Raw genomic sequence first — 72,089 nt, 5'->3', positions numbered from 1 at the left:
GGTATGTATGAATTGGATAAAACAAAAAATTTGGTACTATCTGAAGTTTCAGGCATCCTGTAGGGGTCTTGGAACTTATTCGCCACAGATAAGAGGGGCTACTGTTTTTCTCGCCCACATTCATCTCCCAGGTGACAACAGGAAGCTGACTTCTAGATAATTACATTAACTAAAATCATTCAATTTGGCTCTGTGAAATTGGATGTAAAGAGGGAAAATGACTGGGCATGGTGGCGCACATCTGTAATCCCAGCAGTTTGGGAGGCCAACGCAGGACTGCTTGAGCCCAGGAGTTCAAGATCAGCATTGGCAAGATGATGAGACCTCCATCTCTACAAAAAAATCTTTTTAATTAGCCAGATATGAAGGCACAGGCCTATAGTCCAAGCTACTCAGGAGGCTGGGGCTGGAGGATTGCTTGAGCCCAGGAATTCGAGGTAGCAGTTGGGCCATGATTGTGCCATTGTACTCCTCTCGCCTGGGTGACAAAGCAAAAAAAAAAAAACCCCATCTCTAAAAAGTAAATAAAAATTTTTAAAAGAAAGAAAAAAAGCTTACATGGAATTATTAACTGTAAATATCTTAGGAAAATTACCCTAAAAGAATGCCTTTCAGCCCAGCCTGAGAGAGATTTGCTGGATGGTAAAACCACAAGGGCTTTTACGGATTCATGAATGGAAGCAATTCTCAAATTCGACCGGGCAACTGAGTCATGTGGGGAGCTTGCTCAAATGCAGAGATTCTGAGTCAGGAGGGTGGGTGGGCCCAGTAACCTGCATTTCAGCAAGCACCCAGTGGTTCTGATGCACAGCTGCAGGGTGACCCTGTTTCTCTCTCGGGTCCTCATTGTCAAGGGTGCAGCTCTGTGGAACAGCCATTGCTGCACTTAGTGGTCTGAAGTACACAGGAGAAATAGGTGGGGAGTCACTCATCTTCTTGTTCAAAGTATATGAACCTCTGATCAGGTAGAAATGTAAACATGAGGCTGTCCTCCTACACTTTGGAAGAGGAGAGGGTGGAGCATCAGTCAAATCCTGACTGTTCCCAGGGACACTGTGATGGTTAGTTCTATGTGTCAACATGGATGGGTGGCTGTGTCCAGTTATTCAATCAAGTACTAGCCTAGATGTTGTTGGGGAGGTATTGTGTGTGTGTGTGTGTGTGTGTGTGTGTGTGCATGCGCGCGTGCATGTACATACACATACATACATCCCCTACTACTTCTATTCCCTGGAGATTCCTGACTGATAAAGGCATTTTATCCTTTCCCAAGCCAAATGTTTAATGGTGAAGTCTCCAGGCTTCAGGAAGCAGAAAATAAAAATGTAAATATGTCCCTAGAAGGGATAGCCTAAGAGATGTCCAGGATTGAGGAGAGGCATTCTCCACTTCAAAAGGAAGAAGAAGTTGGAAGAGGAGGCTCCACATTTGCCTCCAAGGAATATTCTTGGGTGACTTCAGACTATGAGTCTCAGTTGCTTCTCAGCGTACTGGACCAGCTGCCAACCTGGCCCTCCCTTCCTCCTCTCCAAGGCTCAGGCCTGGAATGGCTTTCTAAGTCTCCAGCCCCCCAGAGACTGCCACTGTCTGCAATAGGGATGTGCCCATCTCTCCTTGTCGCTCCACAGACATCAATCTCACTATCATGGATCATAGGTGCATGGTAGAGCTGTGCCTTATTGAGATTTTGCAGTCAAAGTTCCCTCTATTTTAGAATAACCCTGGAAGTCCAGGTCAGGTACTAGTTTGTGATTTGGTTGAGGTCCAAATGTGAACCAGCAGCTGGAGACAAATGTGGAGGAGTGAGGCGTTGTTCTTTACCTATTGTCATATAAAAGGTTAATTGATATTGAAGTGATTTGTTTTAAAGTGGTTTCTTTTCAAATTTAGGTAAGCTCATCATTTATGTCCCTCCAGAAATTTTGAGACGTCATCAGCAGGGAACAAGACACACAGGTGCCTGTTCTCTCCTAGGGACTGTATTCAGGTTGGGGGACACAGGCTGTAGACAAATGAACAGAAGCCTGCCTGTCCATGTGTTCAGGCTGCTTTAACGCAATACCTTAGCCTGGGAGGCTTTTAAACAACAGAATCATATTCCGTTTACTTTTCTCTCTTTCTTTTTTTTTTTTTTGCAAGTAACACCTTCGATTTTTAATTTTTTATAGATTCAGGGGCACAAGTGTTATTTTGTTACTGTTGCAAAGTGGTAAAGTCTGAGCTTTTAACAGCCATCACCCAAGTAGTATACATTGTATCCATTAAGTAATTTATCATCCCTCATCCCCTCCCCAACTTCCACCCTCCAAGTCTTCAATATCTATTATTCCACTCTCTAGGTCCTTATGTGCCCATGATTTCACTCCCACTTATAAGTGAGAACGTGTAGTATTTAACTTTCAGAGTTACTTACTTAAAATAATGATCTCCAGTTCTATCCATGTTGCTGGAAAAAAACATGATTTCATTCTTTTTATGACTGAGTAGTATTCACTTGTAAGTAAAGGAAACTCCTTTTTTTTTTTCCTCTTTCTTTTTCTTTTTTTATATGTTATTTAAATCCATTCTCTCAGTTATCCTTTGTGTTACAAACAATCCAATTACACACTCTTTTAGTTATTTAAAAATGTACAATTACATTATTGTTGACTATAGTCACTCTGTTGTGATATCAAATAGTAGGTCTTAACAGAAATTTGTATCTCACAGTTCTGGACACTAGGAAGTCCAAAATCAAGGTACTGGCAGATGGGTGTCTGACAAAGACCCATTCCTCATAGACGATGCCTTTTTGCTGTATCCTTATCTGGTAGAAGGAACGAGGCAGCTCTCTGGGCTCCCTTTCATCAAGGCACTAATCCCATGAATGAGGGCTCCAGCCTCAGTACCTAATCACCTCCCAAAGGCCCCACTTCCTAACACTGTGACCTTGGTGATTAGATGTCAACATTTGAATTTCAGAGGAAAATAAACATTCAGATCATAGCAGTGTCTCACATTGAAAGCTGCAGAAGGAAAATAAAATAGGCTGGGTGATCAGAGCATGACTGGGGGGTGGAGAGGATACATTAAACTTGAGGAACATCTTCTCCAAAAAAGTGACATTTAAGGAGCCAGCCACACAGAGAGTCAGAAAGAAAACGTATAAAATTTAGGACCAGGAAAGGTGGCTCGCACCTGTAATCCCAGCACTTTGGGAGGTTGAGGCAGGTGGATCACCTGAGGTCAGGAATTCGAGGCCAGCCTGACCAACATGGTGAAACCCCTTCTGTACTAAAAATACAAAAATTAGTCGGGCGTGGTGGCAGGCGCCTGTAGTCCCAGCTATTCAGGAGGCTGAGACAGGAGAGTCGCCTGAACCTGGGAGGCCGAGGTTACAGTGAGCCAAGATCGCGCCACTGCATTCCAGACTGGGTGACAGAACCAGACTCTGTCTCAAAAAAAAAAAAAAATCTAGGACACGTAGGCAGAGGCCAGCTCATGGCAAACCTTGTAAGCCAGAGTCTGTTTTGATAATTTCATCAATGATAGCACCAGGAGAGAAGACAATATGGTGAAATTCCTCAAGTCAGCCCTCCAGGCACACTGATCGTTTCTAATGCCTAACATTTTCTCAAGAGGCAATGTGTCCGGCTTAAAAACAAACAGACAAACAGACCTGTATCTCCCAGCATGACCTGAAGATAGGAATAGCTACATTTTGGCCTATGAACAACCAAGTTCTGGTCTATGACACATAAGCAGAGAAAAGTTGTTGGATAGGTAACAAGAGTTGTGGATTCTGGGAAATTTTCCTAGAAGGAGAGGGATTGGAAGAGGATAATTCCAGTGATACATGCCTTTTGTCCTTCGTATCCCTTCTCCCTGCCTGGAACTTGGGTGTGATAGCTGTCACTCCAGCAGCAGGTTTGTGGCCAAGAAGCAACCTAACGATTCAAAGCTATATACTAAAAATGTCAGAACAGAAAGGTACATGAGCCTGAGATTACTTTATGGAGTCTGAAATTTTTATGGAGCATAAAAATTTTATACTTTGTTTCCCACCTATAGACTTCTCCTTAGATGGGAAAAGTAAACTCCTGTTTTTCTTAAGACACTATTTTTTGAGTGTACACTATGTAGAGCTAAACTTAATATCTTATATCCCTCTACTTCTAGTTTGCAAGGTTGGCTCTGTCCCTGGATCACAGCTGGAAGTGGACTGAGCCGTCTCAGAAGCTTGTGGCTGGCTCTGATGCCCATTCCTGCCACACCTGCTCATGGACTAGCAGATGCTTCCTCCCCCTACCCATTCCCCGACACTGTGGGCACAGCGGTGGGTGCACTGGCTGATCTCCTTTGGATACTGTTGTCAGAGCCCTTACACAGGGACCCACACGCCCTTCAGGAGGGTTGATGTCTCAGGTTTCTGAGTGGGGCTCCAGCTAAGGAAACCACAATGGTCTCCTTAGAGAGTAAATCCAGCAACTGCATCTGCACCCAGGATGCCTCCTACACAGGCTTCACCTGTGTCAGACTCAATTCCAAAAGCACAGGGAGGAGCAAATGGAAGGCAAAAATCACATGGGAGAAAAATGCAGAATGGGTTTGGTTGGTTTTTAATTAACACGATTTCCTACTCTCAGGGGAGTTAATTAAACTGTAACTGTTTCCATCTGGTTTAAGTTTTCAGCCATGCTCAAGAGAGTAAGTTACCGTTAGAATGATCAGACATACAACATAACCACAGCAGGGAAATACAAGGAGGAGGCAGTTTTAGGGCTTGGGAGGAGGCTTTCTGTGATCATCAGATTTTCTGAGGGCAAATGTGATTAGACTTTGATTTACAATTTCTAATCTCCCCAGCTCACTACAGCAAATGGCAAGCCCTTAGCATCAGATGAACAGTGAAGAGAAGATTCAGTAACTGAGAGGAGAAAATACTTTTAATCCCCCCCAAAAAGCATATCCACATCCTCAGGTTAAAATGAAGAGATTTTTGAAAACATCTGGTGAGAAGATGCTGTTGCCAAGTTGAAAAAAATACTAAGTTGGAAAGCCTTTAGGAAATCAGCTGCATGGTTTGAGATTGCTTTGCAAAACCACTAAGACAAGGAAAGTCTTCTTAAAACATTTTTTGAGGCAGGAAAGTCTTTTTAAATTTTACTTTAAGTTCTGAGATACACGTGCAGAACATGCAGGTTTGTTACATAGGTATACATGTGCCATTGTGGTTTGCTGCACCTACCAACCCATCATCTAGGTTTTAAGCCGCACGTGCATTAGGTATTTCTCCTCATGCTCTCCCTCCCCTAGACTTCCACCCCTCAACAGGCCCCAGTGTGTGATGTTCCCCTCCCTGTGTCCTTGTGTTCTCATTGTTCCATTCCCGCTTATGAGTGAGAATGTCCTGTGTTTGGTTTTCTGTTTCTGTGTTAGTTTGCTGAGAATTATGGTTTCCAGCTTCATCCATGTCCCTGCAAAGGACATGAGCTCATTCCTTTTTATGGCTGCATAGTATTCCATGGTGTATATGTGCCACGTTTTCTTTATCCGGTCTATCATTGATGGGCATTTGGGTTGGTCCTAATCATATATGCTCTGGACTCAATTGTATACCTCCAAATTCATAGGTTGAAGCCCTAACCTCCCAATGCGATTTTGTGGAAATCGAAACTTTACAAAAGTAATTCGGGTTAAATGAAGTCATAAGGGTAGGGCCCTGACCTGATGTGATGAGTGTCCTCATGAGAATAAACAAAAGAGAGAGAGAGCTTGTTCTCTCTCTCCCACTGTCAGGACATAGCAAGAAGGCCCTCTGCAATCCAGGAAGAGGGCCTTCACCAGAACCAACCATGCTGGCACCTTTGTCTCAAACTTCCAGCTGCTGGAACCATGAGAAAATAAATTTGGGTGTTTAAGCCACCCAGCCTATGGTATTTTGTGATGGCAGCCTGAGCTAAGATGGTACAATGAAGTGTGTCCCTCAATTTGCTGTATGAAAACAAAGAGCTCAGGGGTAGTTGCTGAAGCAGTTCAGTGCTTGAGCTATGGAGTCAGATGGCTTTTTAGCTGGGTGGCCATACAGAGGGCACGTCACCTTTCTAAAGCTCAACGTCTTAATCTGTAGAATGAGGACAATAGTAGTGGCTATGAAGAATAAATGCAGAGATACAGCCCTGGCAGGGAACGTTTGTTGGCTTTTCTTTTGCGGGGGGATCTTTGTCAGTGCCCTTCCTCTGTTTGAAGGTTGGTGGGATGCAGGGACATCCGACTACAGAGGTCAAGGCCCAGATGCTCTTCACTTGGTCCTGCTGTCCCTAAGGTGGCTTACTGGTGACTTAAGCTCAGCAACTAGGATGCCCCAGCCTGCACTTGTGACCCGGGAGTGACAGACGCAGAAAAGGAGGGGCAGTGTAGAGGGGCTGCATCCCAGGTCCAGGGGCACCACCTGTGCCCTAGGGCGCAGGGGTTCTAACCAGGCTGGAACCGTGGGTGACCCTCAGTTCTGGCTGCCTGGCTTCCCTTGTACCGAACCACTACCCGAGTGTAGTCTACAAGCCTTTCCCTGGGGCTTCCTGATCTTCTGCCCCAAACTCCTCTTCTGCTTCAATTAACCCGAGTTGGTATTTCAGATCTTTTGTGGCTCCATATAAATTTTAGAATTCTTTTCTCTATTTCCATGAAGAATGTCAGTCATATTTTGATAGGGATTACATTAAATCTGTAGATTGCACTGGGTAATATGAACATTTTAAAAATAGTGATTCTTCCAATCCATGACTGTGCTCAATCAAGAACCCTGTCTGGTGGGTGTGGTGCTCAAGAAGGGTCGGGCTGATATCGTTGGGACTTCAGGTAGTTCAATGACATTCCGTTTCTTCATTTTTAGAGTAAGAAACTGATTGAGGCATAAGACCCACATGACCAACACAGACCAAAGTGGCAGCTCCACTCCACTTTCTTACTATAAATTCTGGACATGGCTTTCATGTGCAGCCACAACAAGGCACCTAGCACTTCAGAAATGAACTTGGCTGCCCAGGCACCAGCTGAACTGAGCAATCGCTGGCTTTCTCCACAGTGCGAGGCCTCTTAGCACCCTGGAGAGGGCAAGGCAGGCAGAACACACCCATCCTGCAGGCCCATCCTGCAGGAAGGCTGATCCCAAGAAATGTCTGGTCATCCCCTCAACTCACCAGCCAGAGGACCCCTCCCCATCCTCTGGGGAAAAGTGGGGGTTTGAGGGTGATGGGGACAAACTGCACCATTACTTTTGTTCTGGGATACTGAAGTTGTTTGCCTGAAAGTCAGTGGCCAGGTAAACTGTAGATCCTCAATAACAGCAATTAGTTCATTCATCTAACAAATCATCCAGGTTTTAGATTATTTCTGGTAAGAATTTTTTCTTTTCTATTAGTAATGGCAGAAAATTTAAAACTATACCTCAGACCAAAGAATTAGAAACTGCTCACAAATTTCAAAATCCTTGTCCTACTATCTATTTTCACTTAAAGAAAACTGATAATACAAAAACTAGCCTGGTGTGGTGGCACACACCTGTAGTCCCAGCTACTGGGGAGGCTGAGGCGGGAGAATCACTGGAACCCGGAAGAAAAAAAATGCTGGGCACGTTGCTCACACCTATAATCCCAGAACTTTGGGAGGCAAAGGCAGACGGATCACTTGAGCTCAGGAGTTTGAGACCAGCCGGGCCAACATGGTGAAACCCTGTCTCTACTAAAAATACAAAAAAATTAGCCAGGTGTCATGGCTCATGCCTGTAGATCCAGCTACTCGTGAGGCTGAGGCAGGAGAATCGCTTGAACCTGGGAGGCAGAAGTTGCAGTAAGCCGAGATCATGCCACTGCACTCCAGCCAGAGTGATAGAGTGAGACTCTATCTCAAAAATAAATAAATAAATAAATAATAAAAAAATTTGAAAAACGAAAGAATGAAAGAGTGAAAGAAAGAGAAAGAAAGAAAGAAAACGGATAGCATCATATTCCTCTTAAACGTTGTGCATCCAAAGTCTAAGAGCTACCTATTAATAAACTGCATTACTATGTTGGGTCTGCTCTGTGTCTCTATATAAGTACATAAACCTCAAGGAAAGAAACCTCAAGGAAAGAAATCCCAGCTTCAGATCTCTGAAGAATAAGTATGGTACAGAATTTCATTCCATTATCTCAGCTACTTTCCCTCAGTGAAAACTTTCATCAGAATTCCATCCACATTTTAATATCTGTGTTTAAATGAATATTAAATAATTTAAATATAAATCAAGTGAGGTCATTGAAAGTTCAGACTCAAATCAGGCAATGTACAAGGAAGGCTGGAACTGTCTAGTATACGAAGCCTATCTGAGACTGTGTCAATCAAGGCTCTCCAGAGAAATAGAGCCAGTAGGATAGATATAAATAGACATACACACGTATACACATACAAATGCATATAATAATTAAAGAGATTTATTTTAAGGAATTGGCTCATTTGATTGTGGGGCCTGGCAAGTCTGAAACCGATATGGTCAGTAGGATAGAAGCTCAGGCAGGAACTGATGCTGCAGCCTGGAGACAGAATTTCCTCTCTGGGAAATCTCAGTTTTTGCTCTTAGGTCACCGACTGATTGGATCAGGAAACTCCTATTATCAAGGCAGTCCCCTTATTTGAAGCCAATTGCTGACAGATGCTAACTACATCTACAAAGTACCTTCACAACACCACCTAAACTACTGTTTTGGTTAAATAACTGGGTACCATGTCCTAGGCAAGTTGACACATAAAACTAACCCTCACAGAGATGTAGGAGGTCCCCTGGATTCTTTTTAAGGATTTCCTCCATGCCATAATCCAGCCAAGTGAATTATTTTTCAAACTACTAGGATTATAAAAAATAATTTGATTAATCACATTCCTCCACTGCATTCATTTTGCCAAATATACTTGTAACTTTACATATGTAGATATACATATATACATCTATGCATATATATACATCTATACATCTATACATATATACATCTATGCATATATATACACATATATACATCTATGCCTATATATACACACATATATATATGACTCAGGCATCCATTTGTGCACACACACACAAACACACATATATATCTAGTCTGATACAATATCACTTTCAAGTGCGTTCCACGTGCATCCAAATGGATTCCAAAAACCTTTCCCTGCTCATTTGCACTCCAAACTAGCTGTACTTTATGTGAACATTTTAAATTACTTTTCCTATAGATGATGCTGTTGGGTTCATTACATCTCCCTTTTCTTATCATAATGATGATCTTTAGCTTGGATTTTCATTACAAGCCATTTTCTGGTTATTGTTTAGGGCCTGGAAACTAATCTGCTCTCTGCCTGTCCCTCAGACCTCAATGGTTTTGCCATATTGAAATGCAAAAAGAGAAACAAAATACGCTATTTCATATGCAAGCTGTGACTATAGTGTAATAGGAAGTTTGTTGTCAATTAACCTTTCATTTAATTACTTTGGCAAATGTGATTTTTTAAAAAACTAGACAAGAAAATCAGTTCCTGCTTCTCAGCAAGGAACATGGGTCAGACCATTATTATGCAACACTACTAAGAGATAAAGCGCAGTGGGTCTTAATTTCTAGTATTTCCAGAGAGCTTATTTTTGAAGTGAACAATAACGAAAAACCCAATCAGTGGAATTCCTTACTCAACCAATCCCCATCTATTTATTTCTTCCAGACATTATGATGGCCATTCTGTTAGCTAATACCCTGGATAAGCTATAATTCAGAGCAATTTAATTAGCTTTAATAATAGCATCCATGCTTAGTCCTTCTGAAGATTCATTGCAACATGAGGGCATAAATTGGCAAATGTCTACAACAGGGAATGCCTGGTTATAACTCTCACCTCTAGACTCTCATAAAATCAAAACAGCAGTATCAGTCTCTTCCATCTTCAGTTTTCGATGGATTTTTCTCTCTCAACCTTCCAGGTGACGAATGACATCTTCTTTGGTCTATCTAATACTCAACCTACTGATATTGTTTCAGAAGCAAACTAACTTCCCTGGTTTATCCAAAGCATATTTCTCTCCTTTGAACTGATATTTATGTAGGCCCTTTTCATATGAATAAAGAGTTTGCTAGAACAGACACAATCTAAATCCATGTTTACCTGTGATTTGCCTTAAAGAAAATCAAATGGTTTGTCTGCCTCAGCTCAGGAATGAACTTTCAACTACTTTTTCTTGGGAAGAAAATGTTCCAGATCATTTGATCATTTTTGTTTGTTTGTTTTTAAATAATTTGTAGTTATTTTTATTCAATGATTTCTACTTAATCTGGAAAATAATGAAACTTTTGTAATGAGACTTTTGTAATGAGACAATATTTAGAAAGATTAACCAGTTTATATGTTTGTCAATGGTTTTAAGAAAATAATTGGAAGGTGACTTTAAAGATAGGATGATTCCACAGATGCCTGCAGTCCTCTCCAGCATTTCTTGTTGCCTGAATTTTGGGGAAAACAAAAAGCCCTTTTAACTGGGGTGAGATGATATCTCATTGTAGTTTTGGTTTGCACTTATCTGACGATCAATGATACTGAGCACCTTTTCATATACCTGTTTGCCATCTGTATATCTTCTTTTGAGAAATGCCTATACAGATCTTTTGCCCATTTTTTAATTGGATTATTAGATTTTTTCATACCGAGTTTGAGCTCCTTATGTGTTCTGGTTATTAATCCCTTATCAGATGGGTAGTTTGAAAATATTTTCTCTCATTCTGTAGGTTGTCTCTTCACTCTGTTGACTGCTTCCTTTGCTGTGCAGAAGCTTTTTAACGATGAAATTCCATTTGTCCATTTTTGCTTTGGTTGCCTAGGCTTGTGGGTTATTACTCAAGAAATCTTTGCCCATTCCAATATCCTGGAGAGCTTCCTCAATATTTTCTCTGAGTAGCTTCATAGTTTGAGGTCTTAGTCTTTAGTCTTTACTCCATTTTTATTTGATATTTGTATAGGGAAAGGGATAGAGTTCTAGTTCATTCTTTTGTAGATGGATAGTCAGTTTTCCCAGCATCCTTTACTGAAGAGACTGTCTTTTCCCCAATGTAGGTTCTTGGCACCTTTGTCAAAAATGAGTTCACTGTAGATGTATGGATTTACCACTGGGTTCTCTATTCTGTTCCATTGGTCTATTTGTCTGTTTTATTGCCCGTACCATGCCATTTTGGTTACTACAGCTCTGTGGTATAAAGTCAGGTAATGTAATTCCTCCAGTTTTGTACTTTTTGCATTTGGATAATTTTGGCTATTCTGGGTCTTTTGTGGTTCCACATAAATTTTAGAATTATTTTCTCTATTTCTGTGAAGAATGTCATTTATATTTTGATAGGGATTATACTAAATCCGTAGATTGCTTTGGGTAGTATGGACATTTTAACAATATTGATTCTTCCAATCCATGAACATGGAATCTTTTTCCATTTTATGGTATCTTCAATTTCTTGCAGTGTTTTATAGTTTCCATTGTAGAGATCTTTTACTTCTTTGCTTAAGTTAATTCCCAGGTATTTTATTTTATTTGTAGCTATTGCAAATGGGGTTGCTTTCTTAATTTCTGTTTCAGATTGTTCACTGTGGGCATATAGAAATGTTACTGATTTTTGTATGTTGATTTTGTATCCTGGAACGTTACTGAATTTGTTTATCAGTTCTAATAGTCTTTTGGTGAAGCCTTTAGGTTTTTCCAAATATAAGATCATATTATCTGCAAACAAGAATAATTTGACTCCTTCATTTCCAATCCAAATGCTCTTCATTATTTCTCTTGCGTGATTGCTCTAGCTAAGACTTCCAGTACTATGTTGAATAACAGTGGTAAATGTGGGCATCCTTGTCATGGTCCCAATCTTAGAAGAAAGATTTTCAGTTTTTTCCCATTCAGTATGGGTCTATTGTATATGGCTTCTATTATACTGAGGTATGTTCATTCTATACCCAGTTTATTTTAGAGTTTTTAATCATGAAGGGATGTTGAGCCTTACCAAATGCTTTCTCAGCATCAACTGAAATGATCATATTGTTTTTGTCCTTCATTCTGTTGACATGAAGTATCACATTAATTGATTCGTATATGTTAGCCATCCTTGCATCCCTAGGATAAATCCCATTTGGTCATGATGAACGATCTTTTTAATATGTTGCTGAATTCAATTCGCTAAGCATTTTGTTGAGGCTGTTTGCATCAGTATTCATCAGGCATATTGGCCTGTAGTTTTCTTTTTCTGATGTGCCTGTGTCTGGTTTGGTATCAGGGTAATACTCGCCTCATGACATGAGTTTGGAAGTATTCCCCCCTCCTGCATTTTTTGGAATAGTTTGAGTAGGATTGGTACTAGCTCTTCTTTAAAAGTTTGGTAGGGGCCAAGGGCCGTGGCTCATGCCTATAATCCCAGCACTTTGGGAGGCCGAGGTGGGCAGATCAGCAGAGGTCAGGAGTTCAAGACCAGCCTGTCCAAAATGGTGAAAACCCATCTCTACTAAAAACATGCACACACACAAAAATAACTTATCCTGCCTCAGCCTCCTGAGTAGCTGGGATTACAGGTGTGTGCCAGGCATGGTGGTATGCACCTGTGTAATCCCAGCTACTCAGGAGGCTGAGGCAGGAGACTCATTTGAACCCAGGAGGCGGAAGTTGCAGTGAGCCAAGATGGCACCACTGCACTCCATCTTGGGTGATAGAGCGAAACCCCATCTCAAAAAAAAAGCTTTGGTAGAATTCAGCAGTGAAGCTATCAGGTTCTGGGCTTTTCTTTGTGGAGAGACGTTTTATTACAGCCTTGTTCTCATTACTTGTCATTGGTCTGTTCAGGTTTTGAATTTTTTCATGATTCAGTCTTGGTAAGCTGTACGTGTCTAGGAATTTACAAACTTGTAGATTTCCGAATTTATTGGCATATAATTGCTCATAGTTGCCACTAACAATTCTTTGAATTTCTGTGGTATCAGGTATATTGTCTCCTTTTTCATCTCCGATTTTGTTTATTTGAGTCTTGTCTCTCTGTTTTTCTTAATTAGTCTGGCTAATGGTTTATCAATTTTGTTTATCTTTTCAAAAGAAAGTAACAGTTTATTTTTGTTGAGCTTTTGTTTTCTTCATTTCAAATTCATTTATTTCTGCTGTAATCTTTATTATTTATTTTCTTTTTTTCTAGTAGAATTTTATTTTATTTTATTTTATTATTTTTTATATTTTTATTATTATTATTATACTTTAAGTTCTAGGGTACATGTGCATAATGTGCAGGTTTGTTACATATGTATACTTGTGCCATGTTGGTGTGCTGCACCCATCAACTTGTCAGCACCCATCAACTCGGCATTTACATAGGGTATAACTCCCAATGCAATCCCTCCCCTCTCCCCCCTCCCCGTGATAAGCCCCGGTATGTGATGTTCCCCTTCCCAAGTCCAAGTGATCTCATTGTTCAGTCCCCACCTATGAATGAGAACATGCAGTATTTGGTTTTCTGTTCTTGTGAAAGTTTGCTGAGAATGATGGTTTCCAGCTGCATCCATGTCCCTACAAAGGACACAAACTCATCCTTTTTTATGGCTGCATAGTATTCCATGGTGTATATGTGCCACATTTCCTTAATCCAGTCTGTCACTGATGGACATTTGGGTTGATTCCAAGTCTTTGCTATTGTGAATAGTGCCGCAATAAACATACGTGTGCATGTGTCTTTATAGCAGCATGATTTATAATCCTTTGGGTATATACTCAGTAATGGGATGGCTGGGTCATATGGTACTTCTAGTTCTAGATCCTTGAGGAATCGCCATACTGTTTTCCATAATGGTTGAACTAGTTTACAATCCCACCAACAGTGTCAAAGTATTCCTATTTCTCCACATCCTCTCCAGCACCTGTTGTTTCCTGACTTTTTAATGATTGCCATTCTAACTGGTGTGAGATGATATCTCATTGTGGTTTTGATTTGCATTTCTCTGCTGGCCAGTGATGATGAGCATTTTTTCATGTGTCTATTGGCTGTATGAATGTCTTGTTTTGAGAAATGTCTGCTCATATCCTTGGCCCACTTTTTGATGGGGTTGTTTTTGTCTTGTAAATTTGTTTGAGTTCTTTGTAGGTTCTGGATATTAGCCCTTTGTCAGATGAGTAGATTGCAAACATTTTCTCCCATTCTGTAGGTTGCCTGTTTACTCTGATGGTAGTTTCTTTTGCTGTGCAGAAGCCCTTTAGTTTAATTAGATCCCATTTGTCAATTTTGGCTTTTGTTGCCGTTGCTTTTGGTGTTTTAGACATGAAGTCCTTGCCCATGCCTATGTCCTGAATGGCATTACCTAGGTTTTCTTCTAGGGTTTTTATGGTTTTAGGTCTAACATTTAAGTCTCTAATCCATCTTGAATTAATTTTTGTATAAGGAGTAAGGAAGGGATCCAGTTTCAGCTTTCTACTTGAGGCTAGCCAGTTTTCCCAGCACCATTTATTAAATAGGGAATCCTTTCCCCATTTCTTGTTTTTCTGAGGTTTGTCAAAGATCAGATGGCTGTAGATGTGTGGTATTATTTCTGAGGACTCTGTTCTGTTCCATTATTTATTTTCTTCCACTAATTTTGGATTTGGTTTGCTTTTGCTTTTCTAGTTGTTTAAGATGCATCCTTAGGTTGTTTAGTTGAACCTTTTCTTCTTTTTTGATGTAGGCACTTACAGTTGCAAACTTCCCCTTTAGTAAGTACTCCCTTTGCTGTATCCCATAGGTTTTGGCATGTTTTGTTTCCATTATCACTTGTTTCAAGAAACTTTTTCATTTCCATCTTAATTTCTTCATTGACCCACTGGTCATTCAGGTGCATATTGTTTAATTTCCACGTATTCGTATAGTTTCCAAAATTCCTCTTGCTATTGATTTCTAGTTTTATTCTACTGTGGTCAGAGAAGATACATGATATTACCTCAACATTTTTAATGTTTTAAGACTTGCTTTTTGACCCAACATATGGTTTATCCTTGAGAATGACCCATGTGCAGAGGAAAAGAATGTGTATTCTTCAGCCATTGGATGTATGTTCTGTAAATATCTATTAGGTCCATTTGGTCTATAGCACAGATTAAGTCTGATGTTTCTTTGTTGATTTCTATATGGAAGATCTGTCCAATGCTAAAAGTGGAATGTTGAAGACTCCAGCTATTATTGTATTAGGGCCTATCTCTCTCTTTAGCTCTAATATTTCCTTTGTATATCTGAGTGCTCCAGTGTTGGATGCATATACATGTAAAATTGTTATTTCCTCTTGCTGAATTGGTCCCATCATCATCATATGGTGACCTTCTTTATCTCTTCTTGTAGTTTTTGTCTTTAAATTTATTTTTTCTGATACAGGTATAGCTAGCTCCTTCTGCTCTTTTTTGGTTTCCATTGGCATGGAGTATCTTTTTCCATCCCTATTTTTCAGTCTATGTGTGTCTTGATAGAAGAAATGTGTTTCTTGTTGGCAACAGATTATTGGGTCTTTTTTTTTTTTTTCAAATCCATTCAGCCACTCTATGTCTTTTGATTAGAGAGTTTAGTCCATTTACATTCAATATTAATATTGGTAAATAAGGACTTACTCCTGCCATTGTTGTTTGTTTTCTGGCTGCTTTGTGGTTTTGTCTTTCTTTTTTCCTTCTTTCCTGTCTTCCTTTTAGTGAATATAATTTTCTCTGGTGGTATTATTTAATTTCTTGCTTTTCGTCTGTGCATCCATTGTATGTTTCTAGATTTGAGGTTACCATGAGACTTGCAAATACTATCTTATAACCCATTATTTTAAGCTGATGACAACTTAACACTGTTTACATAAACAAACAAGCAAAACAAAAACTAATAAAAACTCTACACCTTCACTTCATCCCCCTACTTTTCAACTTTTTGTTGTTTCTATTTATATCTTAATTGTATTGTCTATGTCCTACAAATTTGTAGTTATTATTTTTTATTGGTTCAACATCTAGTCTTTCTACTTAAAACAGGAGTTTTACACATCACAGGTACATTGTTACTTACTCTGTGTTTTTCTGTGTGCAATTACTACTACCAGTGAGTTTTATACCTTCAGTTGACTTCTTATTGCTCATTAACATCCTCTTCCTTTCTGACTGAAGTACTCCCTTTGGCATTTATTTTAGGACAGGTCTGGTGTTCATGAAATCCCTCAAATTTTGTTTGTCTGGGAAAATCTTTATTTCTTTGTGTTTGAAGGATATTTTTACCTGATATACAATTCTAGGGCAAAAGCTTTTTCCTTCAGCATTTTAAATATGTCATGCCACTCTCTCCTGGCCTGTAAGGTTTCCATTGAAAAGTCTGCTGCCAGACATATTGGAGTGTCATTATATGTTATTTGTTTCTCTTGTTGCTTTTAGAATCATTTTTTATCCTTGACCTTTGGGAGTTTAATTCTTAAATGCCTTGATGTAGTCTTCTTTGGGTTAAATCTGCTCGGTCTTCTATAACCTTCTTGTACTTCAATATTGGCATCTTTCTCTAGGTTTGAGACTTTCTCTCTTATTATCTCTTTGAATAAACTTTCTACCCCATCTCTTTCTCTACCTCCTTTTTAAGGCCAATAACTCTTAGATTACCCCTTTTCAGGCTATTTTTCAATCCCGCAGGCATGCTTCATTTTTTTATTCTTTTTTCTTCTGTCTCCTCCTTGTATTTTCAAATACCCTGTCTTCAAGCTCACTAATTCTTTCTTCTGCTTGATCAATTCTGCTATTGAAAGACTGATTCATTCTTCAGTATGTCAATTGCATTTTTCAACCCCAAAATTTCTTTTAAATTATTTCAATCTCTTTGTCAAATTTATCTGATAGAATACTGAATTCTTTCTCTGTGTCTAGCTTAAATTTCTTTGCATTTCCTCAAAACAGCTATTTTGAATTATCTGTCTGAAAGGTCACACATCTCGGTTTCTCCAGGGTTGGTCCCTGGTGCCTTATTTAGTTTGTTTGGTGAGGTCATGTTTTCTTGGATGGTCTTAATGCTTGTGGATGTTCGTCTGTGTGTGGGCATTGAAGAGTTGGGTATTTATTATAGTCTTTTTAATCTGGGGTTGTTTGTACCCATTTCTAGGTATTCAAAAGGACTTAGCTATTGTGATCCAAGCCATATCTGCATTCGAGGGCACCCTAAGCCTAGTAATGCTGTGGGTTTTGCAGACTCGTAGAGGTACCACCTTGATGGTCTTAGATAAGATCTAGCAGGCAGAGGTTCTTATTCTCTTCCCTTACTTTCTCCCAAATAAATGGAGTCGCTCTCTCTCTCTCTCTCTCTCTCTCTCTCTCTCTCTCTGTTCTCAGCTGCCTGGAGTTAAGGGTGGGGTGACACAAGCACCCCTGTGGCCACCACCCTGGGACTGCACTTGGTCAGACCTGAAGTCAGCATAGCACCAAGTCTCACCCAAGGCCTGCTGCAACCGCTCCCTGGCTACTGCTGAGTTTTGCTCAAGGTCCTGGGGCTCTACAGTCAGCAGGTGGTAAAGGCAGGCAGGTTTATGTCCTTCCCTTCAGAATGGCAAGTTCTCCCAGGCTGCAGACAGATCTAGAGATGTCAACTGGGAGCTGGGACTGGAGTCAAAAACCGTAGAAGTCTACCTGGTGTTCTGCTCTACTGCATCTGAGTTGGCGCTCACACATGAAGTGTTGTCCTTCCCACTCTTCTCTCCCTCTTCCACAGGCAGAGGAGCTTCGCCTCATGGCCACCAGCACCACAGGCCCATGGGCTTTTCAGTCAGCCTGAAGTGAATGCTGCCCGGCCTGGGACTCAGCCTTCAGAGCAGTGGGAGGGCTCCCAAGGGCTCTTTAGTCAGCAGGTGATGGGTCCTGCCAGGACTGGGTCCTTCTCTTCATGGAAGCAGTTCCCTTCTGGCTCAGGGTGTGTCTAGAAATGTCATCCAGGAGCTAAGGCCTGGAATGGGGGCCTCGCGACTCTGACCAGTGCCCTATCCTATGGTGGCTGAGCTAGTATTCAAGATGCAGGACAAAAGTCCCCTTTACTCTTCCTCTCTCCTCAAGCAGAAGGAAAGAGTCTTTTCTTGGGGTGTGGGAAAGCTGTGCAGCAGAGGGTTGGGGGAGGAATGGCCCAAGCACTCTCTTAGCCACCCCGGCTGGCCTCTCAGTAGATCTTTTGCTCCCCAAGTCCACCAGCTCTGAGCCCAGTTCAGCACTAGGACTCACCTAGGAATTGCAGTCCTTGTGGCCTAGGCTGCCTTTCAGGTTTATTTAGGACACCAAAGAACTTTAGGCCATGGTGGTGAGCTTGCTGGAACTCAAGCTTTGACTCCTAGGATGTCGAATCTCCTGTGGTTAGGGCTGGTTTAAATACTCCCTCTGGGGGTGGGTGTCAGCTAAGTTCAGCCCAGTTTTGCTTGCTGCTGTATCAGGGCAGCACCGAGTTGAATGTAATGTTTCACAATTGCTGCAGTCTCCCTTTCCCAAGCAGGCACATTCTCTCTCTGCATCTTGCAGCCACTGCCAGGGGATGGAGGCGGGGTGGCATCAGTGATTCACAACTGTGGTTCCCACTCTTCAGTGCCTCTTTCAGTGACACAAAGTGAAAACCAGGTACTGTGAATGCCCATCTGATGTTTGGCTCTTGTGAAGGTGTTTTTGGTTGTTGTTTGTTTGTTTTTTGCACAGATAGTTGTTAAATTGATGTCTTTGCAAGAAGACAATTGGTGGAACCTTCTATACAGCCACCTTACTCTGCCCCTCCCTCTCAGATAACTAAAGTTTTATCAGACACTCAAAAGATAATATAGCTTCCAAATTTTATATATATATGTGTGTGTGTATATATGTGTATACGTGTGTGTGTATATATATATTTACAAACTGTTGACATTTTCTAGGTTGGTCAGAGGTTACCTTTAAAATCTGCCTTTTATTTCACTTTAGTAGTTGATGAGCTGCCCACCCTCCTGGAAACCTTCCAAAGGCATAAAAGTTCTTCAGAATATAGATCCCCTGTGCAAATGACCCACATTTTCTAGAATAATCTCCTCTTTAATACATAGAGACAAAGCACAGATTATGTTGTTAAGCACTATTTCCAATAGTAAACTGCTGATTCTCAACTGTTAAATTAATAGGTATAGCTCAATGCAAACATCAGGGTTCCCAATGATTTTCCCTAAAGGAGCCCAGAAAAAAAAAAGCGGGGGGCTAGGATGAGGGATGAGGGATGAGGAGCTCATATAATGTTGAGTTACTGGGACTGGCCTTCCTCCGAGGGTATGTACAGGGTTCTTTAAAGTCAGTCCATCTCCTCCTTGAAAGGATGAAAAAAATTAAGGGAAAAGTATAGCAAGTGTCCTAAGAAAGAGAGGAAGAAAGGGAGGAAGCGGAGAAGAAAAAGGTGCAGAATCATCTTTTGCATGCTCACTGGAAAAAATCCAACTTGCTTTCTGCACTTTTGAAAATAAAATCAAGAAAAATGTTAAGAAAGGGGAAAATATTTTTTTAATAAAAAGAAATAAACAGCAAAGAGCCCACGCCTGCCTCAGGACAAACAGCAGCTTCTCCAAGTCTCGAATTTCAAGCACCCCAGCGTCAAGCCTTGATTTCTGTCTCCATTAGCTAAGAAGAGAGAAGCACAAATAAAAAGATGAAGATTAAAAGATACAAGTAACTAAGAAAGCTGATCCACAAGAATTAGATCAAACAAAAGGAAATCTGAAGTTTTCAGGATACAAATTCAAAGTTTCTATTTAAAATAAGCTAATATTGGGACTAAACGCTGATTTCTAATACACTTATCTGATATATTTTAAAGGAGTGTCAAAAAGTAGTAAAAGTGGCTATTTGGTAATGGCAAACAGGGAAAGAAGAGGAGAGAGTTGCTTGGTTGAATTAAATTTTAAAAATTTAAATTCTATAAATAATCAACGCAGTTTACCTAGATTAGTGTGGGTTCATCCACTCTCTTCACAATCTGAATCATGCCCACCTTGCCATGCTTAGCTTTAATCCATATCCTTTATTGTTCCTCTGTCCTTGGATTCCTGAATTTATGTCACTAGTGGAAAGGACTTGCCTTAAGAGCCAGTTTGTATTTATTATTGACCCACATACTATGCACTGCCTAGTTACAATCACATATCAGAGACCTCTTCCAGAATCGGAAAATTAGAATCAGGCAAGTCAACCACCATCACAAGTAATACAAGTCATGCATCACTTACCTACTTACCCCATAGGACACAATTGCAGAAATTCATCATTAGGTGATTTCATTGGCTTACAAACATCATAGAGCAAATTTACACAAACCTAGATGGCATAGCCTCCTACAACTAGGCTATATGGCAGGGCTATTGCTCCTAGGTTACAAGCCTGGATGGCATGTGACTATACTGAATACTGTAGACAATTGTAACACAATGTTAAGCATTTATGGGTCTAAACATAGAAAAGGTACAGTTAAAACACAGAATTATAATCTTATGGAACCACCGTAGAATATGTGGTTCATTGTTGAATAAAACGTTGTTGTTGTGGCTCATGACTGAACAGTCATTGATCACTAACTGAGCTGTGAGCTTTCTGTTGGTCAAAGCAAAACTGGAAACATGATGGGAACATAATTCTCTTTTGATTATTTGTCAGATTAAAAAAGGAAACACACTTATCATCCCAGATTCCTCACTCTTCCTGATTCTCCATAACAAATCAATTAAGCAGTCTGACAACTTCACATTCTGCTTTCCATCCCTCTTTTCCAACCCCAACCCCACACTTCCAGCTTGGTGTAAGCACAGCCCACTTTCACTTTTGGCAACCCACTAACCAGGCCTCCTGCTTCCTGTCTCAGCACCTTCCAATTTCTCTCTCATGCTAGCCTATCTGATCATCTGAACACATTATTCCCCAACAGAAATCCTGCAGGGGCGCTTCAGCATCCTTATTCATCTTCTAGCTTGGAGATACACCTCTCCAATAGGTACTAAGAGTTATGCCAAGAGCTATAGGAAGCTGTAGAATAAACAGCAGGTTTTACTCAAGATTTGAGTGGAAAAACATTTTTATCAATGTCTGCATACCATGGAGTCATTCACAAACGTCATATAAAACTTAAAGTTGAAACCCAAGACTTTAAAATATTGTCATGTCTGAATGGCCACTTTGGACTCAACTCTCAGAATGTATTTATTATTCTGTGTTGTAAAGGTATTTCAGACAAAACACTGAAGAAGGTGTGGATGCGACAAAAGATTCACTTTATGCCCTTTGACATTCTCATTTATGAAAATTTGTCCTATGGAAAGAACAGTTATATGCCAAAGATATATGCAAAAAGCGGTTCACCATAGCATTATTTGTGAAAGGAAAAAGTGGTACTTGAATGACCACTGTTCATTTTGGTTCATAAATATAGCAGATTACTTTGTATCATTTTATAAGAAGCGGCAGAAATATTAATATATTATTGACATAAAAATATGTTTGGGATATCTTGTTAAGTGAAAAGGTAATTTAGAAAACAGTATTTTATTGCTCACACACAGAAGAATAAGGATTGAGGCATTGCAGGGAGCCGAAGGCCCGTGGGATGTGACCAACTCAGCATTCCCATGAGGCTGTACGATCAAATAGTAAACTGTTTATCATGAATACAGAATGTGGGCAAACTCACGACTGTGCCTGCCCCAGAAGGTTCGCTGAGGGGGATCGCTTCCTGGCACCAAGCTCCTTGAGATGATCCACTGTGACATCTAGAGAATGCAGTCTGGCAAGCCTGCTCTCCACGGAGCAGCTGAACCCTTCTTCCACCCCACTTCTCACTATCTCTTTTGCCTAATAAATACAGAGGGCTGTGTAAAGCTCAGGGCCCTTGTTCACTAGAGGCAAGGTGCCCCCAACCCCTTCTTCCAATATACTCTTTTGTCTCTTGTCTTTTATTCCCACATTCGCCCCCTTTGTTCAGTCCCCCTAGGTCCGTGCAGATTAAACAGTGGCGTCCTGAACAGCGACAGCATCGGGTGCTCAACAAGGCATGAGGTTGATCATCTTTGGGTAGGAGGGATGATTGTTAATATTTTGGTTCTTTTTGCTTGTTGATGTGTTCGGTAATAAACACATATTGCTTTTATAATAGAAATAAATCATGAGATTTCTTTCTGTGGAGAGGGAGGTGGAGCCGGAAAGAAAGGCGATCTTTTCGCACACGATACACATCATGAATGCGCTACCCACTGCCTACCTTTCCTCAGCTTCATTTCCTGCTACACCCAACTTGGGCCTTTAGCCCCCAAGAATACTGCAATACCTGCAGCTTGTTGAGTAAGAGATGCTTTCTCACCTCTGTGTTTACCACTTTTCTTCTTGCGTGACCAGTCCCTTAGCTTCTTACTTGACATGCAATGTTTCTAATGATTACTTGGCTTCTCATTGAACCATCACCTGCAGAGAACCTTCTGGCCATAGGATTCAATTGCTTGACTCCTCTTCACATGAATACTCTTTAATCTAAATTAATAAAGGCTGCTGCTTTAATAAACCAGCCTGTGGGTGCTTGGGCAATGTGAGTCACCCTTGCCAGACAGTGCCACTGAAGAAGTCTCAACATATTTGGGATTTTTGGTTCACACAGCAGACATTTGGGTTCTCAATTGTGATGAAAGCAAGGAATGCCTTTCTGTAAGCCTTCTTGAAACAGCCAAGTAGTTAGCTTTCATCCTCAGGCAATAAACTGCCATCATTTTTTAGCCAGGCTACATATCTGAGTTTTCCACTGTCATTGAAAATCTCTATAACTTAATTATTTGAGTAGCCAGGGAGCATCACTCCAGTGTGCTAATAAAGATGTCATCAAACCACAGATCAATAAGAGAATGTCCTAATACAAGTCTGTGTACTTCCGTTTCTGAACATACAGTTTTGAGCACAGAGTGTATGAGTGAGTGCTAGGCTGTATGTGTGTGTGTGTGTGGCAGATTAATAAAGAAAACACAGTTTATGCCTGCACTGTGGCTTATTCAACCTGAACTTTTGGCCTCTCCAATGGAGAACCACATTTCTTAGACAATTTTTTATTCTCCAAGATGCTTCCAATTGCAAATATAAATGGGGAAACAATACCACATGAGCAGACTTTGAGCAAGAATCCTGGCAATTCTTAGCTTTAAGGAACTAGTAGAAACTCATCCAACTGACCCCACCCATCCTGGTCAGAATATTACTTCTAATGCTTGAGCACTCTAATACGTGATGCCAGAGGTAAAGGCAGATACAAATAGCCTGCTGTAATTATCTTCGAACAGACAAGCACCCAGCCCTCAGTCATCTGCTGCATGTTGCTTTACGAAGCAGTGAAATGCCTGAGGATTTTCCCTTGCATTTAGAATGCATTGTTAATACATCTTCAGAAAGGAAGCCTGTGTCAGCACAGTTTACACTTCTGACCACTTTGGTAAAGAGAGAAATGACAACCACACAAGGACATTTCTCAAGCAAAAGAGATCCAAAGGCATAAGACAAATCTTGGGGATAAGGTTCTTCTCCTTGCCACTTATCAGGGTAGATTTGAAGCCTCCGCCCAAAAACAGCTTCTGCCAAGTGCAACAGTGTACCCAAGCTTACAGCCTAAGCCATGTATTTTCAGTCCCACCTGAGTGAGCAAAAGCAATGAATGGTGATTATCATGGAGACGTGTTTATAGCGCGGCCTCTGTGTCTACACTGCATCTGCCTCAAGAAGAATGTGTATTGGAAAATCTTCGAGCTCACTTGTAATCATGGAAATGCAAATGAACACCCAGAGATGTCATTTTTCACCCACTAGCAGAGATTTTTTTAAATGCCATTACCCAGTGTTGACAACAGTGTGGAGAAAATGCTCAGATGTTTTGCTGGAGGAGGTGTAAATTGGTGCTGCTTTCTGGAACACAGCATGCATTATAAACCTTAACATTTTGTATATGAATGAGCTTGGCATTTGTTTTCCAGCTGAGAAAACAGAAAACCTGATTCCTAATGACTTGGTCAATAGGCAAATTTATCATCTGACAATACAAGCGTGGCTGTAAAAAGCTTCAGGACTCATCAGTTCGAAAACTCAGCATTATCAAAGGCTTCTGTCTGCTCTGCCAGCCTTAGCTTGTTGGCTCACTCCCCTTGGTCACAAGACCACTGCTCCTGGAAGCACATTTTCACACACGAACATCAGAAAGCAGAAAACAAGCAAACACAACCCTGCCTCTTCCTTGGATCTCTTTAAGACCTAGCAAATCTTCTCCAGGAGCCTCCTTGAAATCTGCTCCCTCTACCATTTCATTGGCCTGAACCCAGTTTGTGATGCTTGGACCAGCAGCAGCAACATCACCTGGAAACTTGTTAGAAATGCAAATTCTTCCAGCCTGGCCAAAATGGTGAAACCCCATCTCTACTAAAAATATTAAAATTAGCCAGGCGTGGTGGCGGACGCCTGTAATCCCAACTACTCAGGAGGCTGAGGCAGGAGAATCGCTTGAACCCGGGAGGCGGAGGTTGTAGCGAACCGAGATTGCACCACTGCACTCCAGCCTGGGGGACACGGTGAGACTCCATCTCAAAAAGAAAAAACAAACAAAAAAAAGAAATGCCAATTCTTGGCCCACCCTGGACCCACTGAGTCAGAAAATGGGGCTGATTCTGATACTCAAGTTTGAGAACCACTGACCTAAGCCAACTACGTGACAAGGGTAATGGAATTGCCACAACTGGCTTTAGACTAATCACGTTTTTTTTCCATTGGGTTGGGATGGGATCCCTTTCTCTGGGCACAAGGCTCTTGTCTCTCTATGCTCCATTCTACTTGCCTACTTGCACGATAGCCCTAACACATTGCCCTGTGTAGCAGTTAAAAATTTTTCTGTGGGGACAGAAACCTAATTCAAAATGTCTTTAACAATAAAAGGGATCTATTGACTCAAATAATAACAGGTATGAGAGTAAGATATTTAAGGGTTCCTGCAGATGTTTACCTCTCACTCTAAAGTATATACGTACATTTCTTCTTCTTGCATATTTGTATATGTGTGTGTGTAGTGTCTTCATAGGTAGTGAAGGGGTGAGACCCTATGTTGGTTTTCAAATATGTCCTCATATTCTTTGATCCTCTTCTTTTCAAAATGTGCAACCTCCAGCCCAAACTCTCCTCAAGCTGATAAGCAACTTCAGCAAAGTCTCAGGATACAAAATCAATGTGCAAAATTCACAAGCATTCTTATACACCAATAACAGACAAACAGAGAGCAAAATCATGAATGAACTCCCATTCACAATTACTTCAAAGAGAATAAAATACCTAGGAATCCGGCTTACAAGGGATGTGAAGGACCTCTTCAAGGAGAACTACAAGCCACTGCTCAACAAAATAAAAGAGGACACAAACAAATGGAAGAACATTCCATGCGCATGGATAGGAAGAATCAATATCATGAAAATGGCCATACTGCCCAAGGTAATTTATAGATTCGATGCCATCCCCATTAAGCTACCAATGACTTTCTTCACAGAATTGGAAAAAACTACTATAAAGTTCATATGGAACCAAAAAAGAGCCCATATTGCCAAGACAATCACAAGCCAAAAGAACAAAGCTGGAGGCATGATGCTACCTGACTTCAAACTATACCACAAGGTTACAGTAACCAAAACAGCATGGTACTGGTACCAAAACAGAAATACAGACCAATGGAACAGAACAGAGCCCTCAGAAATAATACCACACATCTACAACCATCTGATCTTTGACAAACCTCAGAAAAACAAGAAATGGGAAAAGGATTCCCTATTTAATAAACGGTGCTGGGAAAACTGGCTAGCCTCAAGTAGAAAGCTGAAACTGGATCCCTTCCTTACTCCTTATACAAAAATTAATTCAAGATGGATTAGAGACTTAAATGTTAGACCTAAAACCATAAAAACCCTAGAAGAAAACCCAGGTAATACCATTTAGGACGTAGGCATGGGCAAAGACTTCATGTCTAAAACACCAAAAGCAACGGCAACAAAAGCCAAAATTGACAAATGGGATCTAATTAAACTAAAGAGCTTCTGCACAGCAAAAGAAACTACCATCAGAGTAAACAGGCAACCTACAGAATGGGAGAAAATGTTTGCAATCTACTCATCTGACGAAGGGCTAATATCCAGAACCTACAAAGAACTAAACCAAATTTACAAGAAAAAAACAAACAACCCTATCAAAAAGTGGGTGAAGGATATGAACAGACACTTCTCAAAAGAAGACATTTATGCAGCCAACAGACACATGAAAAAATGCTCATCATCACTGGCCAGCAGAGAAATGCAAATCAAAACCACAATGAGATACCATCTCACACCAGTTAGAATGGCGATCATTAAAAAGTCAGGAAACAACAGGTGCTGGAGAGGATGTGGAGAAATAGGAACACTTTTACACTGTTGGTGGGACTGTAAACTAGTGCAACCATTGTGGAAGACAGTGTGGCAATTCCTCAAGGATCTAGAACTAGAAATACCATTTGACCCAGCCATCCCATTACTGGGGATATACCCAAAGGATTATAAATCATGCTGTTATAAAGACACATGCACACATATGTTTACTGTGGCACTATTCACAATAACAAAGACTTGGAACCAACCCAAATGTCCATCAATGACAGACTGGATTAAGAAAATTGGCACATATACACCATGGAATACTATGCAGCCATAAAAAGGATGAGTTCGTGTCCTTTGTAAGGACATGGATGCAGCTGAAAACCATCATTCTCAGCAAACTATCGCAAGGACAGAAAACCAAACACTGCATGTTCTCACTCATAGGTGGGAATTGAACAATGAGAACACTTGGACACAGGAAGGGGAACATCACACACCAGGGCCTGTTGTGGGGAGGGGGTAGGGGGGAGGGATAGCATTAGGAGATATATCTAATGTAAATGACAAGTTAATGGGTGCCGCACACCAACATGGCACATGTATATGTATATATGTAACAAACCTGCACGTTGTGCACATGTACCCTAGAACATAAAGTATATTTAAAAACAAAAAAAAAATAGTTCGGGAGAGTTAAAATTTAAAAAATAATAAAAATTAATTAATTAATTAATTAAATAAACAAAATGTGCAGCCTCATTCTCCTCTCCTTTCATGTGAGCTGTACCTGAGGGCTCACTTCTAACAAATAGAAGGAGGAAGAAATAATGGGGTATGGCTTTTGAGACTCCATCATAAAAGACATAGTGACTTCCTCCTTGCTTCTCTCTCTAGGATCACTTGTTCTGGAGGAAGCCCCCTGCCATGTTGTGATTACTCAAGCAACCCTCGGGGCAAGGTCTGTTTGCTGAGGAACTGAGGCCTCCTGCCCACAGCCATGTGAGTGCACCACCTTGGAAGCGGACTGTCCGGGCCCAGTCACACCTTCAGCTGGCTACAGCCTAGGACTCGTAAGAGACCCTGAGCCAGAACCACCCACCCAAGCTGCTCAAGAACTCCTGACCTACAGAAACTGGGAACTAATGTTCGATTTTTTAAGGCAACAAGTTTTGGGGTGGTTTGCTATGCTGCAATAGATATCTAATGGACATCCCTAGTAGAATTGTCTGCTTGGCTCCCAGGGATACACAGATGTCAGTTTTACTTTACAACCTTCTCTTCTTCCCAAAACAGAAATGATTCCTCAGTAGGGGTATATTCAGGACAACTTAATCCACACTTGTTTTTTACTCTTGGCCCTGTTACTGGTCCATTGGGTAGCAAACCACTTCCTTTCTTACCTGATTATTTTTCTTTTTTTGTTGTTTGTTTGTTTGTTTTTGAGACAGAGTCTCATTCTGTTGCCCAGGCTGGAGTGCAGGGTCACCATCTCGGCTCCCTGCAAACTCCGCCTTCCGGATTCAAGCGATCCTCATGCCTTAGCCTCCCGTGAAGCTGGGACTGCAGGTGTTTGCCACCACACTCAGCTAATTTTTATATTTTTAGTAGAGACGAGGTCTCAATATGTTGCCCAGGCTGATAATTCTTCTTTTAGTCATCCTGGCATTTGTTCCTGTATCTAATTTCTGAAGCTCTTTGCTACTTTGTTATTCTGCATTCTAACAGGGATTTACGGGAAGAAACTCCACCCCATCCTACAGCAGTGACTCCAGTAGTAGAAATTTCTGCCATGAATCAAGGGTGAGGTAAAAGTTAGGAAGACTTGTGATCATACTGCGAGATTGTTAGTAAATTTCAAATTCCATCTCAGAAGAAAGGTGGGGATATCTGTGGAGACATCAGTATTTTCTGGAAATTTAAAGCAAATACATCATCTTTCCTGCAGGCAACTCCATTTCTCTGATTTTGATGATAAATCAAAAACCAACCTGTGGAACCACCACCCAAGACAAGATATAGAACATTTCCATCACCCCAGAAAATTCTCTCTTGCCTTTTTCACCTCCCAGCCCCAGAAGCCATGACTTCAGAGTTTTTACCATTATAGAGAAGTTTGCTCAGAACTGTTGCTTTTTGAAACATCAAAGTTAACAATGTAAAAAGAAGTCAGTTATTTGAGAACTCTAAGTAAGCCATTTCAGTTTGACAGGAGGAAACGATTTCAATAGTCCATTTGAGGAGACTGTTCCATTTTTCTGGGAAAACCAGCCAAATGGACTCTTCAGCGATATAAACACAGAGCCTTCTGAATTGGTGATGTGATTGGAGATGATTCCGAGGAGCTGGCACTGCCTTGAGTGGGAGAATGTTAGAGCTGTCTGTGTTACAGGCAGGGCTACAAATCTTAAGTGTTGTAAAAAGAAACATGTGTCAAGGGCAGTAGAGGAGGTGCCATGGGATTTGTCCCCACAGAGCCTTTTGGACAGGGTGCAGCCCAGGGTGATGGGGCGAGGGCCAAAAGTAAATGGGATTGTTTCCATGAGAAACCTTGAACCCAGCACCCCAGAAAGGGTGACTTTTATGAATGGTGCTTTTCCCCCCTCATGCTTTCTAACAAAGGTATGCACATACACATAGGGAAGTCTTTGACATGTCTATTTTCATTTTCTACCTGGCCACCTCATTGAATGAATTCTTATTAGTTCCATTCCAATTAATTCACCAGGATTTTCTAGATACATATCTTCTGAAAATAAGGACACTTTTTTTTCTTTTCAATTATTATAGGATTTTGTTTTGTTTTCAGTTTTCTGCCTTATCACTTTTGCCATTATGTAGTTACTTTAAAGTTCTTTAGAATGAAGATATTGGTGTTGAATTTTTGACCAGCCTTAAAAGGATAGAGTTGGGTCTAGAACAGCTATAAGTCAGTGTAAACAGCAAAGAGGCCATGTCAGTAGCTTAGTTGTGCTGTAATAATGGCTGATGGTCATTTTAAATCAACCCAAAGATCCTTTATAACTTATTTATTTTAAAAGAGGAGAAAAGAAGGAAATTTAGAATGTATGTCTCAGTTCACGACAGATTTTTGACTAAAGATTCAAGACACATTAGCAAATAGCTTTATTTTCTACTGTATATCCAGTGTGATCCTTAATCTACCAGCAAGCAAAACATGTTTAATGGCTCATACTTGATTTTGATTATTCTAATTTGCAAAGCAGCCTTTCTTTCCCTTTGAGATATCAGATGCATGGAAAGAGAGTGAGCTGATGAATTTAACCAACTCAAGTCAGTTCATGGCACACGAGCATCAAGAGTTCACAAACAGCTCCATTTTCATCTTTAATATTTTAAAATGTTATATACTGCTCTCCCCTTCGCCCAATCCCTAATCCCATTCTCATTCCACTGTATGTGCACACGCCAATGAATTTAACATGTAGTTGCCCTGTACGGCTTTATTTACAAAGAGAGGTATCCTTAACAATACTTTATCCACGTGGGTTATTTTTTTCTCCACAGATAGGACTGTGCTTGGTGTCTCATTTGACTTTTGACTTTTTTCATTCAATATTACATGCTTAAGATGCATCATTGTTAGGATATATAAAGACTATTGAAGTTAATAAGAACACCTACCACCTGCTGTTAGATTGCCAGTATCAGGTAATCTCCAAAGTGTCCCACCTGACCCCAACACCCTTCCCCCACAATAGGGACCCCGTATCCCAAACTCTTGATTATTGTCTTACCTTTCTTTAATTTATTCTTTGCCTTTATCATACATGTCATATACTCACAAATAACATATCATTTAGTTGTGCATGCTTTTAAACTTTACATAAATGGAATTATACATATTCTTCTACAACATAATGCATGTGATTCATTCCAGTAGATGCTTGTGGCTGTTGTGTATTCATTTTCATAACTATGCACCATTATTTATCCATTCCCCATCCTCAGACATTTGGGTTGTTTCCAGGTTTTTGTTATTCTAAACAAAGCTGACATGAATGTTCTTAAGCATATGTGCAGGAGCATCTTGATGTCACAAAGGGGAATTGCTGGGTTTCAAACACACACATCTTCAACTTCACTAGATGATGCCGACTTATTGTCCAAAGGGCTTGCAGCAATTTGCGCTCCCACCAGCAGAGGGCAGGTTTTCCAGTAGCTTTAACCTTCTCCAAGACCTGGTATTATCAGACTTAAACTTGCTCCAGTGTTGTACCTGCAAAATGTGGCTTTAATTTGAACTTCCTTGACAACCAATGAACTTGCCCATGTTTTTGTATGTGTATTGAATACTTGGCAAAGTGACTATTCACGTCTTTTGTCTTTTTTTTCTGTTGAGGCTTTTTGTCCTTTGCTTAATTAGTGAATAAATGATTTTTTAACTGCTGTGTGACATTCTTTTAGGCATTTACCACATTTATCAATTCTTATCATTGGCCATTTGGTTTATTTCCAGCCCTTTGTTATTACAACAATGATGTGATAAATATCCTTATACAAGTCTCTGTGCATATAAGAAATTTCCTTTGTAGTGAAACTACTGGGTCTTAGGGGATGCGCATGTTCAGTTTCCCCTGAAAGCTGACAAATTGCTCTCTAAAATAGTGGCACCAATTTACTATCCTAGAAATTGATGAAGCTTTCCATTCATTCTCCCACCCATTTGCCAGCACTTGATAGCATCCACAAAGCAATGTTAGATATACACTGTCTCATTTAGTCTGTAAATAACCCTGGAAGGTAGAAAATTAAAAAGAATCAACATTTTTTCTAGCACTCTACAATTTGCAAAGCACTTTCATTTACATGTTCTACTTCATTTTGTGCTCAAATCCTGCCACACATTCTCTTTCAAGTTACATTCAATCAAAACCCAATGCTCATTACCCTTGATCATTATCCATTGTGTATATCAAAACATCACTATGTACCTCATAAATATGCACACTTGTGTGTCAATTTAAAACGTTAACAAAAAATGAAACAAAATAGCCAGGGGTGGTAGTATGCACTTGTAGTGCCAGCTACTGCAGAGGCTGAGGCAGGAGGATTGCTTGAGCTAAGGAGTTCGAGTCCTACCTGGACAACAAAGGAACTGGATGAGGCCAGAGACTATTCTCTGCTGTTAGGGTCCTCAAGAGGGAAGACCTGGCTCTGTCATCCCCTCCCAGGAGATTCTACCTCCTCCCAAACCCCAGAAAGTAGGGAATTCCTCAAACATAGAAAAGAGTTTAGCCAAAGATGATGACAAGTTGTCTAGCACACAGGTTATAAATAACAGGTCAGTTAAGGTAAAGTGCTTCTGTCTTTTCCCTTAGATACAACTTTCTCCCTTCTTATTTCCTTCAGCCAATGTCTGGTGCAGCATTTGGGATAAAGGTTGACCCACAACATTGTAATCACTCAACCATTCCTATCAGTGGGGGCTCCCTCCTAAACTGCTTATTTTTCCAGAGCTTTGTGACTGTGTTCCTTATGTTGGCAATATGTCATCTTAATGATCTCGTTCTAATAGTAATGAGTTATGACTCGATTCCCCAGCAAGGCAGATGGCATCCCTTTTCAATCCCAAGTGAATCAGTGGTGTTGTAATAAATACCAACTTCATCAATAACATTAGGAAATATAAAATGGTATTCTCTAGTCACTGTCATCTCTTCCTGCAATCTTTACATTTCCATCATTTGGACTCACATTTTCTAGATTTAACTTCCTTTTTACTTATACAATGTTCATGCATGTCTGCCGGAATTATACCTTCCAGATTCCTACATTACTAGCAGGCCCGTTGAGGCCTGTGTTGGGCCTTATTCACATAACAAACCTATCATTTGTGACTGAGGCAATCTGGGCTCAGAAACGTAAAGCAATTTGGTCAGGGTCACAGGGGTGGAGCCAGTATTTTAACCCTGGGCTTCAAACGTAAAATTTAGTGCTTTTTCTTTTCTTTTTTTTTTTCCTTCCGAGACAGAGGCTTGCTCTGTCACCAGGCTTGAGTGCAGTGGTGCGATCTCTGCTCGCTGCAACCTCCGCCTCATGGGTTCAAGCAATTCTTCTGCCTCAGCCTCCCCTGAGTAGCTGGGATTACAGGCACACACCACTGCATCCAGCTATTTCTTGTATTTTTAGTAGAGACAGGGTCTCACTGTGTTGGCCAGGCTGGTCTCGAACTCCTGACCTCATGATTCGCCTGCCTTGGCCTCCGAAGTGCTGGGACTACAGGCATGAGCCACGATGCCCAACCATCTAGTGCTTTTTGTGCTATGCTACACCATGTCTTTACTGTGGCATTTTGCTATTGTTGTTTTTTAAATTTCAGATACAGAATTTTTTATTCTTTATTCAACCTTCTTTGTAAGCTTATTGAAATGAGGAGAGTACTACTTCAAATATTTGAATTCCCATGGAGTGAAAGATCAACCCAGCATTTCATGGGTCATCGTATTACAGTTTTCTGAGATGTAGAATGGAAGTTGTCAAACTCAGCCAGCTTTCATTCTCTGAAAGACATCATGGTTAAGGGTGGAGAGATCTCCACCAACCAGCTACCTCCAATGACATTTTCATTACCTTTCCCTGTAAGATAGAATCAATATCAATAAATCTGATTCTGAATTTCTAGCTACACAGCTTTATATATTTACACTTTTGAACATCTTAGGAATCTATTAGGAATGGGTGAGAATACCCCCAAGTTTCAAATTTCACATTTCAATCTTCTGATAGGAATTTGGTTTACAGAGCACTATTGCAAACCAAAATAATTGTGACTCAGATTTTGCCATGCCTACAAGACTTCAGACTATTTTATAAGAATATGATATATTATTTTTACAACAATAAACAGTCTGGGAACAGGCATAGCTCGATGGCATAACATTGTTGTTATAATATGTGTGTTCTCTTAAATTCACTCTTACAGGCCCCTGTGACTTTATAATTGCCATTCCCTCTACCTGAAAAGCAGCCCAGTTCTTCTCTTTCCTCATCCTCCATCTGGAAAACTCCCAGCCCAGAAGTAGCCTCCTCATGGTTGAAACCTTTCAGACATTTATACTACCCCCTTAGGATAGTCACTTTCTGCTTTCTGCTCTGTGCACTGATACATTCATTCATTCAGGCATTCATTCATGCAGGCATTCATTCACCAAGCAAATATTCACTGAGGGCCTTCCGTGTGCCAGGCAACACTCTAGGTCCTAAATATATTAATAAACTGACAGATAAAAATCCCTGCCACGTGGAGGTTACATTTCAACTGGAGAGAACAGCCAACAAACAACACATAAGTGAAATATACTACAGGTGTACCTCAGAGATATTTTGGGTTCAGTTCAGACTACCGCAATAAAGCAAATGTTGCAATAAAGCAAATTTTTCAATAAAGTAAGTCATAATGTTTTTGGTTTCCCAGTGCACATAGAAATTATGTTTATACCATACTGTAGTCTATTTAAAGTATGCAATAGAATTATGTCTTTAAAAATGCACACATCTTAATTAAAATACTTTATTACTAAAAGGAGTTAACAATTATCTGATCCTTCAGCAAGTTATAATCTGTTTGCTGATGGGGGGTCTTGCCTAAATGCTGATGGCTGCTGACTGATCGGGATAGCGGTTACTTAAGTTTGGGGTGGCTGTGGCAATTTCTTAAAATAAGACAACAATGAAGTTTGCCACATTGGTTGACTCTTCCTTTTATGAAAGATATTTCTGTGACATGTGAAACCGTTTGATCACATTTGACCCACAGTATAACTTTTTACAAAATTAGAAGTCAATCCTTTCAAAACCTGCTGCTCTAGCAACTCAGTTGGTGGAATATTCTAAATCCTTTGTTGTCATTTCAAAAATGTTCACAGTATCTTCACCAGGAGTAGATTCCAACTCAAGAAACTACTTTTCCTTGCTCAACCATAAGAAGCAACTCCTCATTCATTCAAGTTTTATTATGAGATTGCAGCAATTCAGTCACATATTTAGGCTTCACATCTAATTCTAGTTCTCTTGCTATTTCCACTACATCTACAATGACTTCCTCCACTGAAGCCTTGAACCCCTTCAAGTCATCCGTGAGGGTTGGAATCAACTTCTTCCAAACTCTTGGTAACGTTGATATTTTGACCTCCTCCCATGAATCACAAATGTTGTTCATGGCATCTAGAATAGCGATCCCTTCCAAAAGGTTTTCAACTGACCTTCCAGATCCATCAGGGGAATCACTATCTATGGCATCTATAGCCTTAAAATAATTTGCAAATAATAAGACTTGAAAGTCAAAATGAATCTTTGATCCACGGGCTGCATAATGGATGCTGTAATCGCAGGCATGAAAACAACATTTTTCTCCTTGTCTGTGTCCATCAGAGCTCTTGCATGACTGGGTACATTGTCAATGAGCAGTAATATTTTTGAAGGAATCTTTTTTCTGAACAAAAGGTCTCAATAGTAGGCTTAAGGTTTTCAGTGAATCCTGCTGTAAACAGGTATGCTGTCATCCAGGCTTTGTTTTCCCATTTATAGAACATGGGCAGAGTAGATTTAGCATCATTCATAAGGGCTCTAGGATTTTCAAAATGGAAAATGAGCATTGGCTTCAACTGAACGTCACCAGATGTATTAGCCTCTAATAAGAGAGCTAGCCTGTCCTTTGTAGCTTTGAAGCCAGGCATTGACTTCTGCTCTCTAGCTATGACAGCTCTAGATGGCATCTTCTTTTAACAGAAGGGTATTTTGTCTACCTCAAAAATCTGTTGAATGTAGCTACCTCCATCAGTAATCTTAGCTAAATCTCCCGGATAACTTGCTGCAGCTTCTACATCAGCACTTGCTGCTCCACCTTGCACTATTATGTTATAGAGAAAGCTTCTCTCCTAAAACTTCGTGAACAAGCCTCTGCTAGCTTCCAAGTTTTCTTCTGCAGCTTCTTTACCTCTCTCAGCTTTCGTAGAACTAAAGAGAGTTAGAGCCTTGCTCTAGATTAGACTTTGGCTTCAAAGAATGTTGTGGCTGGTTTGATCTTCTCTCCAAACCACTCAAACTTTCTCCATATCAGCAATAAGGCTGTTTTGCTTTCTCATCATTTATGTGTTCGCTGGAGGAGCACTTTTTAAATTTCCTTCAAGAATTTTTCAGGCCGGGCGCGGTGGCTCAAGCCTGTAATCCCAGCACTTTGGGAGGCCGAGACGGGCGGATCACGAGGTCAGGAGATCGAGACCATCCTGGCTAACACGGTGAAACTCCGTCTCTACTAAAAAATACAAAAAACTAGCCGGGCGAGGTGGCGGGCGCCTGTAGTCCCAGCTACTCGGGAGGCTGAGGCGGGAGAATGGCGGGAACCCGGGAGGCAGAGCTTGCAGTGAGCTGAGATCCGGCCACAGCACTCCAGCCTGGGCGACAGAGCGAGACTCAGTCTCAAAAAAAAAAAAAAAAAAAAAAGAATTTTTCCTTTGCATTTACAACTTGGCTAAGTGGTACAACAGGCCTAGTTTTTGACCTATATCAGCTTTCAACACACCTTCCTCACTAAGCTGAATCATTTCTAGCTTTTGATTTAAAGTGAGAGAGGTGGGACCCTTTCTTTCACTTGAACACTCAGAGGACATTGTAGGGTTATTAACTGGCCTCATTTCAATACTGTTATGTTTCAGGGAATAGGGAGAAGAAGAGACATGGAGGAACAGCTGGTCTATGGAACAGTTAGAACTCACACAACATGTATCAATTAAGTTTGCCATCTATGAACACGGTTTGTTTTCAACTGCAATAGTAACAAACATCACCAATGGCAGATCACTGTAACAAATATAATAATTGAAAGAAATAATAATAACGAATTTTGAAATATGGTGAGAATTACCAAAATGTGACACAGAGACAAAGCAAACACATTACTGGAAAAATGGCACCAACAGACTTGTTCAAGGCAGGGTTGCCACAAACATTCTATTTGTCAAAATTCCAATATCTGTGAAGCTCAAAAAGCAAAGTCCAATAAAATAATGTATGTCAGTTTACTGGACAACAAGAAACCCCAAGGGAAAAAAATAAAGCAGAAAAAAAGATGTACACCGAGTACAAGGGTGAAAAGGCAGCTTCCCATTTAAAATAGGGGGTCAGTTACCAAAGGCTGGGAAGGAAGGAGGAAAGGGAGAATGAGGGGGGGAAAGGAGAATTTAAATGTATTTACTGCCACTGAACTGTACACTTAAATGGTAAAGGTGGTGAATTACATATATATATGTCCTACTCCAATAAAAAATAAATTTAAAAAGTAAAATAGGGGGTCAGGTAGACCTCACAGAGTAGGTGACACCTGTACCCAAAGTTGAAAGAGGGAGTTACCCATCTGTAGAGGACAAATATTCCTGGCTGAGGAACAGACACAGGTTGAGCCTCCCACATCTGAAAACCCTAACTCTGAGGTCCTCCCAACTCCAAAGCTTTTTGAGTAATAACATGATGCTTAAAGGAAATTCTCATTAGACTATTTTGGATTTTGGGTTTGGGATGCTCAACTGTATAATATAAATATTCCCCCCAAAAAAATCCCAAGTCCCAAACACCTCTGGTCCCAGGCATTTCCGACAGGCTTAAGACAGGAGATAGGTTTGGCTGGCGCAGAGTGCGTGAGCAGGACATGGCATTTGGAAGAGACTTCAGGGAGCAGGCATGTGGAGCCCGGCTGGACATTCTAAAGTGAATTGAGAGACAACAGTGGATTCTGAGCACAGGTGGTCAGATTCACCACCTTGGTTAGAAGCCAACAGGACAGATTATGAAATATGAGAGAAAGAGAGGAGTAAAGGGTGACTCCACTAAGATAGTCCTTATGGCACTGGGTCATAAATATCTGTGTGTCTTTCTCCCTTATTGGACTGAGTCCCAGTGAAAGCAGACACTGTGTTAAAATGTTTAATATCAAGACCAGGGCAGAACACACAGACGAGAAACATGTTGGGTCTGATGGTCCAAATGAGCATCTCTGCCATGAGACTAACCAATAAAAAGCAAAGCTGAGACATGCCTTTAGACACTGCTTGGGAAAGCAAGTCAGAGGAAACTTTATAATGTCTGGAAACTCTATAGTGTCTCCAAAGAAATCTCCATCCAGCCCTGCTAGCCTCTCCTCACCCAGATGGGTGTTCACTCGACATGGAAAACACTGTGTTCCTTCATGCAATGGATGTCAGAAGTACTGGCTACTAATAACCTCTTTATTGAAGGATGTGGGGGCAGATGGGGCTCCTTAGATTTGCTGATATATAGGGGGACAGATTTGTCCTTTTCAGAGTGTTATAACCAGGATTCTTTAGAGCCAAGGGATTTCCTAATACCTAGTTTCAATCTAGCAGGCTGGCTGCTTAGGGCCTTATGAGAACTTGAGATGGCTTTAATCCTGGGTGGGGGCAGCACCAAGAAGCCCACTGAACTGTCAGGAGATGCCCCTCTCTAGCAGGCTCCATGGTTCTGAAAGCATATGTGTCAGAAGAATTATAGCTCCTTCCAGATACTGAGCATTTCCTCTGATCCTGCCTGCTCTATCGGTTCTGCTAATGATCTCTTTACTGCCTATGAGGGCAGAGCAAATAAGCCACTGGGAATGGCATCAGTACAAATTTCTTTAAAGCCTATTTTTCAGAGACCAGACCTAGAGCCAGTAAAGCCTGGAGTGAATATGGGCACAGGCTCTAGATGACCACAAAGCACAGAACTGGGTTAACCAATAGCAAAGTAAATACATACCCAGGGCACCAACAAGGAAGGGAGAGAGAGAAGAAACTCAAAAACCCAGCAAGAGGCCACTTAATTTCAGCATGTATGTAAGTTTTGTGTCACCGCGAAAATAAATCGCTGTTAAGTCTAAGTCAGTCTCAAGCTGAATTCCACGTGCTGGGTGGCGTGGTAAGCTTGTCGCTGTGAGAGGTCTCTCACCCAGCCCCATCCACAAACCTGGAGGCTTCTTAAAGCTGCATTATGGGCATAAGAAACAAAACTCCTTCATCTAATTACAAGCTCTTCTACGTAATAAACTCTATAATGTTTTCAAAGACCAGGGAGTGTTTGGGGTTTATCAACCCCAAACTAGATTTGTGGTGAGTTACAAAAGCAGTTTTGCCAGACTCTCAGCAGCATCTCTATAGACCAGCTGCCATCACAGGTGCCAAGCTGCGTGTGACGCAAGCCTCCTCCCTGACAAGGCACCCACGGGGTCTGTCCACAGTGGACAGAACAACCACTGGCCCTGGAGGGGAAGGTATTTTCACCCTCACGTGAACAACCACCAAGTATTATTTCTATCTTTCCTGTGCTCCTTGGCACTTGTGATATAATGTTTATTTGTGCTCTTTGAAAAGGGATGGAAAATATGTAGCATTGCTCCCTTTTCCTACCCAACTCACCCATGATAGATGTTTTCTTTGATCACAGTGGTTTTTTTCCACTAACCTAGATAAAGTCTCAGCATTTTCTCCATACAGCACTCCAGGCAGCCAAGACCAACCAGCCAACCAAACACCAGTGGCGTATGACAAGAAGCCTGCCTTTCATCCTGATATATGCTGGATCGTCAGCTGTTTGAAGGGCGGGAAACACATCTTCTGCATCTTTGTATCAAAGGTAGTACCGGCTCCCATCTTGGACACAAACAGCAATCTAGGCTCATTTTCTATTCCAGAAATTTAACACAGAACCAAGTCAATGTGGTCTACTACCGCCAGAAGCTTAGATTCACTCAACAAACACTTACGAAGCCATCTTTGATGAAACAATGGTGTGATTATAGCATTGATCACAAAGAAATTATGTGTGGGCCACTCCAAAAGGCCAAAAAGATGGCTCCAGAAATTAGATTAAATGCAAGGTGCTCTTTTAAACAAATAGCAATTAATGTCACCAATTAATAGCAATTAATGTCATCAGATCCTTGAAGAATGGCCTCCCAGAAGCACTACTGTCATCTTCTCGAACATCCTGGCATTCTGTGATAAAATGGCTTTGAGATGGCATATATCATTACTAAGACATTCTTTTCACATTTATTTTCCTCATTACCATTGTTAAGAAACTGAATGGAGAGGGCTTCTAGGACTGAGATAATGACCTCTGAGTCCTTTATATCAGCTGTTAAAAGCTACCCAAGCTGACAATCCGATTTGTTTTCATTTCTTCTTTAACCAACCCAAAGAAGAGTTAGGTTGGAGTTTTTGAAAGTGCCTTAAAACTTTCGTAAGACTCATTAATAACAGGACTGAGCGGCATGTCCAGGTTGGCGTCTGTTACTCCCATCAGGGCAAGAGCTGTAGCTCTCCTGAACCCAATTACCCTGTCTAATGAGGCTCATTAATCAGTCCTTGTAGCTTTGGAGAATCCCAGGGGAGGATCTGTTGACTTTGGAGCAGACAGCACAGTCGTAGTCATATTTTATGTGTCAAACCTCTAACAAAGTTAAGCGCAGTTAGTTAAGTGCAGTCATGTTTACTAATAGTATGCTAATGGTTTTATTGCCCTCCCCATTTTTTAAGTCAGGCAGCAACTACTTGGGACAAATAGCCTGAACTTGTGCTTTGGATCCTTCTAGATAAGCTCAGTTGTTTATACTTCCTTAGCATGGATGTGAAGATTAAGTGAGTTAACATATATGAGAATGCTCTGCATGGCAAGTGGTGCACAGTAAATTGTGATCAAACAGTGACCAAACAGTGGTCCCTTCACCCAGCAGGTCCCGTGATGTTCTAGCCACCACCTGGGCTGACTCTAGCTCACACTGGCTGCTCAGAGATACTCAGGCTCCCAGTCTCTTCTTCTCGGAATGAGACCTTCTGGGATTTCCATCAGCTAATCTCTGGCAAATCTGTGGCTTGGTCAGATTGAGGGAATAAGTTTAAGGATTAAATAAATATCCATACTCCTGTGACCTTGGGCATATTATTTCACCTCTCCAAGTGTTGGTGTCCTCATCTATAAAGCGAATATAACTAAATACTGGCAGACTCACAACATGCTGGTGGGATGCATGTAGTGACTTCAGCAAGGTATCTTGAATGAAATAAGATCTCAATAAATAGTGCCCCTTACTATGTTGGATATTGTTTCTAATCAAATTGGACATACTTAAAAGACAAATGAAATTTGGCCCATTAACAAACAAATTATTTTTGTCCCCTTGAGATAAGGTAAGTTCTTTGCTTGAGTGGATGGAACTGAGTAGATGGGGACAAAACGACTCATCCCTTCTTCAGGCAGGGAGAGGATTAGCTGAGACACAGAGAGGAGCAACTCCTCATAGTATGTTTTTGGGGGATTTTGAGGGTTTTATTTTTTCTTTTTGCAGAAGAGAATCGCTCTGGAACTTAAGAAACAGACAAACAAAAAACAAACAAACAAACAAAAAGTCAGTCTGTCCCTGCACAAGAAACAGAAGAGAATTTCTTTCTTTTCAAAAGCAAAAAAAGGAGGAGATAAGTATTTTGATCAATATTACCCAGGCAATAAATGACCATGCCAGATTGTCTGACATTCTCGTTCAGAATGTTCACTCCTCTACACCAGGTGCTTCTCACTGTGAGGCTTTGAAGTAGTTCAGAGAAATCTCAAAAGAGGACAGTTTCAGGAAGTGCCAACAACTGCAAAGTTAAGGACTCTTCAAAACAGGTGTCAAAGTTAGTAACAACGGCCAATCTTACTGAGCACTCACTGTGTGCCAAGTCCTTTACCATGGCTCATCTCACAAAATTTCAACAATTCACAAAGTTGATGGCAGCAATATCCTCACTTGACCTGTGATGAAACTGAGCCCAAGGAAGGTAAAGCATATTTAGACAGGTAAGTTTTTTTTTTAATCTTCTACAAACTATTTCAGAGAGTAGAAAAGAGGAAAGGCCTCATTTTATGAGACTTTTGAATCAAAACCAGGCAAGAAAATAAACCATAATTTAATCTCATTTATGAACACAGATGTAAAAATGTTAAATATTAATATAAAGAAATTGAATTTGGCTCATGCCTGTAATCTCAGCACTTTGGAAGGCCAAGGAGAGCAGATCACTTGAGGTCAGGAGTTCAACACCAGCCTGGCCAACATGGTAAAACCCCATCTCTACTAAAAATACAAAAAAAAAAAAAAATTAGCTGGGCACAATAGTGTGCACCTGTAATCCTAGCTACTTGGGAGGCTGAGGCAGGAGAATCACTTGAACCCAGGAGGCAGAGGCTGCAGTGAGCAGAGATCACACCACTGCACTCTAGCCTGGGCAACAAAGCTAGGCTCTGTCCAAAAAAAAAAAGAAACATACAAACAAACAAACAAACAGAATTTGCCTCTATTGCATACACACACACACACTTAAAATATTAGTGCCTTCAGGTTGCACTGAGTTGGGTTAAAAAAAACATTCAGGCCAACTAGAATTTATCCTAGGAGTGTAAAGATGGGTCAACATTAGAATATCTTTAATATAATCTACTGCAATAACAGATTAAAGGAGCAAATGACAGTATTATCTCAGTTATACTGGGCTACATGTTGACCCCCAAAAAAAGATATGTCCTCATCTTAATCCCTGAAACTGTGAATGTTATCGTATTTGGAGAAAGTATCTTTGTGCACACAATTAAGGATCTTGAGATGAGGAAATCATCCTGGATTATCTAGATAGGCCTTAATTTCAGTGACAAGTGTCCTTATAAGAGGCACACATGGAAGACAGAGGAGAAGGTGTTGTGTTCAGTGACTGGAGGGACGCAGCTACAGGCCAGGGAGCACCAAGCATCGTCTGCAGCCTCCAGAACCTAGGAGAGCAGCATGGAATGGATTCTCGCTCAGAACCTCCACAAGGAACCAGTCCGGCTGACACCTGGATTTTAGACCGTGGCCTCCAGGAATGTGAGAGAATAAATTCCTTTTATTTTAAGTTATCCACTTTGTGGCAATTTGTTCCAGCGGCCAAAAGAGACTAATCCACCAATGAATAAAGAAAAACCATTCAAGAAAATTCAACCTTCATTCATAGAAAATAACTCAGTAAGCCAGGAATGGCAAAGAAATGCAATTTAGAGATGAGAAGATGTCCGCAACACACACATCCAACAAGGGATTTCATATTTAAAATGTGGAAAGAATTGCAAATCAAGAAAAAAAAAAAGTGGGAAAAACGTTCATGGCAAAATGGGCATTATAGATGAGCAGGCAAGTCAGAGAAGAGGAAACCCACTTGATCACACTTGTAATCAAGGAAATGCAAATTAAAATACAAAAGAGGTTCTATTTCACACTCATCAAGTTGACTAAAAGTTTATGATGAAAATACCAAGTTGGCAAATGTGCAGAGAAATGAACTCAGCAGGCCTGATTGTTCAAATCTTGTGCATCCTCAGTGGGGCCTGCTGTGTGACAGCCCTTGGCTGGCTCCTGGTAACTGAGCTATTCCCTGTGCTACTAACAGACAGGGCATTTTAAACACTTGGAGGCTTTAACCATGCAGTACCAGCTTGTCTAGACAATTTGTGCAAGTTCTGTGGTTTATGGCAGACATATGCTTTTCTTCTGCAGGTCTGGAGTTTCATTAACTATAGCTAGTCACAAAGGCAATATGTAACTGTATGACCAGACTCCATTTAAAACTCTAGACCTTTAGGCTCAAACAAGCTTCTCTGGGTAGAAAACTCACAGCATGGCGGGGCGCGGTGGCTCATGCCTGTAATCCCAGCACTTTGGGAGGCCAAGGCAGGCGAATCACAAGATCAAGAGATAGAGACCATCCTGGCTAACATGGTGAAACCTCGTCTCTACTACAAATACAAAAATTAGCCAGGCGTGGTGGCGGGTGCCTATAATCACAGTTACTCCGGAGGCTAAGGCAGGAGAATCGCTTGAACCCGGGAGGCGGAGGTTGCGGTGAGCCAAGATCACGCCATTGCACTCCAAGTTTGCTCTTGAGTGACAAGAGCAAAACTCTGTCTCAAAAAAAAAAAAAAAAAAGAAAAGAAAAGAAAACCCACAGCACTTGTTGCAGTGAGTTGCTGGAGGAATAACATGATCTGTACCACTCCATTGTGAAGGGATTCAGGAAGCTGGTCTCCCAAGTCTTGGCCCGTCACGCCTTTTTCCTTTATCAATTTTGCTTTGTATCCTTTTGTTGGAATAAATCCTGGCTGTGGGTAATAACTCTTACAAAGTCTTGTGAGTCCTTCTAGGAAATTACTGAACTGAGGAGTAATCTTGGGGACCACCAAAACAGTGAGAATGTAGAGAAACAAGACCGTCACACACAGTTGGTATGCCAATCATTTTGGAGGGCAATGTGACAAGATTCAGGGAAGTTTAAGATGCACATGCGCTAAATCCCAACACTTCCTTTTCTACTTTTCTAATCTAAAAAAACTCTCCCTCAAGCCTATGCACAAAAATGTTTGCGACATCATTGTTTCTCACTGAGTGTAACTTAAAAATCTATGGATAGAATTATGGAAAAATAAGCTGTTGCATATTTGTCTAACAGATAATGGCAAAGCATTTCAAATGACTAAGAGCAACACTGACATGGTTAATGTTATGTAAAAGAAGGAAGTTGCAAAATATGCACAGTAGGATACCATTTATGCAAAGTTTAAAAACATGTAGAACTCATTCTTTAAGACATAGGAGTACAACACACCAACTTTATGACAGAAGCTACCCCACAGAGAGAAGCAGAGGAATAGGCTGGGGACGGGGGAGGCATGCAAGATGGGGGTTTACACAGATCTGCAATGTTTTCCTTCTTATCTCCCAAAAAAGAGTCATAGCAAATATGAAAAAATGTTAACATTTATTAAAGCTAGAAGGTAAGTTTGTTATGTTATTTTGCATATTTGAAGCATTCCACAGTTTTTTTAAAAAAAACATAAAAATGAAGAGTCAAGTGACTGACTTAAGGCCACAAGTTAACATCAAACTGACATTTGAGCTCCGGCTCCCAAGCCTGGCTACAACCTGCACCAAGTGTCCCCTCATTTCTGCAGTCTGTTCATTAAAACCCAGGCAAATTACCCTAATCGCATTTATACTATGCTCATGCAGGCTTCTGAATTACATTTCAGCAAAATGCTGATTTCACTTTAAAACTTTGGTTGCTATTCACAACAATTACATTCTGAGTTCTCACAAGCTCTTCATATGACAGGTCCCACATTAATGACAAAGGTCTTATAGATAGACTTCAGGAGGCAATTAAAAACTCCAGAGAAGGCAAAGCTACTAAATCTCAAGTTATGGGACATCTTGTTCGTTCAAAATATTGAATAAAATAAAATTGGAATCAATAGGAAGGTCTGAAGACACACAACTTGGTCAGCTGAACATAAATTACAAGTTCTTAATTGAACAATGTATATGTGCTGATGGGCTCATCTCATCTTTTGAGAAACATAAATGGCTTTCAGTTTGTCATCATATGACTGAAACCAATACCTTTGGCATTAAAAGATGAAAAGCCTGAGAATAAGGATAAAAATCAAACACTGAAGTTCTCTAAAAGAAGTAAGCAGGAGATGTGAGTCATGTGCTGTGCTGTCTTATAATTTTAACTAAAATCGGTGGGAGCTAGCTAGTTTTAATTAATATTTTAGAGTTTTCCTTAATTAAAACTTGCCAGAAAGTACAAGGACTTGTTTTTACGTTCTTGTTAACATACTTGCTATTCAATTTCACAAATGTTTCATCAGGAACTACTTCTAAGTGAAGCATTGTTCTAGGATCTGTAGAAGTAAGAAATCCCTTCAGTATGAGAACAATAACCAAAACCACTGCTACTATCACTACTCTATTGGATGCCTTTCATGTGCCAGCAACTCTGCTAGAAGATTTGCATCATTAGGAGGAGAATGAAATACGTGTGTGTGGAAGCAGAGACCGAAGAACATAGGGAATGAAGAATCTTGCTAAGACCAAAGAGCAGAAATGGAAAAATGTGTTCATAGAAGGGAATAGCAAAGTTTGAGATATTGAAAGCAGAGATGGTCTTAACAGTTGTAAGGTTGCTAAAGTATATGAATTGTCTTTTGCTGCTGTAACAAATGTAGTGGCCTAAGCAACACAAATTTATCATCTTACAGGTCTGCAGATCAGAAGCCCAACACTGGTCCTACAGGGCTAAAATCAAGGAATGCAAGGCTGTGTTCCTTCTGGAGCCTCTTGGGGAGAATCTGTTTCTTTGCCTTTTCCAGCTCCTAGAGCACCCCCTGCCTTCTTCATGGCCCCTTCTTCCATCCTCACCGTCAGCAACAGTGGGTTAAATCCTCCTCACATCACATCACTCCAACCTTCTTTGCTCTCCCTTTGCCACTTTTAAAGACGCTTGTGATCGTATTGGGTATGCCCAGATAATCCAGGATGATCTCCCTGTTTTAAAATCAGCTAATTAGCAACCTTGATTCCATCTGCTCCTTTAACTTCCATCTGCTATGTAATGTGTTACGTTTATAGGTTTCAGGGATTAGGACTTGGATGTCTTGGGTGGAGGCATTATTTTTTATATTTTACAGAAGTTACTAAAAAATCCCAATCCAAACTAGCTTAAGCAAACAAGGCTTTTTGTTGGAAAGATGTCATAATAACACAACACCTTAAGGGCAACCCAGTCTTAGGAGCAGAGTCAATCCAGAAATCCCTCTTTCCCATAATATGACTGAAACCAATACCTTTGGTATTAAAAGATGAAAAGCCCAAGAAGAAGAATAAAAATCAAACGCTCAAGTTCTCAAAAAGAAGTGAACAGAAGATGTGAATCATACATGCTGTGCTGTCTTATAATTTTAACTAAAATCAGTGGGAGGTGGCTAGTTTTAATTAATATTTTAGAGTTTTCCTTAATTAAAACTTGCCAGAAAATACAAGAAATTGTTTCTACATTGTTGTTAATATACTTGCTATTCAGTTTCACAAATGAGTCTCTCATCTCTACTTGGCTACAAGTAGATGTGTTATATTGAAGACCGGCTTCTTTTACTCTCAGTCCACGTATCAGAAGAATATGGCTACCAGCAATTCTTTGAATTTTACACCTTACATTCCAGGCACCAAGAAAAGAAGCTTGCCTTCCCTCCTCTCTCTTCCAGTTCCAATATACCAAAGAAGACATTACTTGGCCCATCTTGAGCCAAGGTCTTACATCATCTTGGATGGAGGTTCAAAAGGCTGCCACCTGGAACCATGGAAACAGGGTAGGGGTGAGATAAACAGTTTCCCAAAGAAAAAGATGAAGGAGTAGTAATGAGTAAACAAACCAGTAGAGATCTACAATAGTGACTACATGGAGTCAGACATGGTGATTGAGGACCACACATCAGAGGAAGATAGGGGAATACGTGGATTTCAATATAATGGGATGTGTGTGATCAGCACGGCTTGCACAAAATGCTGTGGGGACTCAGGGTTTCCTTCCAGCAGCAGAGCTCAGTGAGGCTAAAATGCAAGGTGAGGCAAAGAAAGGAGCCTGAGATAAAGCAGAACAGAAAGAGTGGGAAATAGATTGTGGTCAAGTCTTCAACAACAAGCTAAGGTGTTTCTTTTAAAACAGGTACCTGGCACCTGTAGTCCCAGCTACTCAGGAGGCTGAGGCAGGAGAATGCCATGAACCCAGGTGGCGGAGCTTGCAGTGAGCCGAGATTGTGCCACTGCACTCCAACCTAGGCGACAAAGCAAGACTCTGTCTTAAAAAACAAACAAACAAACAAACAAACAGGTGCCTGGCAATAGATCCACCTTGTGTTTTAGAAAGATCATCCCAGGGGTTAAAGGGGAGGTTGACAGCTGCTAAGCAGGGCAAGACTCTGTCCGATGACACAAGTTAGGAAGCTGCTACCACAGTCGGGAGAGGAGCCCAGAATTAGGCCAAACCATCTGAAAGGATTGAGGCACGTTCAGAATGGAATTTCAGAAGACAGAGGAGGGCAGAGTTGGTTAAGGAGAAGGGGAAAATAAGCCTAAGTGGTACCAGGTGGTGACTTCAGCAGGATTTGGAAGCCTGGCTTGAGAGCAGGGACATCCTGCTAATTGGGAAGGAATTAAATCTAAACTGATTTTTTGTGACTTTCACTCCTTTCCATGAGTGTGTTAGTAAATGTTTAACTACTGGCTAGGGGGAGGGACCAGGGTTGGAGGAACCTTCATCTGTAGAATTTACCACTTTCTGTGGTATGAATACTCCTACTGTGGCCAATTTCAAACTACTAATGCAAAGTCACAAAATCCAGACTTGGGAAGCCAGCCAGCAGAAGCCAGCTCCAGCACAGCCCTGCTTTTCATTCTTCATGATGATGATCCTTTACAACTGTCGTGTCCCAGTCCATGGAGGACCAGGTCTCTAGAGCCAGGCTTCTCTGGTGGACTTTACGGGGCCCGTTATTCACAGACCTCTCCTGTCCAATCCTCTCCTGTCCTCCTCAGCACCTGAGCATCTGACCACCACACAAAAGGGACAAGAGGACGCAGTAGGATTTGCAAATGCTTAGCTGAATATTGACAAGAGCAGCTAGTCAATGGGTGGATAGTGACTACAGCAGACACCATGGGAGGCAGTGCAGCACAGTGGACAATAACAGTGGACTCAGAGGCCAGACCACCTGGTTTCAATTCAGCTACTCCACTTACTGGCTCTGTGACTTTTGGCCCACTTATTTAACTACCCTGTGTCTCTGATCATAATCTGCAACGGGAATTTCCCAAGATGTTAAGGCATTTGTGTCTGCCACAAGATAGAAGCTTCCTAAAACCGACCAGCGAGGCAGTCAGTAACAAGGACTGCCCAAACATGTCCGAAAAACAAAAGCAAACACCTCTCCAAACACCTAAATGGCAGCTGAAGTGGTTTCTCCACTTTCATAAAAAATAATCAAATGTCAGCCTTGTAAATATTTATGATTCCAAGCAGACAGTTCATATTTGAGCATCAATTGTTTAAAGATGATTTGAGTGGTTTCTGACAGAAATCTTATATCCTACACATGCCCTGTACACAATACTTAGAAAACATGCCTTTATAATGTTTTCCAAGATAAGGTCAGAAAGGCAACTAAATGTGATTACATGAACCCATCCAGAGCGTCATTTATTCTGGTCGTTGCATTTGTAAAGGTTAAAAGCAAAGGAGTTTTATTGGCAGGAGGCCACTCTGACTCTTCTCATTTATAATTAAATATTATTTGAGTCATAGTGTTTCTGCTTCTTAGATGAATTTCCTCATAGACCACAACAAGAAAATGAGAGAAAGAGCAAAGAAGTCATCACAACGATGTTTGTTCCGATTGTTTCAGTAGGGCATGGGAGTGTGCCGCAGTTAAGTTTAGAGGCTTCTGCTAGTAACTGTGACTTTAAACAAATCATGTGATTCTCAGTTTCCCCCATACTAAGAAAAATAAGTTAAATCTTCTATCAATAATAAGCATTATTAATGTACCATTAATCACTCATTTAAAAATGAAAACAGTTCTGAAATTCTAATGTGACTTTTGGTTCCAAAACACAGTGGTTCTGTGAATTTGATAGCAAGGATCTAAGAATCACAGGAAAAACAGGGATATTTTACTCAAGTACTCAAGAATAAGCCCCCAAATCTCTCTGAAATCATGAGTTTCAAGTGTTTCAACCCACCAATACTCTGCCCAGAGTATAAATGTCTGGATATTAATTAAATCTCAGGTTTTGTCCATTTTTTTCTACTCTGCTAGAAAAAGCAAGAGAAAAGGAAGACACAGGGAAAGAGCCAAAAACAATCCAGTAAGCCTGTTTGAGAATCAGCCTGACTGTAAATTGGTCGGAGCTCAAATAATCACTTACCAAGATTTCTTTGGTATGATCGGCCAATTAGAAGAGCAAGTAATTCACTTACAATCATGCTTAATCGATATGGAATTATCAGAGGATGAAGAGTTTTATGAAAGTGAATTTTCTAGAAAATTGATGGACAAAGGCTTTTGTTTTTAAACACAGAGGATAGAAAACATTCTAAAATATAGTACCTGCTTCCCTGGATGCTTATACTGATAATAATGAGCTCAATTAACCTTTTTTGGATATTCAGGTTTGGCATCATTGAACATCTCTGATTGCACAAAATGCGCCAGTTTATAGCAGGACTCACAGGCACTGTTGTAACCCTTCCCACCAACTCCCCCACTCCTTTGTTGGTGAAGCCCACCTGCCATGGTCCAGACTGGTATGGCCAGGCACCAGCTTCCCCAGCCTGCCTTGTAGCTAGAGCCTGAATGCATGACTCAAACTTGACCAATGGAACATTCTGAGGAACTTGTGGAAAAGTTGAGGGTGAAGGGAGTTTGCTTTGTTTTGAGTCTAAGTAAAAAGAGATGAGAAAGAGATAACTTCTCTTCTATTGTTTTAAGCCACCCAGTTTGTGGTAATTTGTTCCAGCAGCCCTAGGAAAGAATCCAAGGCTGTAAGAGAGGACAGCATGTAAAAAGAACGGCAGGGAGCGCCGGGCGCAGTGGCTTACGCCTGTAATCCCAGCACTCTGGGAGGCCGAGACGGGCAGATCACAAGGTCAGGAGATCGAGACCATCCTGGCTAACACAGTGAAACCCCGTCTCTACTAAAAATACAAAAAAAAATTAGCCGGGCGAGGTGGCGGGCACCTGTAGTCCCAGTTACTCAGGAGGCTGAGGCAGGAGAATGGCGTGAACCCGGGAGGCGGAGTTTGTAGTGAGCTGAGATCCGGCCACTGCATTCCAGCCTGGGCCACAGAGCAAGACTCCATCTCAAAAAAAAGAAAAAAAGGAAAAAAGAATGGCAGGGAGCTGTGTAGACCTAGAGTGAAAGGGACATATATTTTGTTGATGGAATGAGTTTTCTATGGAGGAGGCTATAAATCACAGGCTCATCTGTGGATATCCATCAAATTCTTTGGAGTGCTGATGATGCAAATGGAAATTATTGACTTTGGGGGCACTGACTGTGCAGCCAAGTTCATTGCACATGGCGGAAAAAGTCTCAAATGACACACCCACCCCCTTTCCCCCTTCATCACCAGTCTGCTCACTGCCATCCTAATAAATTTACGCCACTGGGAATAGTTCTAGTAAATCCATCCTGGACAAACCTGCAAAGCCTTATTTGAACTTTGAAAAAATTTCCTTCTTTTGCATCAAGAGATCCATAGACACAGTTAATGAGCAAACTACAAATCTGAGCTTTGGGGACCATTGAAGTGAGCTCTTCAAAGAATTGTGAGACAAATTCCATCTGTTAGAATTTTTGGAGAGCCACCCAAAGTGCACCCTACTCATTAGTACCTGATGTCTACGTGTCTTTCTGCTTAGCCGATGTAAACTCCTTGAGAACAGGGATCCTGTTTGTTTTAAATTTGTTTTCTTTAAGTCCAGTACATTCATTTAGTCAGTAAGTACTTATAGAGAAGACTCTGCTAAACCCTGTTACCAATAGAAATTTGGCATATTTCTACCAAAAATCATGTATTCAACAAATATTTATTAAAGATAAATTTATCTGTAATATTTAATATTCATTGTATTAATATTAAATAAATATTAATTTTATTTAATATTTAATAATAGGCTGCAATGGACACCAGGAGAGGTCACATTAAGGACTTGGTGTTACTCTGAGATCACCCAGAAGCCACTGGAAGGTGATTCGTGGTGGTTGTCCTGGTTTGGTTTTTGGTTTATTTAATAATAAATAATACTTAAATAAATGTTAAATTTATTCTATATTTAATAAATTGATTAAAGATAAATATTTGTTGAATACATTATATTTTTGGTAGAAATAAAGTAATACAAACAGATGATGGCATGAAAGGAGGGAAGAAAGGAGGGAGGGAAGGAGGGAAGAACACAGGAAGGAAGGGACTTGCCCATATGTTAAAAAAAAAAATGGAGAAAGAAAAAAATAGTAGAAAAGTCTTCTGGGAAAGACTGTAGGGTCTGCATACCCAAAGAAGACCAAGATAAAAGCAGACAATTGAGAAATTCACCTGGCAAGATATATTGGACAGGCCCAGGGATCTCAAAGTCCCATCCATCCAGCTCTAGGCTGTGCTGTACCATAGAGGAAGGACAGAAAGGTCAATTAAGAACATAGTCCTCAGAGACAGACTTGAGTTTAGACAAACTTGGGGCCAGATAGCCATGTATTAATTGTAGCCTCTTACTGTTCTTCACAGCACCCTGTCCTTTTCCTCCTGCACACTTATCCCACTTTGGAATCGTGTGTTTTTATTGTTGTTTGTGTATTATCTGTCTACATTACTGGGGTACAGACTCCATACTTCATGGCTATGTGCTCACGGTGGTAGATCCAGCACTATACTAGGAATATGAAGACAGCCAATATATATTTGTGGAATACATAAATTATTGTAAGTTATGTAATCTCCTTAAGCCTGAATTTCCTCATTAGTAAAATAGTAATTATAATTGTATTTACTTCCCAGGGCTGACATGAGGATCAAGTGAGATAAAGTATTTCAAATGCTTTACTCATCAGAGATGTTCAGTAGATGATGGTTACCAGGTTATAACTAATATCATTATCACTGACATTACTATGGGCATTGTATTACTCTGTTCTCATGCTGCTAATAAAAACATATCTGAGACTAGGTAATTTATAAAGGAAAGAGGTTTAGTCGACTCATGGTTCCACTTGGCTGAGGAGGCCTCAAAATCATGGTGGAAGGCAGAGGAGGAGCTAAGTCACATCTTGCATGGCAGCAGGCAAGGGAGAGTGTGTGCAGCAGAACTCCCCTTTATAAAACCATCAGATCTCATGAGACTTATTCACTGTTATGAGAATGGCATGGGAAAGACCTGCCCTCATGATTCAACTGCCTCCCACCGGGTCCCTCCCATGACATGTGGGAATTATGGGAGCTATAATTTGAGATTTGGATGAGGACACAGCCAAACCATATCAGTCATAAAAGCTAATATTTTACTTCAAGTGTTAAGGTTACTTGTTTTTCTTTAAAGAGCACAATTTAAAAGGTAAACCACTACATGGACATTTGGAAAATTGGTTAATAAGATGTGAGGCCCATCAAATTAAAATGAAGGCATAGAGATGAAAATTGGATAAGGGGGACTCCCCTTCAGGGGAAAAAAGGGAATGGGGGTGCTAACCAGGTGCCAGAAGGAAGAGGTGACCAATATAACATCTTCCCTTGGCCACTCCACTTTCTTTGGCAGCATCTCCGAAGGGGCAATGTAAAACAGCAGTGGCTATACTTTGTCATGGAAACCAAGTTAGCCTCTTCCTGCCGGCCTCAAATAGGGCTTGTTCCTTTATCCTGGAATGAACTTAAAAATATCAAAATCCTTTTCTGAATCGTGCAGTTTGCTGCCTATAGTTTGTATTTCCATTATTTGTCAAGCACGTATTTTCCTTTTAGTTTTTGTCAGATTTTAACTTAGAACTGCTCAACAGTTCCAGCAATGTTTAATAGAAGAAATTGTTTAGTCCACAGTTTACAATGTCATAATAAGCTACACCCAGATCCAGGTCATAATTCACACTCCACAGTAGCGTATTTATTTCTTGTCAAACTATTTGAACTGCAGCACAGACTGAAAACATTTGATATAGCAAATCACTTGGGTGGACCCTAGTTTGTTAATATTCTTTGAAACAAGTCCATGACCAGATTCCACTATGAGATTGAGATGTCGCGTATCTAAATGATTTCCTCATTGTAAACTCTTCCACCACTTGTCTTTTGACTCCAGAGCCATCTGAGGCATCACTCTGTGACCCACTGAGGTAAAATTTGTTCTTGTCTTACCTCTTTAGTCCAGGGATCAACAAAGTTTCTGAAAAGGGTCAGATAGTAAGTATGTTAAGCTTGTGAGCCATACGGTCCTTGTGACAACTACTCAACTTTCCTATTGTCATGTAAAAGTAGCCATAGACAATATGTAAATCAATGGGCATGGCTGTCTTCCAATAGAACTTTATTGACAAAACAGACAATTAAAACAGGATTTAGACTGAGGACCATAGTTTGCCAACCCCTGCTTTAGTCGCATCTTGTCCCAGATTTAGAGAGCCAGAAAACCAATGGACTCTTTTGTCCCAAGAACTAAAAGGAAACCCATTCTAAATGTAAAGAAGACAACTAGCTCATTTGTCACCAAATAAAGTACAAGTATCCAAAATATCATCCCACAACTTAGAGTTTTTACTGTTTTGTTGTTTTAATCAATCCTTCTCAATACGAATTCCATGGAAGCACAAAATAGACAGCGGAACCTCTTTTTCAAATGCCTCTCTTACACATAACTCTAACTGATAAAGCCAAGATAAGAGAGGAAGGGATTCTCCAGATAGTCTAGATCTTTGCTGGTTTAGAAAAATTCTTGAGTATTTGGGGATGCCTTGTGGCACCCCTGCAGAGCCCAGAGGTCTCACAGGTCTAGTTTAAGAAGTACTGGTAAAAGGTTCAGAGGAGGAGGCTTGGAGTTGTGAGTCCTGAACACTAGACGAGGCTGTGTTCAGCTTCTTTGGAAACCGCAAAGATGTGAGGAGATAAGAGGCCGAGCCCCAGAGAGACATGGAAGGTAATTTGGCCCTGACATGCCAGTTCCGAGTTTGAGTTCCTATAGATACCCACCTAGCCTTCTGTGGCCTGTGTCCAGTTTTCTTCCAATAAATTTTATTTTGTGTTTTGCTTAAGTTAGTTTGGCTGTGTTTCTGTTCTTTATGACCAAACAATCAGTAAACAAAGTAGCAGCCTAATTGGATTTAAGGACATTTCAATCTTGTTTCACTTATGATGAAAGAGACATCAAATGGGCCAAATGAGTTTTGGGATGCAATTTTATCTTCAATGCTTAAATTAACAAAATATTTTTAGTATTTCATAAGACAAAGTTTCAACATACGGACAGAAAGGATTTTAGCTCTTACACATTTTCCTGTAGCTATTTACAGCTTAAATTTCACCTCTGGAATAAAGGTGAATCAGAATATTCAGTGCAGAGTTAAGCTAGTAAGTCAAAATCAGGGGAGTTGTGATTCGTGAAATAAGATTAAAATAATTAATGCTACAAGCAAGTAAATAAAGATTAAAGGTGTAGAGATAAGTGAGTCTGACTATCTAAAAAGGGTAAACAACTGAATAATGAGGTTTCTGGGATGGCAATGAGGTACATTAGACAGGAATAGGGCAGTAAGGCACAGAAAAATGCCCCAAACACACCTAATTCCATTAAAAGGTAGAATTATCTTTCTCTAAGGATTTGCAGAAGTATCTTCAAAACTGACTATGGGGTTTCTGAGGTTGGCTCAGATAAGCAGATATAAGATGTGTTCTAGGTCACTTGTTCTCAGTTGCTGACAAGTGCTAATGTTAGAGCTGACCTTCTGGGACTTGGGTCTCCCTTAAAGCCTATGCTGGCACCTGACACAGCCCTGCTTCCAACACGTGGCACACACACGGGAACACAGCCTTGTGCACCCAGGATGGTGGTACCAAACCTAAGTAGAGGAACCCTGTTATACAGAAGTCACCACTAGTGCCTATGTGTAGCCCTTCAGAGAGAGGAGGACTAGATAACTCCCCTGCTTGACTTCAAGAGCAAAAGACAGTGGAGCATGAGGCAGTGGAAATGAAACTGATTGGGACTCAGGGGTCTGAGATCTGGATTTTGCTCTGCTAGTTATTACCTACATGGCCTGGTAGATCATTTTGACTTTCAATTTCCTCACCAAGGGCATAGGACTAGACCAGCAGTCGGAAAACTGGTTCCCAAGGGCTAAACCCAGTTGCCACCTGTTTTTTGAATAAAGTTTTACTGGAACACAGCCACATCCACTTATTTATGTATTGTGTATAGCTGCTTTTACACTACAACACAAAGTTGAATAGTTGCAATAGTCAGTATGGCCTGAAAGCCCTAAAGTAATTACCATCCGGCTGCTTCCACAAAACACTGGCTAAGCTCCATATTAAATGCTTTCTATGACATCTTCTAAGTTCTCTGATTCATCCCCATCCTGCTATGCACTGAGAAAATGACTCCAGTGTGTGCATAAGTATGTGTGTGCACACATATGAGAGCAGAATCCACCTTTCTCATCCATAATAACTCTTTGTAGGCAATGGACTTGGGTCGTATCCTCAGACACTTCACAGGAATGCTTAATTAACCAAGAAAAGGGAGATTCCTGGGGAACAGAGCAAAGTTCCTAGTCTCTGATGAGCATGGGGAGAGAATGAATCCATGTCTTTCCTCCGGTAACACACAGTCTTTCCAGTGATCTCTAACAGGTTCACTTTTACTGAAGTATCAAAAACTTTGGCCCATGGTCACCACATCCCTACACAAACTCAAAACTGACACCAAACTGTAAACAATCTCACTCATTGCTCTGCTGTGTAACAGATTTGGCCAATCTTGCATTTATAGGGTGATTTCAACTCCAGCCACTGAGAAATTGGAGATTTATATTTTCTTCCCAGCTAACACAATTTATAAAGAACAGTCTACCACAGGAAGGGTAGCCATTTCTCATTCAACTTTGCCAATTGCTTAAGAAGGTTGCTTCTTATCAGAACTATCCATGTATATAGGATGTTAGGGGATACTTTCTGCAGGAAAACCCAAATCCTGAGGAAGAAAGAAACAGCAGCAGGTCCTCCCTGCAACTTGCCTTTCTGGTGGTCATGAAATTCTGAGTTGACAGTCTCTGCCAGCTGGCACTTTTCTGATACAGGTCATTTGTTATTTTGACAGGAGGCCTGGAAAGGAATTGAATGATAGCTAAGATCCGTGTGATAGAAAGCATACTCATATCAAACATAAGTGACTGCAATTATGAAGCTGTTGGAAAATTTCATCAATCTCTAAAATCTTCCATCTGTCATGAAATAGGCCTCATTTGGGTATTTAACAAAATTACAAAGACAGGCTCTGATTCTGCTGCCCACATTTCCCTTGTGGCATTCTCCTTCCTCTCAACTCTGTGTAGCCAGCAACTTGACTTAGTTACCATTAGTGCAAAGTGGAACTCTCTGCCCAATGTCTATACATCCATCCCAGGGAAAAGCCCAATGGTCCTATTTGGACCCTGTGCCCATCCTCCACCTCTCATTCTTTGCATGAGGAAAGCAATTCCTCATTGCCAGCCTGGGTCACATACCCTTCCCTCTGGCAGGGGTGGGGATAGGGGATTCTGACTCACCCTAACAGGGCTATAAGGGATGGGACAGGGTCCCCAAAAAACAAGAAAGACCTTTCAAACAGACAGAGCTGTAGCTATCATGAGCTGTCACGCCAGCCTTCAAACATGTGCTTCCAAAAGCATCAACAGAGATGGGAAGAGGAGTTAATTTTCCAGTATAGAAAATGGGGAAGCCAATTTGCTATACTAGCCTCAAAAGATACCACATAGGTGGTAAGAGTTTCATCTCACTGTTTTACCCAGGTTCTCTATTCTTCCTCCTTTTTCCCGCCATGTTGATCACCCACCTCTCCATAACAAAATCAGTTATCCAGTAGCTGTATTGTATTCAAGTGCTTGAGAAATAACAGGTCATTTTTCCTGAATTTAAGCATTTAGAAAGGTCACTTTTTGTTGTTGATCAAATTCACTTTGGAAAGGGTTTGAATGTAAATGGGTTTATATTTCCCTTGAGATCTCCTTATGGGATTATCAGGAAGAATCTTGGGAGATGGCCTGCCAGTCATTCTGAAGCCTAAAAGAATTCAAGGTGCAGGCATAATTTTGGCCCCAGCCTCCCACCCTGAGAGGAAGCCAGCACACAGCCATAGGTGCTAACTCCCACCATTCCCATTGTCATTTCTCATCACAGAAAGAGCATTTTTAGAACTAGAACTGCTCTCCCAGAGCTCAGAGGTTTCTAATAGCCTTTCTCTGGCACAAACTTGTTAACATTCTCTGATCTTTGTTCCTTGAACAAGCATTCCCATACCAAGTTTAAAGAGATTCCATTTAAACTCAACACCTTCAAAGTGGTAATGGTATATTTTCTCAAGACTGATTTTATTTGACTATGCCTTGCGCTTTTTTATTCTCTACTTTACTTTATTATCCTAAATATATTATTTTAGCATTAGGCATACCAGTAACTTGGGGGAAATATAATGTTCAAATGTAAAGATCCCAGTTGCATTTAGATTTTGTGGTTTAGAAGAAAAAATTTCTCATTCCAAAGTGACTTGAAAACTCAAAGGCTCTGTGATAAACACATGTGGAGATTTGCTTTCTAGAATTCTAAAATATTCTCTGCTATTCACAAAGTTTCCAAGTGCACATGAATAAAACATCGTGATTTCACATGGGAACTACGCTCAAAAGTTGTCCAAACAAGAATAGTCATTTGGAAGTCCTTGAGGTTATCTAAGTCCACAGATTTCAAGCCTCAGACTCTGCAGGACCTTTCAGGGTGCCTCTGATGAGTCCCACACTCCCCAGTTCTCAGGGTGTTTGGCACCTAGTGTTTGGAAGGCATTATGGGAAACAACCAACTTTGCCTTAGCCCAGCCTTCAATTTGTATTGGCAGGGACACACAAAATGCTACAGATTTATAACATATTATAGTCATCCTTTGGTATTCATGGGGATTGGTTCCAGCACACCCCCACCAGCCCCCACCGCAAATAACAAAGTCCTCAGATGCTCAGGTCCCTTATATAAAAAATGGTGTAATATTTGCATATAATGTACACACATCCTTCTGTATACTTTAAATCATCTCTGGGTTACTTATGATACCTAATACATTCTAAATGCTATGTATATAATTGTTATATTTTATTGCTTAGGGAATAATGACAAGAAAAAGTCTATTATGTTCAGTGTCGATGCAAGCATCATTTTTTGTCTTCATATTCTCAATCTGTGGTTGATTAAATACATGGATTCAAAACCCATGGATATTGGAAGGCCAATGGCACTTTACCTCATGCTTCTATTGCACAAACTTGGACCTTTGCATTTTATTTCAGGACACTTTCTATACCCAGATTTTAGAGTTTCTCAAATTCATGCCTTCTCCAGGTCTTCATTGTCTCATGTTATGGCTTTGCATGAGCCTCCCTCTCTCCAATCTCTTTTCTCCTCCACTGAACACTACTAGAGTTGCCTTCTGGACAGCGAGAACTGACCATCATTCCCCTGGTTTAATGTTTCTTCATTGCCTAAACAATGAGATTTAAACTTTGCAGTCTGAAACTTAAACTTCTGTTCAATATGGAATAAGAGTGTTTATCCTCCCACCTAAGTCAACCAAATGTGAATATAATGTAGGAAATAATGGTTTTCAAAGCACAGGTAATAAAGAACAGTGATCTCTCAGAGACAAGAAACAAACAGGACGAGTCCTGCAATTGGTCCAGTTTACTGCCTTACGTGAGTTTCCAGGCTACAATACCAGTTGGAGATACTAGACAGAGCCTGGCAGACTCCCTGAATTGAGGAGACAGAGCTGGGAGTCCAGAGAACCCAAAGCAGCCAGAGTTCACTGGAAAGAGTACTGAGAGGAAAGAGTTCCACAGAGAGAGAACTCTAGAGATTTTCAGAGTGGTCCCTTCATATATGTAGCCGAATACTGGTCAGCAAACGTGTTTGCAGAAACTTCCTGAGGCTTGGGGAAGTACCACCTGAGAAGATTAGAGGTAACAGTGGGTAGTGTTTATATAGAACTGAGGATATATCTGTCCCTCCCAGTCAGACCATAAAACCCCAAGAATCATGGAACACTGGTAAAGCACACAAAAAGACTTACTAAGGTAGTACAAAATAATTAGCCCTAGACTGAGCATGGTTCTGCTCTCACCTAAAAATATTTCAAGAGTTAAGGCCCAAAAGAATCAAACTGTTTCCAAGTTACATAACTCTGTCACAGTACAAAGCTCAATAAAATTTATAGAAGCCAGGCATGGTGGCATGTGCCTATAATCTCAGGGACTTGGGAGGCCGAGGTGGGAAGATTGCTTGAGCCCATAAGTTTGAGGCCAGCCTGGGCAACATAGCAAGACTCCATCTCTAAAAGAAAATCACATTGTCAGAGATTTAAAAGTTTATGGAAGGGATGAATAGCATATTAGGTTTAACAAAAAATATTAATGAACTCAAAAATATCACAGTAGAAAACATCCAACATGAAACACAAAGAGAATAGAATCTTGAAAATTAACAAAGCATCAGTGAACCGTGGGAAGAGTTCAGATGGCCTAACAAATGTGTAAGTGGAGATCACAAAAGAGAGGAGAGAGAAGGGGAAACATAAGTATTTGAAGAAGTAATGGCCAATGTTTTTCAAATTTGTTGGAAAAAACTGTAACCCACAGGTCCAAGAATCTAAACAAATTTCAAGCACAAAGAAAATGAAGAAAACTATGCCAATGTATATCATAATCTAATTGCTCAAAACCAGTGAGAAAGATAAAATTTTAAAAGCAGCCACAGGAAAAAAGGTACTTTAAATATAGAGGATCAAAACTAAAAATTACAGATTTCTTGTTAAAAAAAAAAATTTACCCAAATAGACAGTAGAGGAACATCTTTAAGGTATTTAAAAAAAAAAAAAAAAAAGTCAACTGGCAAAAAAAAAAAAATCTTTCAAAAGCAAAGGTGAAATACTTTTTAAAGACATACAAAAGTAGAAAAAATAATTATAATCAGCAAAGCCACACTACAAGAAATGTTATAGGAAGTCCTTCAGGAAGAAAGAAAATTATACCAGTTGGAAATATAAATCTATACAAAAGGATGAAGAGCGCCAAAAATGGTAATATCCTGGGCATAGAGAGATTTTTTCTTATTGTTTAAATTTCTTAAAAGATTATTGATGGTTAAAACAAAAATAATAATGTGCCATGGGGTTTATAACATATATAAAACTAAAATACATGACAGTAACATAAAGATTAGAAAAGGAGAAGTGGAAATGAACTACTGTCAAGCTTTTACACTATATGTAAAGTGACATAATATCACTTGAATATAAATTATGATAAGTTAAAATGTATACCATAAACCTTAAAGCAAACACCAAGAAAACTAAATAAAGAATTACAGATCATAAGAGAAAATAAAATAGTAAAAGGCATTCAATTAATCAAAAAGAAGGCAAGAAAAGAAGAATAAAAGGAACAGTGAAGAGTTGGAGCAAATAGAAGAAGGACCGCAAAATGACAAATTTAAATGCAATCATATGAATAATCACATTAAATGTAAATAACCTAAATGCTCAAATCAAAAGGTACAGGTTATTACACTGGACTTTTAAAAAGTAAGACCCAACTATATGCTGTGTATAAGAAACATGCTTTAAATATTCAGATACTAAAAGGTTAAAAGTAAAAGGATGGAAAAAGATATACCTGGCTGACACTAGACAAAAGCTGGAGTGGCATTACTACTAAGTAACAGGTAGAACAAAAACAAAAAATAGATATTAAAGCAAAAAAATATTACCAGAGATAAAGAAAGTCATTTTGTAATGATAAAGGTATCAATTCAACAAGAAGATATAACAACCTTAAATATGTATGCCCTAATAACAGAGATCCAAAATACAGGAAACAAAAACCAATAGAACTGCAAGGTGAAATGACACATGTCCACAACTATAGTCAGAGATTTTAATACACCCCGTTCAACAATACATTAAACAAGTAGACAGAAAATCAATAAGGGTATAGAAGATCTGAACAACATTATCAGCCAACTTATCCTTATTGACATTTATAGAACACTCAACCCAACAATGACAGAATACACATTCTTCTGAAATACACACAGAGCATTTTCTAATATCCTCAGTCACAAAACAAGTCTCAGTAAATTTAAAGGGATTCAAGTCATTAAAAGCCTATCTCTAACCGGACTTGAATGAATTTAGTTATCAAAAACAGAATGATATCTGGGAAATTCCCAATATTTGCCAACTCTGTAGCCTGGCTTTTGACCTCTTCACAATACAGCCTCCACTTTTGTTTATAACACGGCCTCCAATTGCTATAATAATACTGCAAATTTTCATGGTACTTACCATGTGCTAAATTTAGTGTTCATCATGACCTTTTAAAGTAGATAATCTGATCTTACTTCTATTTTAAAGGTAAAGAAACGGAGCCACAGAACACTAAAGGAATTTGCCTGACGTCACAAAGCTAGGGTGTGCCAGGGCTGAGATTTTCTCTGAGGTAGTCTGGGTGCACAGTCTATGTTCTTAGGTAAAACCCTCCTGCCTCTCAATCCCATGTCTGACCACCATCCATTTCAAAGACAATGTCATCTCCCTTTAAATGTTTGCTCAGACTGCTTCCTCTTTAAATTGTGGATGTCCTGCCTTCTCCTGGTGGTCTCCTGGGCTCTTGTTGACTTCTCCATTGGAGCATCTCTCAATGCTCAGCTCAAAAGGCACCTTAATTTCATTCAACAAGAGTTATCTGCTCCCCATAGGATGAGACAAGTCCTCTTCTGAACTCCTGAAACACTCTGTAATAATGGCTAACAGTTTTTGGCATTTTCTATGATAAAATAAGAGAGTTAGATCCACAATAGAAACAGAGTTCATCAGAAGAGAACTATGGGACGGGCAGGCTATGGCTTCTCTGAGACAACAATTAAAATAGGGAGAATTAAAAACCATCACTCCTTTCTTAATCCTCTTTCCCACCAGGTGAAGCTATTCCCCTAGTCTAACTAGACACTGCCTCAGAAGTAGGTTCACTTCCCGTCTTGCTCTTTCTAGTGTTTGGCTGCTCAACCCAGGTTGGGATGGCCTTGTTCCTGGATTCCCTCTTGTCTACCAGGATACTTGATGCTGTACTCACTCTGACCCCTCCTACCCCCTCTTGTGTGGCTCTTACCATGTCAAAGTGATTGCTGTGGATCTTATGTCAAAGTGACCTTTTCAAAAGTGAAAATCTCATCACATCACTTCCTGCTTAATACCCTCTAATAGGAGGGTATTAAAGGCTTGGCCTACAGGGCTCTGCATGGCCTGACCCTGCCAGCCTCTGGGCTCCATCTCATAGCACATTCACCAGCCCTCTGAAACCCAGAAACACAGCCTCTCTCTCCACCCTGACCTCCAAATCCCTTCTCCTAGTGGCTTCCTACTCTTCCTGTGAATTTCAGTTCAATCCTGTCTTCCTTAAGGAAATCACCCTTGACCTCCTCAATGAGTCAATTCCCCTATTATAATTTCCAACAGCATTAGGTGTGTATCTTTTCACAACCCTTGTTGCAATGACAGTATTGCATTCACTGTGTGGTTTTTTGGCATTGATCTGTCCCACTAAACTATAAAGTCCTCAGGGCAGATATCTTATTTTTGCTTCCCAGCACCTAGCTCTCAGTTGGCCCTCCATAGGCATTCATTCAATGATTAACTGAATGAGCCCAGTCAGCCAGGTGTAAAATGAATGATATAAACTACAAAATAACACTATTAGCTCTCTCATCTTTACCTAGACACATTTCTTTCTCTCTCTCTCAACAAGCTTCCTGCCTGGGTCTGAGGAGTTGAAGGCTTGAGGGTGTATCTTCCAGTCCTGGTTCTCAGAGAGGCCCAGACCCTAATGCATTTAGAACACAATTTCTTTTAACATTTGTTCTTTGCCTCCACATTAAATTAATCAAAAACCCACAGTGTGATGTTTGCCACTGCTCCTTCAATGCACTTTCACTGTGATGTTCTGTCTTTACAGCTAAGTGGATTTACAAAGCACATCCTCCCCAGAGCTCAAGATTTATGTACATGAAATTGCACTGATGGAATTACTGATGAGTGACAGAGCACAATTGAATCAAAGTGGTCATTCCAAACGAATGTAAATACATTTAGGATTTGGGAAAAGCTGATGCTAGCTTGATTTATCCCTCTCTTACCTTGAAGACAATGACGGAAACTTTGATTTATTTAATTATATCATTGTCAAGAAATAATAGAACTCACTGTAAGTCTTGAGTTAAATAGATTTCAGGTAAACAATCTCTGCCCTGCATTGACCCGAAAATCAGACTCTGCAGAGGCTATGACCTTCCAACCCCACAACCTGATCCATGAATTCAGGTTCTTGTGAATTCATCTAGTTCCAATAGCTTTCAGGATTTGGAGTTGGGTTTAAATTAGCTTCCTTCTGTTGGCACTTTTTTTTCCTTTTTAAAAAAGGAAAAAGGACTGGATTATGTATTTCTTAAGAATCTCTTATTTTGCTATAACAACATTTATATATTGTACTCCATAGGAGAGAAGGAGGCAGAATATGGTGAAATAGTGATTTTCTAAACAGAAGAGGCAACAGAATTGCTTTGCATGCCCTGACCTCCCTACAACCTAGTCCTCTGGTCTGATGTTGGGGTCCTGAGAAGGGAAAGGACAGATACAAGTTTATCATGCCCTTTACTACTTCCAGAGGTATCTCAAAGAGCAAAAGTCCCATAAAACTCCATCCAAAACCATCAGCTCCTGGCTAACCAGTTACTGGAATGAGAGTTCTCACATGTCGCAGAAGCCTGCCTTCTCATTGCATGGCAGCAGCCTTGTATATCACTAGTCCCCGAGTCAAACTCATTTGACATCTCAAGCATCCTTTTTTATATTTATGGCTTTTACATTCAACTCATTTGATTCTCAAAATACAGTGAATAAAGTAGGGTAGATATTATGATCCCCACCTTAAAGTTATGGGAACTAAGGCCCCGTGATAGACATCTGGTCTTTCTGCTTGCCCAGCCTCCCTTCCCCTCTCCTAATTCTGATGTCTCCTTTTCCCTTAGGAAAGTTCTCCTCCCACATCCATTTGATTTTAATAAGGCTGTTAATCATAAGACTCAGCCGCTGCTGCTGCTGCCTCCTGTACTGTCACCCCTGCCACCACCACCTCCCTAAGCTAAAAGAGAGGATTGTGACTAAGAAAAACCAATCAGACTCTTGTCTCCCAGAAATTTGAACCAAGCAGAGAATGCTGAGGCAGAAAACAGTTGGAACCAAGAAACAGCCCACAGTATCTACTGCTGAGAGCTCTGGAGTAGCCTGCCTGGTTGCTCAAATCCCCCATTTTTCTATAATATTCCTACTCTCCTAAAAAATAATTTTCTTGCTTTAGTTAATCCATTAGTTTCTGTTGCTTGTGTAAACCAAAAGTATCTGAGATAGGTTTTAATCCATTTTGAAGTTTATTGTGCCAAAGTTAGGGACCATGACCTATGACACAGCCTCAGGATATCCTGAGAATATGTGCCCAAGGTGGTTGGCATACAGCTTGGTTTTATAGGTTTTAGGGAGACCTAAGACATCAGTCTATACATGTGAGGCATACATTGGTTTGGCCTGGCAAGGCCAGACAACTCGAAGCAGGGGGCCTACAGGTCATAGGTAGATTCAAAGATTTTCTGATTGGCAATTGGCTGAAAAAGTTATTATCTAAATACTTGGAATTAATAGCAAGTGGTGTCTGGGTTAAGCTAAGGGGTTATGAAACCAAGGTTCTTATTACATAGATGAAGTCTCCTAGGTGGCCACACCAAGAAGCAGTAGATGACAAATGTCTCCTATTCAGACCCTTAAAAGGTGCTAGATTCTCAGCCAAACTCTTCAGGATCAGAAAAAGACCTGGAAAGGGCACAAGATTCTCTACAGAAAGAGAATTTCCCCTACAAGAGACAGCTTTGCAGGGCCATTTCAAAATATATCAAATGAATATATTTTGGGGTAAAATACTTTGGTTTCTTCCAGGGCCCTGCTATCTTTGGCCAGAACTCCAAGGGGAAGGTATAATGAGGCATATCTGACCCCCTCCCATCCCTGTCATGGTTTGAACTAGTTTTTCAGGTTTAGTTGGATCCCCTTGACTGAGAAGAGGGTCCATCCAGTCAGTTGGGGGGCTTAGAATTTTGGTTTTTGGTTTACACATGTAACCAAAGAACCCAGCAATAGGCTTGTGATTTGCCCAAGCTCTTAATTTTACATCCAGGTCTCTTGACTGAATCTAGTGTTCTCTGTGCTATGCCCATGGAGTAGGATATAATGTTACTGGTGAAGGGTGTCCAGGTTCTTGGCATCTTGAACAAAGAATTGGACAAAATGCACAAACAAAGCAAGGAAAGAGTGAAGCTACAAAAGTAGAGATTTATTGAAAATGAAGTGTACTCCACAGGGTGGGAGTGGGCCCAAGCATGGAGGTTCAAGAGCTCTATTACAGAATTTTCTGGGGTTCAAATACCCTCTAGAGGTTTCCATTGGTTACGTGGTATATGCCTTACCCACAAAATTATTTACTTGGTGTACGCCCTATGTAAATGGAGAGGATATTTCCTGTCATAGATGAAGTGGTTCCATTTGATTTAGTTCCAGGGAGTCAGCATGAATCGGCCTTATGTTCCCTGCCTCCAGACGCTATTCTCCTGCCTCAGTAATATTAATATCTTACCCAATATAGTGAAGGAGATAGTAGAAATAATACAATAAATACAAAACTCATTCATTATCCAGAGCAGTGATTCTTAATTAGGGGCAACTTTTCCTTGAGAAACATGTGCCAATGTCTGGAAACATTTTTGGTTATGACAACTGGCTGGGGAGGAGGTACATTATTGGCATCTAGTGGTTAGAAGCCAGAGATGTTGCTACATCCTACAATGCACAGGACAGATATCTCCCCTCAACAAAGAATTATTTGTCCCAAAATATTAATAATACCAAGGTTTTGACACCTAGAAAATGGGATTGTCTACCATTATTATTCAGGATAAGAGGCAGTGGTCCAAATAATAAAAATTTTTCAGTGTGCTCCAAATTCTTAATGGCTTGACACCTAAAGATTTGCAATTTGCTTCTGCAAAGTCTTTCATGGACTGCTGATTCTTATTTCTGTAGTGGCTCAGCAATCCAGACTGTTCTATCATATGACATGGCCATCTCAGCACATGGCTTCCAGGTGGCTAAGGCAGGGTATAGGAGAGATGGAGGACTGCCTACCAGCTTTTAAGTGCTCCAGGCCTGAAGAAACACCTATCACTTCCACTTATGACCTAACTGCCAAGAGGCTGGGAAGCATGTGATGGGGTAAGGACAATGCAATGGATGTTGAAGAATAAATGATTCTGACACACCATTCATATAATCCAGCACTGCTAGATTTTATTAAGGTACAGAAATCTACCGGCACAATGCATTACTAAGTTACACATTTAATTATCTGCATATATTATATGTAATGCATTACTAAGTTATCTCCTGGAACCCCAGGTTTTATTTTTAACCTCAAAGCATTATTTTGCCATAGCAGCTCCTACTGAAGCCAATAAATCTTATTTCTAAGTAAGTGTCATTAAGGCCTGCTTTGCTTTGTGGTGGTTGGACTGTGATCTGTGATGGTCAGGCCATAGCCAGGCTAAATTCTGTTGACTCAAAGAGAATTCCTTCTAAGAAGGACAGAGTCACATAAATGAAATTATGTCCACTGCTTGCAACCAAAGTACAGATGCAGAACATTTGTAAGTGAGGCCAACATATTTTCATTACAAATAATTAGTTGGACTCCATTTGTACAGAGATGTTGTATTTCAGTTAAGAGTCTTTAAATATTCATGAGGTAGAGTTTCTCAATCATTTTGGGCAGTGTTTTTTAACCATGGTGCAGAGCCATTCCGGCTGCCTTTTCCAAACATAAAACATCCCTCCAAATTTCTAATTCAACAGAGGTATACTTATCAAGCTTATTGTGGTTGCAAATAAAGGATCTGATTCTGGCTAACTTGAGAAACAAAAGGGGGAAAGTTTCTAGAAGGACACTAGGGAGCTTACAGATGCCAAAATGGGACTGAGCAGCCAGGGCTTGGGAAGGACAAAACCTGAGGCAATTCCAGGAAAGGCAGCAGCCACGGTTCAGGAACCTTCTACTAAGTTCTCTCTGAGAGCTTCGGGGTAACTCAGCTTCATTACCCTCATCTATTTGTGAATCTCCATGTAATTTCGCACTTCCCAGGAGTTGCAGGATTGGCCAGGCTGAGAAGGGTATCTCTGCCCTCCATCAATCAGCTATGGGAGTGTGTCCTTCCTTAAGCTGTATATTACTAGGAAAGTTACTTGACCTCTTTATGCCTCTCTTTAATTACCTGTGAAAGGGAGACGATCATAGTACCTGCCCCCAGAGGAACTGCTGTGACTGAGTCTTGAAGTTCCAGTTGGTGTCTAGTACTGTTTGGACCTAGAACATGTGTAATTTGGAAACTCCCTCCAGGCACTTCTAATGGGTAAATATTCTGAGCACTTACAATGGGCTAAGTGCTACATAAAGCCTTTTACCTGCTGATATAGCTTGGATGTATGTCCCTGCCCAAATTTCATATTGAAGTGTAATTCCCAGTGTTGGAGGTGGGGCCTGTTGGGAGGTGATTGGACCATGGGGATGGAGTTCTCATGAATGATCTAGCACCTTCCCCTTTGGTACTGTCCTCACAATAGTGAGTTGTCAAGAGATCTGGTCATTTAAAAGTGTGTAGTACCTTCCCCCTCACTCTGTCTTGCTTCTGCTTTTGTCATGAGACATGCCTGCTCTCGCTTCACCTTTCCCGTGATTGTAAGTTTCCTGAGGCCTCCCGGAAGCTGAGCAGATGCTGCTATGCGTCCTGTACAACCTACAGAACTGTGAGTCAATTAAATATCTTTTCTTTACAAATTACCCAGTCTCAGGTATTTCTTTATAGCAATGCAGTAATGGACTAATACACCTGCATTATCTAATTCAATCCTCAAAAGAGATGTACAGGCAGGTACCAACAATGCCTGATACCTTGCCTGTACTCTATGACAGGTGCTCCATAAATCTCAAATGAATTGATGAATGGACTAATGAATAAATAAATGATGATGCCACTGCCAACCACTTCAGCCAAGAATGCAGGTGGTGACGTGCAGAGGTGGTGGCTCCCCACCCCTTACACCCATCCTCTATTGGAGACCCCGGACCCTGCCCAGTGCCTGCTGCTCAGTGGAATGGAGCTTGCTCCTCTCATGAGGCCACCATTCAAGTTGGTGCTTCTTGCAGGGACCAACAGCCCTTCTCTTTCTAACATTGGTCTCAGATACCTATGAAAGTTTAGGACTGCACTTTTTCTTCAGTTTCATGCAGAGTTTATGTGTATGGCACGGGCTACCACCATGACCCTTCATACTTCCTGGGAAATCTGTGTAATTTTTGGCAAATTATTATCTTTCCCTGAGGCTTAGTTTTACAATCTGTGAAAGAGGGATAAAGATGATAAGCAACTCAGCTGTTATAGTGTGGTCACGTGAGCAAGTGCATGGAAAAACAGCCTAATTCTTGAAACACAGTAGAGGTTAAATCAATACTGGCTAAAGTAATAATAGTAATTAATAAATAAATACTATAGATGATGATACTATAGCTGGTAAAGGAAATGGATGGAAGCGAACTCCTCCAAAAGCAGTAGCTTATTTTTGAAGTATTTTTCTGTTTTGATTTGTTCTTTTGTTAAGATTTTCCTCATCCATAAAACATGAATTCTGGAGTCAGACAGGCTGGGTTTAAATCCAGATTTACCACTTACTAGCTGTATGATTGTTGGCAAATTTATTAACCTCTCTGGATTTCAGTTTTCTCATCTGTAAATGCAATCATGTTACTATTTAATGCATAGAGCTGTTGTGAGGATTAAAGGGAAGAGTATTTGTTAAACCGAATGGTAGCTATACAGGAGAAGTACTATTTAAGTTTGTTAAATGAATGAAACAGAAGGCAGTGGGGGAGTTTCTGGTCAGTTTGTATATTCAGTTCGTTGGTTTTCAGACATTACTTGTTGGTAAGAATGTCAGATTAAGCTTACCCCATTGTATTTCTGGGCTCGCCATTTGATCATTTTTCAAATTTAGATTATAGAAAACAATTACACCTGTGCTATGTTCATCATCTGGGTCTATTCAGCTTGATGAAAAGTAACATCATGAGATCTTGTATGAATCAAAATATATTGAAATGCTTTGATCATTGGGAACTACTGGGGTCCAGCTGTCCTCTGGCCTCAGTACAAAGAATTGACACCTACTTCTGGTTGGCTTTGAGATTGTGAAAGTCTTAGGGCACAGATGACAAAAAGGCATTGGGAGCCAGCAGATGGTACCTGCTAAACAGGCCCTTCAAGATGAGCAACAGCTGGAGAAGGCAGGCGAAATGCCCCAGAGCAAGTTGTTTTGCATATGAATTGTTGCATTTATGATCAAGTTTCCCTGAGGCTTCCCAGAAGGAAGACTTCATAAAGCTGTCTCTATAGAAGATTCTGTAGAGAGGAAAAATGTCTAGTGAATACTTTCACCTTCTTTTGACTTTCTATCCTCAAGGAGAAGGACCAGGAGGGCTCCTAGAACCCCATCCCTAGAGGACCCAGGAAAGCCCAACCAGCCAAGTAGGAGAGGAGCTTCTTTTGCACCTTTTCCATTCTGTGCCATGGTCATTGCTAGACTCGAGTTTCAGCCACAGCCCTGATTTTGCTTCCAACAGCTGGATATTAAACTGTTTTCAGTTCAGCCTTCTAACCAGAAGGAATCAGGTTGGCTTCATTGGTTTTCCAAGATTTCTGAAACAGTTCTCCAATCAATCCACAACCTACTGAAACCAATTTCCTTTGCCAAAACTTAACTGAAAACTTAACTGGTTTCATTTCATCTTCTGGGTACCTATTAATTAGAATTAAGAGTTTTCCTTTTCCTAATAGATGGTAGACTCAGCAAAATACTAGTGATGTTCTTTTCAAAGTTTCATTTTATTTGTTTCTTTAAATTGCAAAGTCACCTGCAGCAGCTTAATGCTGAATAATTTTATCTCTTTCTTGAAAGGTGATAAATAGGTTTAGTTTAGAAAAACTGACAGATAATAAAGTTACCACAGTCCACCCCTTGTCAACTTGGCATCCAAACACACCTCTGTTAGCAGTACTTAACTTCCAAATAAAAAAGACAGCAAAAAAGACAGCAATAGCCGGGCGAGGTGGCGGGCGCCTGTAATCCCAGCTACTCGGGAGGCTGAGGCAGGAGAATGGCGTAAACCCGGGAGGCGGAGCTTGCAGTGAGCTGAGATCCGGCCACAGCACTCCAGCCTGGGCGATAGAGCGAGATTCCGTCTCAAAAAAAAAAAAAAAAAAAAAAAAAAAAAAAAANTTCAAGTCAGCCTGACAGACTGGTCAGTTAAAAACTTTGCTACAGGTCCCTGAAACCAATACTGTAGGAAATTTCTCCATCTTGTTTTGTGTCCTTAAGAGCTTAACCTTGGCTGGGCATGGTGGCTGAAGTCTTTAATCACAGCTCTTTGGGAGGCCGAGGCGGGGGTGAATCACCTGAGGTCAGGAGTTTGAGACCAGCCTGACCAACATGGAGAAATGCTATCTCTACTAAAAATACAAAAAATTAGCCGGTCATTGTGGCACATGCCTGTAATCCCAGCTACTTGTGAGGCTGAGGCAGGAGAACTGCTTGAACCCAGGAAGCAGAGGTTGTGATGAGCTGAGATGATGCCATTGCACTCTAGCTTGGCCAACAAGAGCAAAACTTTGCCAAAAAAAAAAAAAAAAAAAAAAAAAAAAAAAAAAAAAAAAAAAAAAAAAAAGACAGCAAAGTCATTCTTCCACCTCACATGTACACCTGAAAACACACTTTCCAAAAGATACAGAGACCCTTTATCCATCTTTGGGTCACATTCATTCCTCATCCAGCTGAGTCAAACTCCCCTTGTGAGTATATAAAACTTAAATACTGAGATATAAGGTTAGCTACTATTAGCCCAGATGCAGTAGTTCATGTCTGCAATCCCAGCACTTTGGGGGGCTGAGGTGGGTGGATCGCTTGAGCCCAGGAGTTCAAGACCAGCCTGGGCAATATAGCAAAACCCCATCTCTAAAAACACACACACACACACACAAATTAACTGGTCTTGGTGGCACATATCTGTAGCCCCAGCCACCCAGGAGGCAGAAGTAGGAGGATCACCTGAGCTTGGAGATCAAGGCTACAGTGAGTCATGATTGTGCCACTGAACTCCAGCCTGCCAGCCTGGCTGACAGAGTGAAAGCCTGTCTCAAAAAAAAAAAAAAGTTAATCACTATTAATACATCTCAGGTAAGATGGTAAGGGAATGAGGAAGGAGGGAGGAAAACAGTTAATACATGCACAAATATAGGCCTATCGAAATAAGAAAGAAACACTCATAACTACTATAGTTTCTGCAGCTGACCACATAGTCAAGCTGGTACAACTATCTTCCCTCACCACTTATGCCATCTGCCTTTTGCCTTCAGTGAGCACATCATGATTTCTTGTCTGGGGAGGTGACCTAAACCTTCAATTCTGAAGGATCTGGGCCACTGGAAGTCCTGGCTGAATTGTATCATTGAGGTTTTCCAATGACTTTTATCACAGGATGTAGAAATACTAAAAGATACTAAGAGGTACTCCTCCTCATCCATACTGTATAGAAGCAAACATTGATGAAGTCCATCAGTTCCCCCAGCAGAAAATCTCTCTTCTTTTTCTGCTGATTCACTGGCATGGGGAGCTGAAAGTGGCTGGCTGACATCCTCAACTTTCAATTTAACTAAACAATTGTTGTGTCTTCTGGTGGAAGTATTTGTCTCCTGGAAACTAAAACCTCT

The sequence above is a fragment of the Theropithecus gelada genome, chromosome 9 (genome assembly GCF_003255815.1).
Source record: "Theropithecus gelada isolate Dixy chromosome 9, Tgel_1.0, whole genome shotgun sequence".
NCBI lineage: Eukaryota > Metazoa > Chordata > Mammalia > Primates > Cercopithecidae > Theropithecus > Theropithecus gelada.
Note: the sequence above shows the minus strand (reverse complement) of the source record.